Below are 72,089 nucleotides of genomic sequence, written 5' to 3'. Positions count from 1 at the left end.
AGGAGAGTTGAGAGCAAGGCCCAGATGCTGCCCAGTGGGAAGATGACTGTTGAAGTTCTACAATTCACTTCTCCCTTCTCAAAGGGCCTTTTGCTAATGAGAGGTGGGTTAAGCCTGGTCATAGGCAAGTAACGTACAGGTAAGGAAAGGCACCAATATGGCAGGATGTTCCACTGGCCAGCCAATGTCCATGCTCATCCAAAGTTAGTAGCCTTGGCCTCTTTCTCTCCAGGAGCTAGCTGGTCCCTCTGTACCCCAGTTTTGTAGGGACCAGCTTCCAACTACTTTACAGAGGCCATTGCCTTCTCTCCAGCAGATCATGTGATGTTTGTGACAAAAAGAGGCATCTGCCTTCTCCAACTCACCCCCCTTCCTCCAAGGCCTTTCCAGAGGGAAAGGTTGACCTAATATTTTCACTCAAATTTGCTCCAGTGAAATTCAGGGCAGTCTCCCGGCCTCCGCTAAGGAGGAGGAGGAGGTCCCTAAATCACCATGACCTTGGCATGAGTTACTGTTCAGACTTCCCTTATCAGAAGGAATGGGGTATTCAGAAAAGGCAGGCGCCTTCTTGTCAGCTCTGCCTGTGCTGAATCATTCTGGGAAACCCATCCTCCAACCAGGCTGAGCTCCTTGGATGCTCAGTACGAGAGAGAGAGAGAGAGAGAGAGAGAGAGAGAGAGAGAGAGAGAGAGAGAGAGAGAGAGAGAGAGAGAGAGAGAGAGAGAGAGAGAGAGAGAGAGAGAGAGAGAGAGAAGGAGAGAGAGGGGAGAGAGAAGGAGAGAGAGGAAAGAGGGAGGAGAGAGGAGAGAGAGGGAGAGAGAGAGGAGAGAGAGGAGAGAGGAGAGAGAGGGAGAGAGGAAACCAGCATGGGGGAGGGGTGCAGCAGGAACTTGAACTCTTAGCCCTTAACGCTAGAGGAAATAAATGTATCTGATTTTTGAATTATGTGGGTTTCTTCCCTGCTTTAAACAAAATAATCGCCAAAAAAAAAAATAACAATCACATTTGAAATACTTTTTTTTATGCTGTTGTAATGACAATGATGTAATGAATGGGACTGTGGGAGCAATTTAAGTATTTCCCAGGGGTCCAGTCAGAGGCGGGACTGTGGGGTCGCATAGAAGGATTTGCAGGCGTGCCCTCCCTAGCCAGGCTTACTCCACAGGGAAGGGAGGGGGACTTAAGACTAGGTACTGGCCTATCAGAAAGCTGTTCTGGAAATTACTTTCCTCTGTTTTGGATCTGTAGACAGGCTGGCGTCAAACTGGTCTCTGTTCTCAGTCTCCTGTCTGTTTCTAGTCCATTCTATGTAGCATGTGGAATAAGAGTACATGACACAGTAGGATGATGTCACCTGGGTTGTCTAAGCCCAGTTTCTCTAGCTAGTCTTTGGAAAGTCTCCTTGGACCTCTTGTACTGTTGTTGATGGTCACAGCTCTGGGGAGCTTGAATCTGTTGCTGTGATGCAAATTTTGTTCTATGAACTTTTCTGAACATGACATTGAGCTCTCACTAGACAGGGAACCAGCCAGATCACAGCCAGTCACTCATTTTTCTTCTTCGGGGAAACCTTGAGTCAGATGTCATGAAACTCATCGAAGAAAGAAACTCCTTAGCTTTGTTTGTTTTTATATTTTTGATTAGGCAATAATTTCCTTGGTTCAACAATCAACAACACTTGAAAAAGGCCCTTTCTACTAGGCAGGGATACTAGTTGGACAGGCACGTTTCATGTTCTTTGTACTGCCAGAAAGTTCTGTAGCCACTGGTGAGATCAGAGTGGTATCAAGAATAGTTAAAGTACAAGAAAGTCCAAGAAAACTCACTTGGGCACAGCCTTCTACCTCCAGTCCATGATCACTGGAGGTTCTTCTCATGCAAGGGGAATTGTGCTGAGAAAAAGAGGTTAAAAAGCCACTTTTGCCTGAGTTCAGCTGATGAAGAATGGCAAGAAAATCACAGCCCTTGGTGCCAGAGAAATAGTACAACAGATAGGGTGCTTGCTTTGTATGAAACCCAAACAAGACAATGCCTGGCATCCTAAGCACAGAGCTAGTAAACTTGATAAACCTGATAATCAGTAAACCTGAGTAAACCCTGGGTATGACCCAATACAAAAACAGAAAAGAAAAAAAAAGAAAAAGAAGAAGAAGAAAACTACAGCTAGGTACCTAAATCTTGGCTGCCTGAATTTTATTAAGGAAAACGATGAAATCAGAAGACTGTATTTGCTTGCAAAGATGGAGCTATTGGTGACAATTCTAGGAGTTTGCTTTTCAATTGCCAAAGTAGCTCATGCGTATCTTTTAGCCTCTTACAAAGATAGGAAGGAAAGACCACACTCCTGAGCTTGATGGTGAAAATACAGTAGAAATTACATTCACACCCACCCTTGTCTACATGCCCAGAGCCTTTAAACTCCACCCCTCCTAGATTATTCACTGTTAGTCTAGATGCTTCTTCCAGATTATATTGGTATAAATATGCATACACATGAATATGTACTTTATTATCTTTGTTTACAAATTTGCTTAATTGGTCTGCACCAATTTTCTGGTATCTTAGAGATCTTTGTTTTAGTTTATGTTTTCCTAGAGTCTTGTCAAGAGTTTGTCTGACCAGCAGTACTGCTTCTGGAAATATATCCTAGGGGCCCAAAAACACAATGCAGAGAAGCCCTCTGTACTCCTATATTCATTGCAGCACTGTTCACAATAGTCAGAATCTGGAAACAACCCAAGTGCTTGAGAACAGGTGAGTGGGTAAAGAAACTAGAGTACAACTACACAATGAAATACAATGCAATTATTAGGATAAATGAAGTCATGAAAGTTGCTTATACATGGATATTATGGAAAGAATTATGCTGAGTAAAATGAGTCAGGGGGAGAGGGGTAGACATATATACTCATCTGTGGGATATGTGTGTGTGTGTGTGTGTGTGTGTATAAAAAGACAGTGTATTACTAATACCCAAAGACAACAGAGACATGGGCTGTGAGGATTGATCCATGGTTGGAAGCTTGCCATAAAAAGTGGGGGAGAAAAGATAGGGCAGAGAATATCATCAGTATTATTATTAATATGATACTATGCTAATGATAACTGGAAATGATCACACTGGCCAAGACAGGGTGCTAAAAGAAGGTAAATGATTTGCATGATATTCGTTAAGTAACAATATTGTGATGCCTAAAAGGAATAAGGGAGGGAGATAGAGATAGATAGAGATAGATAGATAGAGAGAGAGAGAGAGGAGAGAGAGAGAGAGAGAGAGAGAGAGAGAGAGAGAGAGAGAGAGAGAGAGAGAGAGAGAGAGAATCTCTACTATAAAGTTAGGCTGGGGTAGGGATGTAAAGTTAAACTGGGGACATTGGTAGCAGGAAATGTGCACTGGTGAAGGGATGGGTGCTGGAATATTGCATGACTGAAACTCAATCATGAACAACTTTCTAATTGTAACTTTTTTATTATAATTCAACACAAAATTTATTTAAAAATTAAAATAAAAACTTAAAAAGAGTTTGTCTGATCAAATTTGGTGAGAAGAAATGACTAAGCTATTAAGTAAAAGATGGATTTAGGGACCAGAGCAGTGGCGCAAGTTATAGGGCATTTGCCTTGCATGTGCTGACCTAGAACAGACTGCAGTTTGATCCCCTGGCGTCCCATATGGTTCCCCAAGCCAGTAGCAATTTCTGAGTGCATGCCAGGAGTAACCCCTGAGCATCACGGGAGTGGCCTAAAAACAAACAAAAAACAAAAAACAAACAAACAAAAATATGGATTTAAGGGGCTAGAGAGATAGTATAGGGATTAAAACACTTGCCTTGCATGGAGCAGACCTAGGCTCAATTTGGGCACTGCATATGGTACCCTGAGTACCACCAGAAGATACACCAGAATTTAGAAGCATTTCAGGGTATTGCCTAAACTTCTCCCTTCCCCCCAAAAAAATTTGTTAGATAAATAAGTAGAGTGCTTGCTTTGCAAGTGGCTAACTCAAATTTGATCCCTGGCATCCCACATGATCCCCTGAGCTGCCAAGAATAATTCCTGAGTGTAGAGATAGGAGTAACCCCTGAACACCACTGGGTGTGGCCCAAAACAAGATAAAAAATTTTAAATTGAATTTCTTTGGTAACTTTAACCTTTAATATGATTTAAAACTGGAAAAATACTCAAGAACATTAAAATATAGGTCACCTATAACTTCTTGGTTGAACTCCAATTTGTATTTTTTTAATTGAGGTTAAAGCCACACAACTGATGGAGGGCATTTCCAGTAAAACCAAATGTCAGCTGTGCCCAGAGATGGTCCAATGCAGAAGTGGGAAAAATTACCAAGAGCAAAGAGACCTGAGGCCATGGATTACCATGTGGGGAGAACAGTTGTGAGCTGAGGAACTGTTCTGACACTTGCAAACTAGAAAATCCACATTTACTGTCAGATGCCCACAGAAAGCCTAGATGCACTTCCATCCCCTCACAGCCATGTCACCACCCAAATTGGGAGACAGCTCTGTGGGCTTGAATCTGTGGTAAGTACAGATACATATACTGCCAAGACTGGATGATTAGGCAATCCAAGACTGCCTGTCCCATGTTAAAGGGAATAGTTGATCATCATCCAGATAGACTGAAGAACACCAGGAGAAGAGGAAGCAGAAGAGAATTGGAGAAGGGAAACAAAGGCTGCAAAACCACTGAGGCAACATTTCTCGATACAAAGAATACTTCCTAGTCTTTGATAACAAAGAAGAGGGAACCCAAAAGACTTGTTGGCAAAATTAAAAAAAGATGTATGTGAGAATCTTCACTGTAACCCTCTTTGTAACAGTACAAAACTGGAAGCAATGGCAAAAAGTTACCAATAAGAGACAGACTGAACCAACCAAGGTGCACCTCACAGTGAACTGCAATGAAGCTAGATGCTTTCTGCCTCTGAAGGTGCTTTGGGTGGAAATGTGACTCCTCCCAAATCCATGTGTCCCACTCTTGACGTCCAGTACTTAAGAATGTGAGTTTACATAAAGAGAGGGTTATCTATCAGTTAAAGGTGAACTACTGTGGTGGGCCCTAACCCAACAGGTCTGTATTATGATTAGAGAAAGGCAATTTGTGACGTCATGTTTGTGAGCACATTCACAAACAGAGACCATGGGAAGATGAAGGCAGAAATGGGGGTGGGGTTGCTTCACTAAGTAGAACAATACCAACGATCGCCTGCTACCCCCAGCAGGTTAGGATGAGACAAACAACAGGTTCTTTCTCCTAGCCTTCAGAAGGACCCCCTCACCCACTCTGGACTGTAGGCTTCTAGAATCAGGAGAAGGAGACTTTGGGTTGTATAAGTTACCCAGCATGTAAAATCATTCCACACACCGTATTTCCAATTTTCATGAGCTGGTCTGAAGCAGGGTCTCACGAATTAATACATCAAGCTAGTCAGGAAAGAATCATGAAGTTGGGTTTGGCTCTCACCTCGTGGTCTCTTTCTGTGCACCAGGCCAAACTGAAACCTCTCTTTATTCTACCAGTACAAATTTGTCCAAGCCAAAAACTAGAACTCCTTTCTTTATTCAAACCAATTTCCAATATCAGGAGGGAGAAGGTCAAGTAATCCAGGGCTTTTACATACCAAAAAAAAAAAAAAAAAGAGAGAGAGATTTAAAGAGAGGAAGTTGGGGAAACACTTTTGTTTAGGGCTGCTAGCTAGTCTTATCTTACAGCAGGGTCTATGAAAGACCTATTCTAGGTTCTAGGCAAAGACAAATTGCCCATAAATCACAAAGTTCTGATAAGAACAGAGCAAGAAACAAGCCTGATCAAGATGCTTGTACAAAAACCAAGGAACAGCAACAATTAGTACATGTCTATATGGAACTTAAAACAAATTGTATTGATCTCTAATTCTACTAATTATTTTATATGTAAACAACCATTGTGTATGTTAAATAGAAATATGTTCTCTTATGTTATGGCTAGTCTATAAGAGCTTTCGGTGAACTGTGTTCATGGTTTTTTGTTGAAAGCCACATCAAGACCAAATGTGTAAAAAGATTGGTTGCCTACCTCATAACTCTTACGTGCTGCCTGTTTCTTGGTCAGATTTCTGTTGCAATACAAGGGCTTTTACTATGAAACAAAATTAATTTTTAAAAAGGTAATATAATAAGATTATTTATTTATTTACTTTTTGTTTTTTTCAGGCCACACCCGTTTGTTGCTCAGGGGTTACTCCTGGCTAAGCGCTCAGAAATTGCCCCTGGCTTAGGGGGACCATATGGGATGTCGAGCGATCGAACTACGGTCATGGTCCTTCCTTGGCTAGCACTTGCAAGGCAGACACCTTACCTCTAGCACCACCTCACCGGCCCCTATAATAAGATTATTTATTAAGGGGACTCAGAATAAGTAAAAAAAAAATGTGGTGAAACCAGACCATTTGATCCTGATTTGGGTCAAATTCATTCAGTCAGCTGAGCATTGAGCTCTTATGATTTTGTCAGCTGCTTCTTGTTATCAGCTTTAGAAAAACACTAAACCTAAATAACCATATTCATCCCCAAAGTCCCGAAGGTTAAATTTTACTTCCATGGCTGAAGAGAGAGTACAGACAATAAAGCCTTGCAAGCAGCTAACCCCAATTTGATCCCTGGTACATCTATAGTCTCTTGATCACTGGCAGGGGTAATTACTGATCACAAAACTAAAAGTAAGCTCTGAGTACAGCTGGGTGTGGCTCAAACCCCAAAATATAAAAATAATAAACAATAAATGTAATTCAAAAAATGTAATTCCCCCAGCCCAAGCCATGATCGAGAACATGCAAAGTAACCTCCCATGGTGATAATCACATACTTAATACTTTTCATCTTAAGGTATATGGCAATATGTGCCAATAATTCCTTCCAATACCCTAGAGCAATTTGAAAAGATAAACCACATATTTAATTTGGTAAAAAAAAGAGATAATTACTGTTATCAGCAGACAAGAAATACCTTGAGGGACTGGAGATGAATAATTAAATTGTAGCAGAACTATTTTAGGGCGTGATTGCTTTTTTTCTTTCATTATGAAAGGAAAAAAAATTAGAGCTTCATTAGGGAGCAAATCTGATTCCTATTTTATAGGTGAAGAGACAAATTCAGATGAGCCACTTCTTGTCCAGACAAATCCTGATTAGCCAATGATGAAAAAAAAATGTAAGAGAATAGACTCACTCATCTGTGGGATTTAAGAAAAATAAAAGAAAGTATGGTGGTAATACTCAGAGACAATAGTCAGAAGAATCAGTTCATAATATGAAGCTTACCACAAAGAATAGTGAACGCAATTAGAGAAATAACTACACTAACAACTACCATGCCAATGATAGTGAGAGAGAAATAGAATGCCTGTCTCAAAGACCGGAGGAGGGGTGCAGTAGGGTGAGGCGGGAGATGGGGGACATTGGTGGAGAGAAAGTTGCATTCCTGAAGTGGGGGGTATGTTTTATGTCTGAAATGCAACTACAAACATGTTTGTAACCATGGTGCTTGAATGTGGGTATCCCCACCCCCAACTTCTTATTTAGCCCACACCTGGAATGGGCAGGTAGAGGAGTCTGCATGGGGGAGAGAGAAGGGGATAAGAAGGAGAGTTGGAGAGAGAAGTGTATGAGAGGCATCATCATCACAGATTCAGCATCAGATTCAGCTCTATCACTTGAGCATCATCAAAGAAACAGCAGCAGTACAATCACCAAAGGGAGTTAGCCTGGAAGCCAGTTAGGAAGCCTGGGAAAAGCAGCTGAAAGGGAGAAAGAGGCCAAGAAAGCTAGGAGTAGGGAAGTAGTTGTTAGGAAAAGGCTTAGTGTGGAGGCCATGTGAGGAGGTGTGCATGGCGGTAGGGACTGTGAAATAAAGCTGGCTGACTCCTGGAACTTTATCTGACTGCCCTCAACCTGCAACCTTCAGACCTGCCAGACCATAGGGGCTGCAGGAACCGGTTGAGCCCAGAAAGGCCTCACCATCCCCTTCTAACTCTAGGACTCTTTAATTTTTATCAAGACAACACTTAAATATGAAATAAATAAATAAAAAAAAGGAAAGTACTTCTCAGACTTTTGGATAGTCGGATTATTTCAATGTTCTGTATTTAAAGCTTTATATTAAAACAGTATGACAGTTAAAAAAGAAAGAAATTAATGTATGAAAGAACTGTATACATTCATAGTTGTAAGCGTTTGGAAAAATATTTGTTGTTGTTTGGGGGGGCCACACCAAGCAGAGTTCAAGAGTTACTCTTTTTTTTTGTTTGTTTGTTTTTGTTTTTGGGCCACACCCGGCATTGCTCAGGGGTTACTCCTGGCTGTCTGCTCAGAAATAGCTCCTGGCAGGCACGGGGGACCATATGGGACACCAGGATTTGAACCAACCACCTTTGGTCCTGGATCGGCTGCTTGCAAGGCAAACGCTGCTGTGCTATCCTCCGGGCCCATCAAGAGTTACTCTTGACTCAGCTCAGAAATTGTTCCTAGCAGGCTTGGGGGATGTGATGGGATGCTGGGATCAAACCCGGGTACGTATTGGGTCAGCTGCATGCAAGAAAAATTGCTCTACAGCTGTGCTATCTATCACTCCAGCTCCAGTTCTGAAAATCTTTCCTTTTCTGTTTGTTTGTTTATTTATTTATTAAAAAGCGATTGATGGCAGCTTTCAGAATCCCACTGTTAGTTAACTCTTTTGAATATCAGTAGCCAATTTCCACTGTGGTATCAAGACTTTGATTACTAGTTCTTGAGCTTAAAGGAAAAAAAAATATTCCCCTTTATCTCCCTTCCTTTTTTGCTGTTGCTGCCATGACAGGTGTTTGCAGACTTTTTATTCAGGTGCTGTACATGGCACACTGGAGATTGTGATGTTTGTAGACATGGAAGCTGCAGAGCTTCTAACAGTTGCATACTTGTTATGGAATTTCTGCATTCTAGTTGCAGTGCAATGGTGATAGCACACTTATTTTTTTGTGGTGCTGGGGATCCCAATAGAAGTGCCATCAAATTATACTCAATGCATAAGGAAAAATGACATGGATTAAACCCTAAGCCTCACAGTTACAAGGCTGGTGCTTTGCTCCTGACCTAGTTCAGGGTCTTTTTCTTCAACTGTTTTGATTTCTATGTTCTGTGATCTATTGACATTTACCCTGTTGGAAACAAAAGTCAAGCAAAATTTAAATATAATTGATAACTTGATATATAAGTAACAAGATAAATCTATTTTTTTTTTTTTGGTTTTGGGTCACACCCAGCGGTGCTCAGGGGTTACTCCTGGCTGTCTGCTCAGAAATAGCTCCTGGCAGGCACGGGGGACCATATGGGACACCGGGATTTGAACCAACCACCTTTGGTCCTGGATCGGTTGCTTGCAAGGCAAACGCTGCTGTGATATCTCTCCGGGGATAAATCTATTTTATGGTATTTATAAACAACATAATTTTCTGAAAAGTAAGTATATTTTCTAAAATTAGAAATATGTTGTGAAGAACTTCTCAAAACTGAATTGTCACATGTTCTTCTGCATTCAATCTGTTGTGATAAGCTCTTTAGTTTAAATAAAGAAAAGCCAACCTCACAGAAGTTTGTAGTAGTTGGGAAAGGAATAACCTTTGGAGCCATTCTTTGATTCTACCTCAAAACTCAATAAGTGGTAATTTCTTTTTTTTTTTAATTTTTATTTTGACCATATTGGCTCACATATCTTTCACAGTAGTATTTTAGGTACATATTATTGAATCAAGGGGATTCCCATCACCAAATTTGTACTCCCTCCACCCTCATTCCCTTCCTGCAACTCATATCCCCCACTCTCACCCCCTGGGCTGCTAGAGTCAGTGGTTCCCTCTGTGTCTAGCTTACTACTAGTGATCATATTTCTGTATGGCCCTGGTACCCTCCCTTGTTTCCCCCTCTATTTGAGAGGTGGAGCTAGATAGTTCGAGTTATGTGGCTTTGTTTGAAGGAAAATAAATGGTATTTTTTGGGGGGGGGGGTTTGGGGCCACACCCAGCGGTGCTCAGGGGTTACTCCTGGTTGTCTGCTCAGAAGTAGCTCCTGGCAGGCACGGGGGACCATATGGGACACCGGGATTCGAACTAACCACCTTTGGTCCTGGATCGGCTGCTTGCAAGGCAAATGCCGCTGTGCTATCTCTCCGGGCCCATAATTTCTTAAAGACAAATTGTTAAGTAGAAATGTGGTTAAACCACATCAATGAACTTTTCATACTACTACGTTTAAAACCATTGGTTTAGGGCTAGGGAGAGAATTCAATGGACTGGAGTGGAAGCTTTGCACATAGAAGACTCAGTTTCGGGGCCCGGAGAGATAGCACAGCGGTGTTTGCCTTGCAAGCAGCCGATCCAGGACCAAAGGTGGTTGGTTCGAATCCCAGTGCCCCATATGGTCCCCCGTGCCTGCCAGGAGCTATTTCTGAGCAGACAGCCAGGAGTAACCCCTGAGCAATGCCGGGTGTGGCCCAAAAACCAAAAAAAAAAAAAAAAAAAGAAGAAGAAGGCTCAGGTTCAATTCCTAGTACCATATAGTTCCCCTGAACAACTAAGCTGGAAGTAACCTTGAGCACTGCTGGGTGTGACAAACAAATAAACAAAAGCACTGGATAACCTTATGTAGCAGTAGAGAAGGACTGGGAAATGCTCATTCACTAAGTTATTCAAATACTCTAATGTTGACAATAATACACAACTTTTTTTTGTTTTTTATTTTGTTTTTTGGGCCACACCCAGCAGTACTCAGGGGTTACTCTTGTCTGTCTGCTCAGAAATAGCTCCTGGCAGGCACGGGGGACCATATGGGACACCGGGATTCGAACCAACCACCTTTGATCCTGAATCGGCTGCTTGCAAGGCAAATGCCGCTGTGCTATCTCTCCGGGCCCGATAATACACAACTTTTAAAAACAGGTTTGTTTATTTTACCTCGAGTTATCTCAAAATAATCTTTCATTTTTATTTTTACCATTTAACATGTGATGGAAGATACTCACATCTTTTATAATGCAAATATAAAAGGTTTCTCTTCCCTTTTGTGCTTGTTTCAGTGTCTGGGAGTTTTAATCTACTTGGTTGTAATACTTTCACACATGCTTGCTTGGAGGTTGCACACCTGCCACAGTATTCACACATCTTCAGTTGTGGCTCTCACCCACAACCTGTTAGAGATCCCAGACTCTGCTGTGGTCCCAAACAGCAGAGTAACTGGTACCATACATAGCAGATGTGGTCTGCAGTAAAAGTCAAACTTGTGATTTTATGCTTTCAAAACAAGTGCTTTTGCCACTGAGCGGGCCCTATGCCCTGGTATCTCTCTCTCTCTCTCTCTCTCTCTCTCTCTCTCTCTCTCTCTCTCTCTCTCTCTCTCTCTCTCTCTCTCTCTCTCTCTCTCTCTCTCTCTCTCTCTCTCGTCTCCTTCCCTCCCCACCTTTCTCAAGCAAATTTTCCCACATGGTGACTTTATTCATCATCTCAATTTATTTCTGTCATAAAAGACCGACTATAACTAAAGGAGCCTAACCTCAGGGTTTTTTTTTTTTTTGTGGGGGAGGTTCTTTTTTTGTTTGTTTATTTTTGGGCCACACCTGGCTGTGCACAGGAATAACTCCTTGCTCTGTACTCAGGAATCACTCCTGGTGGGCTTAGGATCATATAGGAAGTCAGGATTGAAGCCAGTGCCAGCTGCGTGCAAAGCAAATGCCCTACCCTCTGTGCCATTGCTTAGCCCGTAACTTCAATATTTTACAGTCTTCGTAAAAGGTAAAATTTAGAACTGCATTATCTCCTCCCAATTCAGCAGATTTTTATTACTTAATGGTCAGCGGACTCTTAGATCTGCACTTGGGCTCAACGCACTCAAGCATCAGCACAATTTTCTCCTTCCTTTCCTCTAGGCATACAGAGAATCCTTGGCCCTTCTTGAATCACGTGATATGGAGGAGTGAGTGAGTGTTGCCACAGTTCATAGCAAAAGTTTGTCAGATTTTAAAAACGTTCACCATGATCAGGAGAATGATATCTGTGAGGCAAGAACTACTGTTTCTCTTGAACGCTCCGAATTTTTGTTTTCTTTTGGGAATATACTCTGTGGATCTTAAGGGTTACTCCCAGCATATTAATCCATAAATTGCTGGGGGGCAGAATCACTCCTGATGGCGCTGGGGATCAAACTCTGGCCTCTTGCATGCAAAGTTTTCAGTGTAGCCCTATATTTTGCTTTCTTGCTGGCTGAAAGTTCCAACTATTAGTATTGGCTCACTTCATTCAATTTCAAGCAATGACTGCCAAATATCCATGACTTGATATCAACATTTGCGGATTAGTCACTCTGTCAAGTCAAAATAATATTCAGTGAGAAAAGCAGTTTTTTTCCCAAGTCACACAATCGCAGCTTCTTATGATTTCATAATATGGAATCTTAAAAAGATGAATTCTCAAGGTTCAACACAATAAAAGGAATACTTGTTATTGTAAACATTCTGAAACCATCCTAGCAGTTTAAAATTTGATGAACAACAAAAAATAACACGTTGATTAATACAAGGTAGTACCAATTTTGTAGTGGTTTGTCACACGATAAAGGCTTCCTTAGCTATAGTGTCAGATGTTTTTATTTTCCCCCTGGTTCGCACTTTAATTTAATGGGCAGATTTGCAGAGTTTTCATGAACTAAACTTGATGTGACCTCAGCTCCCAAGAGGTTGGCAAAAACTGATGATTCTCACATTGTCATCATATTCTTCCTCCCTAGTCTTCTCCCCAGAGACATATTTCAGTGTTTTATGAAACCAGTATTCAGAGTTTGATTATCCCATGTAATTAAGACCCACATCTGAATATGGTGGTATGCCCAGGTTCTATTTTTTTCCCCCAAATTTTTCATTTTCTTGAGCAAGCATAATGGCTTTGGTTACTTTGTGCTTCAGCTTCTTTGTCTTCTTAGTTGGTAAAGCAAGTCACACTTTCTAAGGGTATTTTATGCCAATTTGTCTGCTAAGTTTCTCCCTTCGGCAGTTGCTCAATTCTGACTTTCCCCCGCCTGTCTAATTTACCTTTTAGATCCTTCTTTCTCTACTCTCTGTACCAGGTGCTTCTGACCTCATCCCCATAGATTTCCCTTTGCTCTTCTCCAAAACAGTCTTTTTGCTTTACTTCTAAAGTTGGTTTCTTAATTTTTGTTCTTGTTTCTTTCTCTTTTTCTTCTTTTGTTTTTGAAGGAGTACTTCTACCTTCATTAGCAGAAAAGGCTAGTAGAACTGAGGAGATGGAGATGAAAGATGGCTTTCAACATGAAATACGGCTTAACATTGTAGGCACATGCTTTACCAGCAATCTCCCTTTGTCACCTTTTGGCAATTTTATTTGCTTCTTGGCACTTCTGTTTTTCTGTCTATTGCCTTGTCTTCTTCTGTGGCTTCAATTCAATTCGTTTCGATGCAATGCATCCTTCAATGGTTTTCTGAGGGAAAAGTCTGTGGGAAGTGAACTTTCTGTGACTTGTCTAAAAATACACAGAATCTGACCCCATTTTTGATGAATGGTTTGAGTGTGAGTATGAATCCATTAGAAATCATATATTTTTTTCAGAGTGGTGAAGTAAATGAAGTAAAATCTCTACTGTGTTCTCATTTCCAGGACAGAACCCTGGAAGTTTAAAGCTTTTTATTTGGATTTTTTCTACAAGGAGTGTTTTTCTTCTCTCTCTCCCTCCCTCTCTCTCTCTCTCTCTCTCTCTCTCTCTCTCTCTCTCTCTCTCTCTCTCTCTTTCTCTCTCTCTCTCCCTCTCTCCCTCCCTCCCTCCCCTAACTTGTAGACTCTTAATTCTCAGTGCCTTGACATTTCACTTTGATATGCTTTTACTTGAATCCAATTTATTCCAATGAAATATAGTGATTTTTACAAGGCTCTCGCAATAATAGAAATTTGTTCCTTTAGTTTTGAAAATGTTAATAAAGCAGAGTTTATTATTTCTATTTCCTATTTATTTCAAAATTTCCAACTGCTTACTTTATTATCTTGACTTATTCCTCTTTTTACTTTCCTTTTGGGAGGGGGGGTTGGGCACACCCAGTGGCACTCAGGGGTTACTCCTGGCTCTGCACTTAGAAATCACTGCTGGCAGATTCAGAAGACCATATGGGATACTGGGGATCAAACCTGAGTCAGCTGTGTGCAAGGCAAAAGCCCTACTCACTGTACTATCTCTCTGGTCCCACTTTTTTTTACTTTTCTTCTCTTTTTTGTTTCTTTCAATTTCTTTTCATTTTCATAGCTACTATCTTTTACTCTGCTTTCCAAGAGATATTTTTTCAACTTTACAGTCAAAGCTCTTGAAAATTTTATTTCTGCTATCATAGTTTGATTTTCCAAGAATATTTCTTGTCCTATAAGTGTTCACATTATAGCACTATAATACTCTATTTTTTGTCCCTACCTCCTCCCCACTCTCCTCCCAGAACTCTATTCTTGTCTATGCATACAGTTCTCTGATCTAATACTGTTTCTCCATTCCTGCATTTTTTATGCCTCACTCCTATTACCTATTGGTTGGCCTCTGTCTTCCATGGTAGGAGTTTTCTGTAGAACCTTTTATCCCTAGATATTCATTATATGTTCTAAGTTAAGATATGGGAAGTAAAATGCTGATTGCAAATTTTGAACATATTGGTGGGTCTTGTCAGCCATGAGTTTTATTACTAGTCAGTCACTTATTGGGAAATTGCAAAGACCATATTTCTAAAGTCTTTTTATTTTTAGGTTAGTCATAGGGTGGACTTGAGATTTGTGTGGCTAGAAACACACAAATGAAGGGACTTTTCAAGAGAAAACTTTAAAAATCTATTTGAAAATTTAATATGGAAAAACCTTTTGTTCAGATAAAAATCATGATTTAAAATTAGGAAGCTGATATTACAAAGTAGAGAATAAAGCCCATATTTAAATAAACTGAGTGCTTGACATGAACCTAGAAATACTTAGCCATTCACTTTTAGAATATAAACTCTCTATTTGAAAATGATTTTATAATATCAATAGGAAAAAAGAGATGGAATTAAATCCTGTAACTTTATTTTTATTTATTTGTTTGGTGTCACTCTGTGCTCAGAAATTGCTCCTGGCAGACTCGGGGGACCATATGGGATGCTGGGGACCAAGCAAGGGTCCATTCTGGGTCAACAGTGTGCAAGGAAAACGTTCTACTGTTGTGCTATCACTTTGGCCCCTTTCTTGTAACTTTAAACAAAATTTAAAATAAACACCACAACTTGCTCCTAGTATGTCATACCAGTTCTTAGAATTGTTTTTAAAATGGGAAAAACATCATCAAGGAAGTAGAGGGATGGGATAGGAAGAATGGGGACATGAGTGAGTGGAGTCTTAGTGTAAATAAAGATAGTTTTGGTTTTATTTTTTGTGGTGGTGTGTGCTAAAAATGTTCTAACATGTGGTGATGGTTGCACAACTAAGAGCATATTCTGATAAAAACACTATATTGTACACATTAAATGAATTGCAGAATATGTAAGTTATGTTTTAGGAGCAATGAAAATTATTAATATGCTTCCCCTTCCTAAAGCTGGGAGTTTTGGATATATTCGTTTCGACTAGTTTCTGCATATTTCAAATTTTCTTTTTTTTTGGGGGGGGGGGGTTAGGGTCACACCCGGCAGCGCTCAGGGGTTACGCCTGGCTCTATGCTCAGAAATAGCTCCTGGCAGGCTCGGGGGACCATATGGGATGCCGGGATTTGAACCATCGGGATGTGGACCTGCTGCATGCTAGGCAAACACCTTACCTCGATGCTATCTTTTCGGCCCCTCAAATTTTATTTTCTATCCACTCTTTCATGCACTGCTTGGGCCAGTTGCTAAAGGATATGATTCCAGTGTGATGGGATCTCTGGCCTTGCCTTATATATAGTATCTCAGGATTGTTAGCACAGTGGGAAGAATGTTCTAGAAGTCATTCCCGTCATGGCAAAGAGCAAACGAGGCATATTAATGTCCACTATTACCAACGAATTAAAAACCCAATTTTAGTTCTTGTCTTTGAATGCCCAAATCTCTCTGGCTACTAGAATATCTTTCGATCCAAAAGGCACTATTAGATAGGAGATGCAGAAGTAGAAAGAGCCAATGTTCTTATCCAGAATATGAGCATACTCTAGAGAATATGTAGGATAAAAGAGAAGTGTCCTTTCTAAAATATTTGGTCAATAAGGTATAAAATTGCAGCAATTTAATGTGGTGAAATATTCATATATATCTGAGAAGAGTGTGGGGTTGTCATTTTCTTGAGTCAAATCACCCACCCAGATCCTAACTGAATTTAGTTGCTTTCTGGAGTTACCATGCCATTTGTATACTTTTACAGAGAAAGGGTGTGATTTTTTTATGATGCAAATGTATATTAATGAGCTTATAATAAAGATGTTGTTTACCTGTGGATCATTTGGCCCTTTCATGTGCTTTTAACTGGTCTTAGGTCTAATTGTTTTTACCCTTGTTTGTTACTCATTAACTCTACTGGCAAAAAAATACGAGACTTCCCAGCTTTGTGTGTGGGCCTGATCAAAGATGGAAAGAGTGGGTGATGGATGCTAACACATTAAAGGACAGGGTACAACCATTACTGATCTGTGTATAAGCACATAGCCACTTGTTTAAGGGAATAACAGAATACCTAATTCTAATGGTTCTAAATTTGCTGCAGATTGGAATTATGCTAGCTGTTGTAAAAATGACTTCCCTCTAATAATTCAGTCAATTTTCTCATTAGGTAACCATCCATTGACTGCCTATGACTTTCCCCATTTGGCATTCAAGCAACCAGCTTTCCATGTTTTGTTTGTGCCATGCCCCCAGAGACCACAAGGCTCTCTACATTCAGTCACAAGAGAATGAAGAAAAAGAGCAAAGAGCATCTTTCCATGTACTGCCTCCCTCCCTCTCATACCTGAGCTCTTCTTTAAAGACCTGCTTCAGTGGATTGGACTCGCCAGCTGGCTCACATTCAATAGGAAATGACTATTCTCACTGGTACAGCTACTTATAGGGGATGCTGGAAAGTAACTCTGAGAAATGTTCTGGTAGGTCAGCTACATTGTAAGCACACAGGGACCCCTGCCCTGCCCTGCCCTTTTTCACCACACTTGAACATGGGGGTATTTGTTCCTAGCCTCCTTTCCTTCTTACTATCAGTTTAGGGATTATTTCCTATCTGTAGCAAGTCAGCCCCTGAAGAGGTTGACTGATGGTGGGATGGAGAATGAGGCCCTTTTCTTCCAGCTCGGAGTACGCGTCTGCCACCCTGTCTAGCCCACGGTTCTGAGGTGAAGCGGCGGGTAAACAGCTCGCAGACAATCAGGCTCGTGGAAATATTTGCTTTATTCGGATGGACAAAACTGAAGTCCAAAGACTCAGATTCAGTTCCAGCCAGCCAAAAGCTCCCGGCCTTCCACAGACTCCTGTTTTTATACTCCAGAATCAGGTCCCACCCAATGGTGGGATCAGATACCAACCAATGGTGAAAGCAGAATCAGGTCCTACCCTAGGGTGGGGGCAGAATGCCAGGTCACACCCTAGGGTAGGGCACAATCACCTAATCAGTTTAGGGTGAGCAACATAGTAATCCCCCAAAATATTTACATACACAACACTATCCAGATAGGTTCAGCTCTCCCATTGCACCTTTTATTACCCTATCACTTTTGTGACATTTACTGATTATCTTGCTCTCTGTATAGTATTGGTTGGCTTGAAGGTCTGGAGGCCCCTAGAATTCCACTCCCAGCATGTGCCCACAACAGAGTATAGTCTCTCAGCACAACTAAGTATGCGTGAGTATCAAAACTAACGTGTAAGATTCTGGTGAACCCAGAAACCAGGCATTCCCTTGCCAGTACCACATCCAAACTGTTACTTCAACCATGTTACAACCAAGAGTGGAAGCACTATAATCAAGTATATGGCCACTCCAGTAAGCCTGTACATTACCACTTTGTTGCAACAATTAAGGCAGAAGAAAGAGAAATGAAAAAATAAAACAAAAATGGACAAAAGGCAGGCACACGGTAGTCCAGAGTGCTTTCTCCATCCTGTGTGTTTGATACAAAAAGTGCTCACGTGAACAAGACAAACCATTATTTAAAAAAGAAAAGGCTCAATTCGATCAGTGGAAGAGTTCAAACTCATTCTAATTTCTTTTGTTTGTGTGTATCTTTAATTTTTATTTAATTCTAATTTTTTTGCAGTGTGTGTGTGCACACCCGGCGATGCTCAGAGGCTTATTTCTGGCTCTGCATTCAGAGAACCACTACTGGTGTTGCTCAGGGGACCCTATATGATGCTGGAGATCGAATTTGGGTAGGCCACGTGCAAGGCAAGCACAGTCCCCACTGTGCTAGGCCCTGGCCCAAATGTATCTTACAAACATATCTCTTCATCTGCAGACAACACTTCATCCTGTAGCTTTTCTTTCTCTCAATCCTTTTGCCTCTTAGTTACCTTTGATCGGAGCATGGTAAAAACCCGGGGGTCCTCTCTTGGAAGCCCCCCAATTCCGCCCGCCTTCTTTTCACACCCTAGCCAACCCTACTCACCAAGAACACACACACACACACACACACACACACACACACACACGTGTCACATGACAGACACTGTCCATCGACCACCCCAACAATAAATGTACGTGGCCATCAACCTTTCCTCAGGAAAATCATTCCCGCCTCTTTCCTGCCCCTCATTCCGACTCGTTTCCCCATGTTCCTCATCACATCTCTTTCCCAAGCAGCAAAGGCTTCGAGCCTGGTCCCAGCCAGGACTCCCACTCTGGGCCCAGGAGTCAGTCAATTTCGGTTTCCTTCAAAGGCGGGAAAGCGGCGCTAGGCAGCCTGCACTTCCGATTGGGTCCGGACGCCTGTCAATCACCACGGCTCAGCCAATCAGAGCACGAGCCCGATCGGCCTCCCGCCCTCCTCTGTGAAGCGTGCTTGGGAAGAATGAAGGAATCCAATCGTGCACTCGAAGTCCCGCGAGAGCGGCGCGCGGGGCGGGGTGGGGGGGTGAAAGTACGCAGGCGCGGAAGGAGTGGGCCGGACCCGGGTCGTGGGCGGGCTGAAGTCGCGTAGTCTCCGGCTGCTGAGCCAAGTGACAGGCAGACGGGCTTGCCGAGTTGTCTCGCGCTCGGGGTGCAAAGCTGCGATCGAGGACCGGACCGGGTCGTGACTCTCGCCCTCCAGCTTCCCCCGATGGTGTCCATGTCTTTCAAGCGGAGCCGCAGCGACCGCTTCTACAGCACCCGCTGCTGCGGCTGCTGCCATGTCCGCACCGGGACGATCATCCTGGGCACCTGGAACATGGTGAGCGGGGAAGGCACGGGGGAGCGAGCAAGGGCGATCGGCGAGCGGGGTGCGGGAGCCGACGCTCCCACGAAGTCCGGGGAGTGCGACTTGCAAGTGGGGTGTCGGGTGCAGCGGAAAGGGGAGGCTCTTGCTGAGGGTGCTCCGACTTGGCTGGCTGGCAGGCAGGCTGGCTGGCTGGCTGGGTGGGGAAGTGGGACATTGTGCCTGGGCTGGACTGGGCTGCAATTCCAGGGGAGAGGCGGGGCGGGTGTGTGTGTGTCTGTGTCCGTGTCTGTGTCTGTGTGTGTGCAGCTGGATGGGGTTGGGAGACTGTGTCTGTGTAGCTGGATGGGCTTGGGAAACTCGTGTGTGTGTGTGTGTGTGTGTGTGTGTGTGTGTGTGTGTGTAGCTGGATGGGGTTGAAACTATAGTGTGTGTGTGTAGCTGGATGGGGTTGGGAGACGTGTGTGTGTGTGTGTGTGTGTGTGTACCTGGATGGGGTTGGGAGACGTGTGTGTGTGTGTGTGTGTGTGTGTGTGTAGCTGGATGGGGTTGAGAAACTCTAGTGTGTGTGTGTGTGTGTGTGTAGCTGGATGGGGTTGAGAAACTCTAGTGTGTCTGTGTGTAGCTGGATGGGGTTGGGAGACGTGTGTGTGTGTGTGTGTGTAGCTGGATGGGGTTGGGAGACGTGTGTGTGTGTAGCTGGATGGGGTTGGGAGACGTGTGTGTGTGTGTGTGTGTAGCTGGATGGGGTTGGGAGACGTGTGTGTGTGTGTGTAGCTGGATGGGGTTGAGAAACTCTAGTGTGTGTATGTGTGTGTAGCTGGATGGGGTTGAGAAACTCTAGTGTGTGTGTGTGTGTAGCTGGATGAGGTTGGGAGACGTGTGTGTGTGTGTGTGTGTGTGTGTGTGTGTGTAGCTGGATGGGGTTGGGAAACTCCATTTTGCGCGCGCGTGTGTGTGTGTGTGTGTGTGTGTGTGTGTGTAGCTGGATGGGCTTGGGAGACTCCAGTTGCGGGTCCCTTAGTTCCTATTGTGATTTCAAGACAGCCCCCCTTTCTCCTCCAAGCCTCGGAATTTGCACCCCTCCCCCCCAATCTTTGGAAGCAGAGTTTCGCGATTATGTCATGGCTCTAGGGAAAAGGAAAGATCCTGCTACAATGCTTTTTGTCCGGGACGTTATTTGTTGTTACTATGTGCTTTGTGATGCAGCCTGCAAAGGCTTTGACTCTTGGTAGGTAATAGCGCTTAGCAGGATTTACTCCTTTTACCTACCATAATTTCGTTCTCCTGCCTCTCCAGGCGCTTTGCCTAGCATGCAATTCGGTGTTTTAAGAGACTTTTAAAGTTTATATATTGTTTTTTATTTTATTTTATTTTTTTTATTGTGCTCCTATTGTATCCTGGCTGCTTAGGCTAATACGGACCAAGATCTGTGTCATTCTGCCTTAAAAAGTTGGCGACTCATTAATTATACTCTTGTGTTTTCTTTCTACCACTTCCAAAATCCGTTCACTGCGGAGCTAATTGGTAACTTAAGAGAAGTGATTTTGTTGCGTTGAGGCGTTGATGACTTCACAAGAAACATTTGCAAGCCTTATGTTGTCACGGTCGCTTTGTGATATTTGTAACGTGAGGAGTTAGTGCAGTACTAATCACCTTGCAGTTTCTAGTAACTTCTATGAACTACACCCTCCTCCCCACAAAGAGGAAAGCTCTTTATCACAGACATCTTTTTTGGCCTTTGTTATTTTTTACTTTCCAACCCAGTGCCTTGAAGTCATTACCGTTTGGACAGCCACCAGATGAAAATCCTCTTCAGTTTGGCTGATACTGTTTCATGGCCCACCCCCAGGGGGACTTGCCTGATTTTATGTTATTCCTGACTGCCCTGTTTTGTTTTGTTTATTTTACAGCCTCGTTTTATTGTAAGTTAAAAAAAATAAATCAAAAACAAAAACCAACAACAGATAAACTCTAGAGTGCAAGTTTCTTTGCTGTCTGTAAGTCTATTTTAATTCCTATACTTTATACTTGCCAACATCTTTTTTGTGTATAATTATATCATTTCCCCTCCACCCCCCCCCCCCCCGTTCTGTAGTTTACTGATTTGTGATAATTAATGGCTCTAGCAGGATTGTCTTGCTTGCTTATGTTTTTCTCATTGTGAGAAAGGTCTGGTTTTTTAATTTCTTTTGTTTGCTTTTAGCTTTGCCTTCCATTTCCCTAAATGAATAATTGAAATCTTCAGGGCTCTCAAGCGTTACTCACCCGTCCTCCCTTATATCTAGATGACTTTCCTTTTTAATTGGAAAGAGAATCTATGAATTTTGGCCTCTAGGTTTAAGCTTTCTCTTTTCAGACCCTTCCCTCCATTCACGGAACAAAAGGGTTTCTAACTTCTGGAGGAGAAACCAGCCACCACCCCAACTTCAGCCATCTGCATGTAATTGGCTGTCTTTTTTTTTGCATTTCTTTCCAGAGCTAATTTTGTTGTTGTTGTTTTAATACTGCAGACTCAGCTTATAAAAATGCAGGGCCTCACAGTGAAGAGTTGGTGTTACAGACAACATAACTCAAAATGCAGAGAGGGAAAATTTTAGTAAGGGCATTTATGTCCCAAAGTAGTACTTGAGAACTTTAGATCTGTTTTCCAGTGGAAGCGCTTGTTATGAAAGCATTAGATATATCTCCCTTCTTCCATGCTTTAGTTTCATAGTTTAAAAAAAATTCTCATAGCTGTTCTTCTGATTTTGCATGGATTTCTCTGACTAGTGGAATATTTAAGCTGCTTAAATCACTCTCTCAATAAAGAGTCTTACTGACTCTCAATGTGAAAGGTTTTGCTGCTCATACGAAAGGGCAGGCCATGGGGACCCTGCATTCAATCTTTTGTCTTCCGGTTGCTTACTCTGTCTAAAACATTGAGGCTCTTCAATGTGGTATCTACCCTGAAGATATTTTTTATTTTACAAAGAACTTGAGAGAACATATACAAACATGGAACTTACAGTATAGTGATAAGGGAGAAGGGGGAAGTAGATGATCAGTACAGTCAGATTATAATTAGATGTAGGGAGTGGAAAAATACTTTTGTTGATTCAGTGTTATAGATGAGTTTTAAAAGTGTCACTTCAATACATACCAATGTATAGCCATAGTTCTGAAGCCAGAGAAATAGTAAGGAATTTGCCTTATCTGCAGCCAACCCAGGTTCAATTTCTAGCACTCCAGGAGTGATCTCTGAGTCCAGAACCAGGAGTATACCCTGAGCCCTTGCTAGGTGTGGCTCAAAAACAAACAACAACAACAACAACAACAACAAAAAAGGCAATTTCTACTAGAAGAAAAGACATAAAATGAGAAAGACCATGTAAACAGAAGTATAAAATGTCTAAAGAAGGTATTGAAGTTCCAGAAGGTTTATAAAAATGTTTCTTTATAAATCTTTATTGTGTAATATGAAGGTGGGTTGGATAGACACCTCATCTCCTCAGCTACATTTTTAAAATATTTTCTATTGGGGACAGAATACTGTTCTCTGTAGATTTCTCTTTGGTGCTAGGGGACTGCAAGTCCTTCCGCTGCCAGGTTCAAGCACTGTAGCAGTGGCCTTATCTGATACCGTGCCATTGTTTTCTAGCAATTGTCCCTTCTGTATACCAAAGTTTGAGTGGGGCATTAAAGACACCAGCACCAATTAGACTATGCAGCAGCCCTGACATGTTACGTTTGGTGCTTTAGATTTGGGAGACACAGGCCTGGCCATAGTATCAGGTGAAAAACTGTGAAATTTCACTGTGAACCTGAATTTGAATTGTGGCATTGAGAGACATCATTAGAGAATTTGGGGATTTTAAAAACAGTTTCTTCCATGGCATAAGCTTCAAATGTTGCTTGTATGATTACATTTGTTGGCAGAGATTTTTGTCTTTCAAAGTTAAGAATAAATTCTGAACATTTGTAAGACATTTTGGGACTTGGAAAGATCTGATACATGGTTGATTTTTCTCAAGTCTCTCAATTGTAACAAGAACAAAAAAAAGTAAGATAAGCTGGGGGAGAAACAAAGATAGGTTTCCTTCAGTTGTATTCCTTTCCAACTCTCAGTGATTCTTTAATAGCATAGCTTGTTTTTAATTTTCAAGTTAGTATTTTTCCTTAAACACATTGTTTCGTACCATTGCGTATGGCATTTGTAGCTTTTGAAATGATAGTTTCCCCCACTCCCAAATCATTAAAAACAACAACAAAAACTAAGGAGAAAAATGTGAATACAGACTTTATAAAATAGTATAAACTTGGCTTGAGCAGTAGCAGCATAGTGGGTAGGGGACTTACCTTACACCTGAGCAACCCCCAACCTTGGTTCTATATCTGAAACCCACATGGTCTCCAGAGCCTACCAAGAGTGACTCTTAAGCAGCCCTGTATGAAGCCCAGAAACAAAAGCAAAATGGAACAGTATAAACTCTAGTATTCCCTTTTCTTTGTGCTGTCATCATTACCAATATTTTACTAATTCCTGTAATATTTCTAATGGGTACCCCAAGTGTTCGGTAAAGCTTTAAGAAGGAGAGAGAAGAGAGGGGAGAGAGAGGGGGGGAGGGGGCAGGGGAGAGGGAGAGGGGAGGGGAGAGGGGAGAGGAAAGGAGGAGAGGGGGAGAGGGGGGAGGGAGAGAGAAAAATAGAAGAGAATAGAAAGAGAGATGAGAAGAAAAAAAGAAAAGAAATTCTGATGTCCCCTCTTGACTCCTGGAAAGGTTCCTCTGAGACCCCGCTTTTGGGGGGTGTTGGGCCACAACCAGTGGCACTCAGGGGTTACTCCTGGCTCTGCACTAAGAAATCGCTCTGGCAATCTTAGGGGCCATATGAGATACCTGGGATCAATCATGGGGTCCGTCCTGGGGTCAGACACATACACGGCAAACACCCTACGGCTGTGCTGTCGCTCCGGGGGCCCATATTACTAGTCTCTTGTGTGTACTGATGACATGTTAGTTGAGTGTCTTTTCCTGGTTTTCCTTCTTGCAGAGTGTCCTCCTGGAGGGTGGATGGTGATCTTTTTATCAGAGGTGGATCTCATAGCTTAGTTTATTAATTTGAACATTTGGAGTGTTCCTTAGTTGTTGAACAAATGATCACCTTCCCCCACAAAAGTCGTTGGAATAACTAACTTGTAACTGCATGTAACATAAATATCAGCATAAAAACATATAATAAAAATTAAATATAGATTGATCTTTATCTGGTAACATTTCTTGAGTTGTAGATGACTCTCCTCTTCCTCTTCCCTCCCCCTCTTTACTCACTCTCCCTCACTTTCTCCTTCTTTTCCTTCTCTCTTCTCCACCCTCTTTCTTCAGCTCTAAGACTCTTATCAGAATGCCCAAAAGAAAGCAAATTATTTTAATTATAGTCTCCACAGATACTAGCTAGTGGCAAAATATGTTGTGGGAAAGCTAACCCATGATGGATTTAAAAACAAAACAAACCAACCCTCAAGAATTTTTCTGAAGTGGGAGAGGGAATAAAATAAAGCAGAGGAGGACTGTTGAGATAGTACAGCAGTACAGTGGGTTGTGCCCCTGCCTGAAACTAACTTGACCAGATTTTTCTCTCCTAGCACCACATACGTGGTCCCCTGGACCCTGCCTGGAGTAAGAAAAAGGAGAATTTCACTTCTGAAGCTGAATTCTTCCATGAGTCTGACACTAGTACTTTATAATTAGTAAAACCTAAATACATCTAGTTGTTTTATTCCTTTGAATTGTGTAAAAGGCTAACCAAAAACAGTGTGCAACTATATATTTTTGCATTATAAAACTTAGAATATTTTCTCCTACACTAAGTGGCCTAGCTTTTGCCTCTGTTGTTAAAAAAATTGTGCAGATGCTGCATTCTCTATTCATATTAATAGGCTTAAAGTTAATAATTTTATTATGATTTCCTTATTTTAACATAATTCAAAAAATAATTGTTTATAATTATTGCTAATACCAAAGATATTTTCATTCCTTCTCTCTTTTTTTCTTTCTTTCTTACCTTTTTTTTTTCTTTTGAGCTACAGCTGGCAAATACAGAGGGGTAATTCCTGGTTCCACTCAGGAATTAACTCCTGTTGGGCTTGAGGTGCCATATGGGATGCCAGGGATCAAATCTAGGCTGGCCATGTGCAAGATAAGTGCCTTCTCACTGTTCTATTGCTCTGGACCCTCAGAGAAATTTTCTAATGCAAATTATAAAGTTGATTTATGTTTTTGAAAACTGTTACTTATATCATCTGTAAATCAGAAGTATGTAGTGCGGCCTGAGAGATACTAAGGGCTCTTGCCTTGCATGTGGCCTCCTGAGTTTGATCCCTGGTACCCTATATGGTTTCCTAAGCTTTGCCAAGAATGATTCCTGGGTACAGAGCCAGAAGTAAGCCCTTCCTCAGTACTGTTAGTGGTGTAGCTCACACACACACACACACACACACACACACACACACACACACACACACGGTAAATAACTCAGTTTTATATTTGCTTAATGATAAATCTGTAAAAATAACAGGAATGGGTTTTTCAGATTAATAATTTAAGTTAATTTTTTATAAATTAATAATGACCTAATAGAAAATAACTCAATGAAAGTTGAGCTTCTTAATGGAGTAGTAATAAGATTTATTTTACTGTTTCTTGGTCTTTTGAATTAAGTAATGATTTGTGTTTATTATTTAGGAGTATGATTCACAGCGAAATTAGATTTTGAAGTGCCACTATTTTTAGAAGAAAAGTGGATGAGTCCATGATTTATCATGGACGAGAATAAGACATTAAAAGCTTCGTTTTTGTGAATGAATATATATATATATATATATATTATGTCTCTAGCCCTAAATTCCTAAATGTTTGTGGTATGTTATTTCCTTCAATTAGTTACTGTGTTTCATGGTTTTCTATATTACTCAGGGCATTTTTATTTATTTAAAAAGTTTTATTATTATTATCATTATTATTTTTGCTATAATTGATGATTTGTCTGTTAAATATTAATTCACTTGTTAATTCATGTACTACATAAGTTGATGCATTTTACTATATAACATTTAGTATGCATTACTCATATACTATAAACTCACTGCAGTAAAAATGGGCAATTAAAGCAAACAAGCAATGAGCCATAGGGCTGGGAATACCGTTCAAAGGACCACATAAAAGAACCTAAACTTGATCTCTGTCACCAGATATTTACCCCATGCACCCCTGCCAAATATATCCCTGGTGGTCTCCAGTGCCACCATCACCATCATTTAGTTGTCAAGGCATATGGACCTGGCCAGGTTAACTGGTGTGGCCCTGGGCTCTCAGGACTACTGTGCAGGCTCTCCCAGACAAATCAACCAGGAAGCCACTTGACCAAGATGGTAGTCTCTTGGAAGACCTTTCAAGAGTTGAAAGTTCCCTCCCTGCCTTTCACTCTAATTCTAGAGGTCTGACTTTGACAATTACAACTGAGTAGAACATTTGGAACCATAATGAAAGACGCTATCCCAGGCTTCGTCCTAAGATTTGTGCGAAAATCAAGACCACTAATTACAGAAGACTTATTACAACAACTGGGATGGAACAGAACTTCTAGTACCATAAAGAAAGATTCTATCCTAGATTTCATCCTATGACCTATGAAAACACCAAGATCTCTAGCTACAGCGGCCTGATTTTTATCATCTACAACTGAGTGGAAAGTTTCCTGGCACTATAAAAAGACCTTTGGGTTCAATGATGAGTATGTACAGAGCCTGTCTGTAGTTGTTCCCATGACAGTATGCTTCAAGGGCAGAGAAACCCTATGTATCTCTTAGGCCAAGGGAATTCCATTTCTAATTTCCCCAATACTTACTGTGCCTATACAAAAAAAAAAAAAAAAAAGGCACAAAACCTTGCCACACTAGCCCTCTTTCCTGATTTTTCCTTTTTCTTTGTTCTTGTTGTTTTGTTTTGTTGTTGTTGCTGCTGCTGTTGTGCTTTTTTTTTAATAGTTGTTGGGTTTTTTGTTTTGTTTTGTTTTTCTTCTTTTTTTCCTTCTTTTAAATTGATATTTATAGCCTCTAGATAGACTCCTCCGAGTTTTTTTTTTTTTTTAACAGAACCACATAAATTGAATCATCTTGTTCTGCCTCATAAATTGAGGGGAAAAAATGGATGGTACCAGGACCAAACAGTTGTATGAACATTGAATGGAAATAAAAAAATGATCAGAACAAACCCAAAGTCAATGATAACAGAATCCATATCCAATCTACAACAAGCTATACATAGAGGGGAGCAGTTACACTAGCAGTCATGGGGCAAATAAGGGAGATATAGGATGCATGCTGGGAACAGGGGTGGAGGGAGGACAACACTGGTAGTGGGAATGGCCCTGATTCATTGTCACTATATATCTTAAATATTACTCTGAAAGATTTGTAATTCACTTTGGTCACAATAAAAATTATTATTATTTTTTTTTTTTTAAAAAGTTCCCTGCCTTTCAGCAATGCAAGGAAAAGGCATGCTTCTGAACATTTTGGGGTGAATAAGTATAGACATTTTATAGCTGTAGATAAAAAAAGTTTTGGAAAGATCACAAAACAGGAATTGATTAACAGTTTAACAGTTCTACTGTTGATTATTGATTGTTACAATGATGTGCTGTGCACTATGTCTTAGAAAGAACCAGATTTGTACCTACCTAGTGATATCCTCTCCTGGTCTAGGTAAATTAACACTTCAGTTACTTCCTGATCCTTACTGTTGCCCCAACTTCAAATGGCTTTGGTAATATAAGGTTTGAGGAATAAAGTTTGAGGAATAAGGAAGTTTTATACACACACATACATACACTGTATATATAGAAAGAGAAGGAGGAGGAGCAGAGGAAGAGGTAGAAATGTCCTCAGTTTAAATTGATTTTGAGTCTGTTATTATGGCACTGTGGTTAGATTAACGTATTTTTTTTAGATTAACGTATTTAATGGTAAAATATTCATCTGCATGTTTTACCAAATGAAGATGCTTTCAGTTTAATCTTACAGAAGCTGTAGGAGAGAGCTGCACAATGAAGTTGATCTGTTGGTCCATTGAAAGTGAAAGATGTTAAAATTTTCACCATGGGGATAAGATAGGGAGATGTAGGTGAGATCTCTGGATAGAATCATTACTAAATCTGCTTTTGAGTATATAAATTGAGTTATACCTCTTATGATATTGCCAAAAACCACTAACCACCAGAAGCATAAACAATTTCTTTTTAAATAAGCAAAACACTGATAAATTAGCAAAAATCACTAAGTACAGTGATTGGATGTCAGCAGTGTCTTTGTCTCGATGTTCTTTTGGATTAAATAAAGACTAATTTTTTCAAAAGGTTGTTTGATTAAAGGGTACGTGTTGGTTAGCCTCTGGCAGCTTAGTCCTTAGCCCAGTTATTATTTTTTTCTTTTTCTTTTTTTTTTGTTTTTTGGTATAGACCTGGTATTGCTCAGAGGTTACTCCTAGTTCTAGACTCAGAAATCACTCCTGGCAGGCTCAGGGAACCATATGGGCTGCTGGGGATCGAACCCTGGTAGGCAGTGTGCAGGGGAAACAACTCCCCATTGTGCTATATTGTGTCGGCTCATTCTTGTTCTTATTTGCTTATGGTTGAGATAGCGATGCTGATTGCAGTGCTGTTCATAGTTTCAAGTATGAGAAGCCGAGAGAGAAACTGAATCTGTAAAATGTCAGAATCTTGACTTGGGCAGATTGTGATAAGGTGAAATTCAATTGCATGACTGGGGCATATGCTCAAGTTATATCTTAAACTAATGGTACAAGCACAGACGTTAGCTCTACAGAACCAAATGTGAAAAAGAATTGGGAGTTTCTTTAGGGAGTAGTTACAATGCCTGGTTTCACTAATTGAAATGTCTTAGTCAGGAAGTAAGAACTGTGAGGCTGCTGAGCTCTGAACAAGCTGTTCTTACTTGTTTTTAGTATGTGATAAAAACTAGTGTGTGAGGAGAGCAATGAGTATACGTAAAGAGAGGAGGTTGGAAAATACGCTAGTTAGGAAAATAGCTCAAATGCCTATATGTTTATTGTAGAACAGACAATACTTGGAGATACCAGACAACTGCCTTAGATGTGAGAATAACTTCAGAAAAGGAAGCAGCAGGTCCTCCTCAGACCAGTAGGTGGAAGTTTAACAACATAGCCAAATCTTGAAAAGTCTTTTGAGCGTTTAACTTTCACTTACAAGGAAATAGTTCTCTGACAGTAGGGGATTCAAGGCATATCTGATGAAGTAATGTGCTTACCTGATAGGCAAATACTAGATGAATTCTAGCTTTTTCTTATTCAAAATATGAAAGTAATGTATCAATAAAAGTGAACATGGGCATTTTGTAATGATCCCTTATTTTTAACCGGACAGCATTTTTTTGTTAAATTGATATTATTAACACAATCATTTGACATATTTCCTGAAGTGATTAATGTTTATACTTTATGAAATCTTATATTTTTTGTCCTACAGTAGGTTTTGTCTTTTACTTTGTATCTTTGTTACTTAAAGTAGAACTGTTCCAAATAAAAGAAGACAAAATAAAATTGTTGAAGGCCACTTTCTTTCTAATAGTTAAAATTAATGATAAACTATTATCTTTCTCAGGTGGTGAACCTGTTGATGGCAATTTTGCTGACTGTGGAGGTAACTCATCCAAACTCCATGCCAGCTGTCAAAATTCAGTATGAAGTTATTGGTAACTACTATTCATCTGAGAGAATGGCTGGTATGTATTGAGTTAAAATATCTTGTACTAATGATGCTTGGGCATATTATCTATGTAGAGGTGGGTTAATTGAATCATGTTTAAGTTACTGTGCTTGTTAAAACAGAAAAGTGTGTTCTTGTGAATTTTTTTTAATGATATTCAAGGAGAATTATCATTGACTCTTTCTAGCCAGAGAATATATAGGGTAAGTAAAAGATTTTTTGAGAAATAATAGTATGTCTGTGTATCTGGACTCCTTTTGGGTACTATAGAAGGTAGAGAAAAAGAAGAATTTCATAAAAAAAACATTTGAGCTAAAAGTGTAGATGAGTGATTTGCTCATGGACTAAGTATTAGACTTAAAGTAATATATAAAAAGAGTTATTTGGTGTTTTTCTTTATTTAGTCAATCTAAAGACATTTCCATTGGTTAGACAAATAGAGATCCATTTGAACTTAGTTGAACAAGACCCCTAGAACTTTTAATACTTTAATGCCCTTTAAAGTATATTTATCCTGGGGCCGGAGAGATAGCATGGAGATAAGGTGTTTGCCTTTCATGCAGAAGGCCATCGGTTCGAATCCCGGTGTCCCATATGGTCCCCCATGCCTGCCAGGAGCAATTTCTGAGCCTGGAGCCAGGAATAACCCCTGAGCACTGCCGGGTGTGACCCCCCAAAAAAAGGAAAAAAAAAGTATATTTATCCCTTAACAGAACTAATATTAGTTAATTTTGTCTAAAGTAAAGGTACAGAAAAGTTCTGATTAGGATATGTATTATTATAAGTTATGTTAGAAATTTGTTTAAATTATTTAAACATAAAACAATGCCTTAAACTTTTCAGTGCCAACAAATTATACATAATGATTATTTTAATTTCACCTCAAAAATATTTCCAGTTAATATGTCTATATTCTATTTTAAAATTAACAATCTTAATCATAGTTTTAGGCTTACTACCTATAATATAAAACTTCTAGAAGAGGGATATGGAGTGCAAAAACAAAACAAGAAAAAAACAAACCCAGAAGTTTCTGAGTGTCATTACATATATGGCCTTCTTTGACCCACTTAGGTTTTGTTGTTTTTTAAAATTCGCTTGTTAACTCAAGTGAGTCATTGGTCACATTGCTAACTTTAACTACTAGGAACCATGTAGAATTCAGTGACTGTCAGTGTATCTCATATTGTAGTACAAATACAAATGTTAGCTTTTTTCTTTTTTTTTTTTTTTTTTTTTTTTTATTTAAACACCTTGATTACATACATGATTGTGTTTGGGTTTCAGTCATAAAAGGAACACCACCCATCACCAGTGCAACATTCCCATCACCCAAGTCCCAAATCACCCTCCTCCCCACCCAACCCCCGCCTGTACCCTAAACAGGCTCTACATTTCCCTCATACATTCTCAATATTAGGACAGTTCAAAATGTAGTTATTTCTCTAACTAAACTCATCACTCTTTGTGGTGAGCTTCCTGAGGTGAGCTGGAACTTCCAGCTCTTTTCTCTTTTGTGTCTGAAAATTATTATTACAAGGGTGTCTTTCATTTTTCTTAAAACCCATAGATGAGTGAGACCATTCTGCGTTTTTCTCTCTCTCTCTGACTTATTTCACTCAGCATAATAGATTCCATGTACATCCATGTATAGGAAAATTTCATGACTTCATCTCTCCTGACAGCTGCATAATATTCCATTGTGTATATGTACCACAGTTTCTTTAGCCATTCATCTGTTGAAGGGCATCTTGGTTGTTTCCAGAGTCTTGCTATGGTAAATAGTGCTGCAATGAATATAGGTGTAAGGAAGGGGTTTTTGTATTGTATTTTTGTGTTCCTAGGGTATATTCCTAGGAGTGGTATAGCTGGATCGTATGGGAGCTCGATTTCCAGTTTTTGGAGGAATCTCCATATCGCTTTCCATAAAGGTTGAACTAGACAGCATTCCCACCAGCAGTGGATAAGAGTTCCTTTCTCTCCACATCCCCGCCAACACTGTTTATTCTCATTCTTTGTGATGTGTGCCATTCTCTGGGGTGTGAGGTGGTATCTCATCGTTGTTTTGATTTGCATCTCCCTGATGATTAGTGATGTGGAACATTTTTTCATGTGTCTTTTGGCCATGCGTATTTCTTCTTTGTCAAAGTGTCTGTTCATTTCTTCTCCCCATTTTTTGATGGGGTTAGATGTTTTTTTCTTGTAAAGTTCTGTCAGTGCCTTGTATATTTTGGAGATTAGCCCCTTATCTGATGGGTATTGGGTGAATAGTTTCTCCCACTCAGTGGGTGGCTCTTGTATCCTGGGCACTATTTCCTTTGAGGTGCAGAAGCTTCTCAGCTTAATATATTCCCATCTGTTAATCTCTGCTTTCACTTGCTTGGAGAGTGCAGTTTCCTCCTTGAAGATGCCTGTAATGTCCTGTAGTGTGTTGCCTATGTGCTGTTCTATATATCTTATGGTTTTGGGGCTGATATCGAGGTCTTTAATCCATTTGGATTTTACCTTTGTACATGATGTTAGCTGGGGGTCTAAGTTTAATTTTTTGCAAGTGGCTATCCAATTGTGCCAACACCACTTGTTGAAGAGGCTTTCCCTGCTCCATTTAGGATTTCCTGCTCCTTTATCAAAAATTAGATGGTTGTATCTCTGGGGAACATTTTCTGAGTATTCAAGCCTATTCCACTGATCTGAGGACCTATCCTTATTCCAATACCATGCTGTTTTGATAACTGTTGCTTTGTAGTACAGTTTAAAGTTGGGAAAAGTAATTCCTCCCATATTCTTTTTCCCAATGATTGCTTTAGCTATTCGAGGGTGTTTATTGTTCCAAATGAATTTCAAAAGTGTCTGATCCACTTCTTTGAAGAATGTCATGGGTATCTTTAGAGGGATGGCATTAAATCTGTATAATGCCTTGGGGAGTATTGACATTTTGATGATGTTAATCCTGCCTATCCATGAGCAGGGTATGTGTTTCCATTTCCGTGTGTCCTCTCTTATTTCTTGGAGCAGAGTTTTATAGTTTTCTTTGTATAGGTCCTTCACATATTTAGTCAAGTTGATTCCAAGATATTTGAGTTTGTGTGGTACTATTGTGAATGGGGTTGTTTTCTTAATGTCCATTTCTTCTTTATTACTGTTGGTGTATAGAAAGGCCATTGATTTTTGTGTGTTAATTTTGTAGCCTGCCACCTTGCTATATGAGTCTATTGTTTCTAGAAGCTTTTTGATAGAGTCTTTAGGGTTTTCTAAGTAGAGTATCATGTCATCTGCAAACAGTGAGAGCTTGACTTCTTCCTTTCCTATCTGGATTCCCTTGATATCCTTTTCTTGCCTAATCGCTATAGCAAGTACTTCCAGTGCTATGTTGAATAGGAGTGGTGAGAGAGGACAGCCTTGTCTTGTGCCAGAATTTAGAGGGAAGGCTTTCAGTTTTTCTCCATTGAGGATAATATTTGCCACTGGCTTGTGGTAGATGGCCTTCACTATATTGAGAAAGGTTCCCTCCATTCCCATCTTGCTGAGAGTTTTGATCAAGAATGGGTGTTGGACCTTATCAAATGCTTTCTCTGCATCTATTGATATGATCATGTGGTTTTTATTTTTCTTGTTATTGATGTTGTGTATTATGTTGATAGATTTACGGATGTTAAACCAGCCTTGCATTCCTGGGATGAAACCTACTTGATCGTAGTGGATGATCTTCTTAATGAGGCATTGAATCCTATTTGCCAGGATTTTGTTGAGGATCTTTGCATCTGCATTCATCAGTGATATTGGTCTGTAATTTTCTTTTTTGGTAGCGTCTCTGTCTGGTTTAGGTATCAAGGTGATGTTGGCTTCATAAAAGCTATTTGGAAGTGTTTCTGTTTGTTCAATTTCATGAAAGAGTCTTGCCAAGATTGGCAGTAGTTCCTCTTGGAAAGTTTGATAGAATTCATTAGTGAATCCATCTGGACCTGGGCTTTTGTTTTTCGGCAGACATTTGATTACTGTTTTAATTTCATCAATGGTGATGGGGGTGTTTAGATATGCTACATCCTCTTCCTTCAACCGTGGAAGATTATAAGAGTCCAAGAATTTATCCATTTCTTCCAGGTTCTCATTTTTAGTGGCGTAGAGTTTTTCAAAGTAGTTTCTGATTACCCTTTGAATCTCTGTCATATCAGTAGTGATCTCTCCTTTTTCATTCCTGATACGAGTTATCAAGTTTCTCTCTCTCTCTTTCTTTGTTAGGTTTGCCAGTGGTCTATCAATCTTGTTTATTTTTTCAAAGAACCAACTTCTGCTTTCGTTGATCTTTCGGATTGTTTTTTGAGTTTCCACTTCGTTGATTTCTGCTCTCAGCTTTGTTATTTCCTTCTGTCTTCCTGTTCTTGGGTCCTTTTGTTGAGCATTTTCTAGTTCTATTAGCTGTGTCATTAAGCTACTCAGGTAAGCTCCTTCTTCCTTCCTGATGTGTGCTTGCAAAGCTATAAATTTTCCTCTCAGTACTGCTTTTGCTGTGTCCCATAAGTTCTGAGAGTTTGTGTCTTTATTGTCATTTGTTTCCAGGAACCTTTTTATTTCCTCCTTGATTTCATCTCGGACCCACTGGTTATTGAGCATGAGGCTGTTTAACTTCCAGGTGTTAAAGTGTTTCTTCTGAGTCCCTTTGGAGTTCACAAATAATTTCAGAGCCTTGTGGTCAGCGAAGGTAGTCTGCAAAATTTCTATCCTCTTGATCTTATGGAGGTATGTTTTATGTGCCAGCATGTAGTCTATCCTGGAGAATGTCCCATGTACATTGGAGAAGAATGTGTATCCATGTTTCTGGGGATGGAGTGTCCTATATATATCCACTAGGCCTCTTTCTTCCATTTCTCTCCTCAGGTCTAGTATATTCTTGTTGGGTTTCAGTCTGGTTGACCTGTCCAGTGTTGACAAAGCCGTGTTTAGGTCCCCCACAATTATTGTGTTGTTGTTGATATTATTTTTCAGATTTGTCAGCAGTTGTATTAAATATTTTGCTGGCCCCTCATTCGGTGCATATATGTTTAGGAGAGTGAATTCTTCCTGCTCTACGTACCCCTTGATTAATATAAAATGTCCGTCTTTGTCCCTTACAACCTTCCTGAGTATAAAGTTTGCATTATCTGATATTAGTATGGCCACTCCAGCTTTTTTATGGGTGTTGTTTGCTTGGATAACTTTTCTCCAGCCTTTTATTTTGAGTCTATGTTTGTTCTGACTATTCAGGTGCGTTTCTTGTAGGCAGCAGAAGGTTGGATTGAGTTTTTTGATCCATTTAGCCACTCTGTGTCTCTTAACTGGTGCATTTAGTCCATTGACATTGAGAGAAAGAATTGTCCTGGGATTTAACGCCATCTTTATTTCAAAATTTGGTGTGTCTTTTGGGTAGTCTTGTCTTAGATTAGGTCTTTCAGTTTTTCTCTTAAGACTGGTTTTGTGTCTGTGAAGTTTCTGAGCTGTTTTTTGTCTGTGAAACCATGTATTCTTCCATCAAACCGGAAAGTGAGTTTTGCTGGGTATAGTATTCTGGGTGAAGCATTCATTTCATTCAGTCTTGTCACAATATCCCACCACTGCTTTCTGGCATTGAGCGTTTCTGGTGACAGGTCTGCTGTAAATCTCAGGGAAGCTTGCTTGAACATGATTTCCCCTTTTGATCTTGCTGTTTTCAGAATTCTGTCTCTATCTGTGGGATTTGTCATTGTGACTAGGATGTGTCTTGGGGTGGTTTTTCTGGGGTCTCTTTTGGTTGGTACTCTTCGGGCATGCAGGATTTGATCACATATATTCTTTAGCTCTGGAAGTTTCTCTTTAATGATGTTCTTGACCATTGATTCTTCCTGGAAATTTTCTTCCTGGGTCTCTGGGACTCCAATGATTCTTAAGTTGTTTCTGTTGATCTTATCATAGACTTCTATTTTCGTCTGTTCCCATTCTTTGACTAATTTTTCCATTGTCTGCTCATTTGCTTTAAGTTTTTTGTCCAATCTCTCCTGCTGTATGGAATTGTTATGTATCTCATCTTCCACAGCACCAAGTCTATTCTCAGCTTCTGATACCCTGTCCCAGAGCTTATCCATTTTGTCATTCACTTCGTTTACTGAGTTTTTCAGGCCTGTTAGTTGACATGTTATTTCAGTTTGGAGTTTTGTCATTTCTGCCTTCATATTTTCTTGGTTCTTATTAGTGTTCTGTTCAACTCGATCCATGGTTTCTTGGAGTCTGTTGAGCACCTTCCATATTGCTAGTCTAAAGTCCTTATCTGAGAGGTTGATTAGTTGTTCAGTCATTATCTGGTCCTCAGAATTGTCATCTTCATTCTCTATGTCTGATGCTGGCCTGCGCTGTTTCCCCATTGTCACATTTGTATTGTGGGTTTTTCTACGTGTTGTAGTGGTATTCATTGTCTATATGATGTAGGCAGCACACTCCTCTGGCTCCTCCCTTTCTGGATGGGCTGACTTGCCTCTAAGGGAGGGGAGTCCTCCGTGGATGAAGCCTCACACTGGGTCAAATCTTAGGCCCGAGCATGTAACAGAGAAGACAGTCCAGAGAGAAATGTTTGCTTCTGTGATATAGCGCCGTTCTTAGTGTGATTTTTCCTTCTTGTTGCAATGGAGTTCTTTCCTTAGAAAGAGTGCACGGCCGCGTAGCGAAGCGGAGCGGCCGTGCTCCTCTGAGCCTCTTTTTGCCCCACTCGCAAGAGTTTCACGCAAGAGGACAGTAGACAGACATAGACAGGTCACACTCACAGTCTTTCACAGCTGAGCCCCACTGGGCCGGTGTACTTTCGCGGATTTTCCCCGCCTGGTGTCACACACAGGGAGCCAGCTTTTGCAAAGGATAGCCGGTTTTTATGCTCTGAAGTCCCTCCCTGAAAATGGCGTCTGGGCGAGCGAGGTTTCTGGAGGCTCTTTTTGCCCCACTCGCAAGAGTTTCACGCAAGAGGACAGTAGACAGACATAGACAGGTCACACTCACAGTCTTTCACAGCTGAGCCCCACTGGGCCGGTGTACTTTCGCGGATTTTCCCCGCCTGGTGTCACACACAGGGAGCCCAGCTTTTTTCTTTAATAACATCTTTTTAAAGTCCTGGGGCTGGCATGATAGCATAGCGGATACGGCTTTTGCCTTGTACATGGCCAACCAGTGTTCAGCCCAAAGCTGAACCCCGAGCCTGCCAAGAGTAACCCCTGAGTGCTGTTGAGTGTGCTCCAAAACCAAAAACGAGCCCCCCCCCCAAAAAAAAAATCCTGGCCATCTTTTTCAGATATATTTTGTTGTCAGCTGTGATAGAAGAAATGCTAAGAATATACTTGAAGCATTTTTCCTGGAATTAATTTTTTTCTTTAAAATTTTGTTTTGTTTTATTTTTGGGCCACACCCGGTGATGCTCAGGGGTTACTCCTGGCTATGTGCTCAGAAGTCGCTCCTGGCTTGGGGGACCATATGGGACACCAGGGGATCGAACCGCAGTCCATCCAAGGCTAGCGCAGGCAAGGCAGGCACCTTACCTCTAGCGCCACCACCCGGCCCCTTTCTTTAAAATCTTAAAAACATTTTAATTTAAAAATTAAATTCGAATTCTAGCTTCCAATGGCTGTTTTGCTTTTGTTTTTGTTTTCGTTTTTTTTTTTTTTTTACAAGGTTTTATTTAAGGTTGTAAGATTTTACTGACTTACTAGTGTCAGCATTTTCTCTTTTATGCTTCTCTCCAGATGAAGTGTAGAGAAAGATTTGTGGCTGTGGAGATTCTTACTCTGTTATTCTGTTATTGTTTTCTTTGGCTAGAGCTGCCAGGTTAAAGTCACAAGTTAATTGCAAGCTACACAAGTAGAGAGAAGCATTTGTTATTAAATTTTTGTTGACTATAATTTTGTCCTTCAGGAATATTAAACACATAGTTCAGGGCTTGGGAAGTAGCTTAGCAATAGGCTACAAAATGGTCCCAGTTTGAACTCTGGCAGTTTATGGTCTGAGCACTGCAGGGTGTAGCCATGAAGGCCCCCAAGCACCACCTTGAGTGGCCCTACTAGTCACTAAAAACTCTGGAACCTAAAGTATGGAGCAATTCCACATCCTCAGGCACTAGCACTCTAGCAGACTAGCATACTGAGTTTCCAGTATTACAGAGCCTTGCCAACCCCTAAATATATAGTTTTTACTATTACAGATCGTTTGAGTTCTTTGGAAGTTGGACTATGACTCGTCCACAGGACCAGTATAATACTCAAGTTGATGTCTGATAATTGGCCTGATGAACAATGTCATGTAATGAGCCTGGTTATTATTTAAAATTAGCCATTATGCAGTACTTTTGCAATACACACACACCACACAGACACACGGATTGATTTTTCATAGTTTAACCATAATTAGTGGTTATTTCTAGACTCCCTAGAGTAGGATTCAGAATGTGATGAAGTGTGGGAAACCTGAGATTCATATCTAGGCATTCAGCCCTTATAATTTGTTTGCTATGATTTACAAATACTGAAGTATCTTTTTACTGAGGCATTGTATGTATTTTTACCAACCACCCTTTTCTTCTTTACTTTGTTGTTATTTCAATAGAAGACCTTGAACTACTACATTAATTGCAATACTAATAAGAGGTTAAAAACTAACATGCCTTCTTGCATAACAATATTGTGTTGTGTGTGTTTGTTAGGAACCATACCAAGGGCCTCACACATGCAAGGCAGGTGTTCTGGGTATATTCCTGCTCCACCTGATTAAATTATACATTTTGCCTTCAAGTTTCACAGTACCTGGGCTATTTAATTTTATACCTGCATTCTTCTTCTGGATGCTATTTTGCATGCTACTGTAGAGAATTTTAATTCTTTAATATATCCTGTCTTCCCTTGGAAAATTTCAAGTCCACTTTTGCTGAATTCAGTGCCAGATATTGATGTTTGCACTGTTGAGTGATAATGTTTGTTCAATAGCATGAATATCCTGCAGTCATACTCACTATTAGAACGCCTCAGCTGTTTAGTCCAGAATCACAAATAAAATTTAGATCTTATCTAAAAGATGTGTCAAGTATTGTTGAGAATAATTGCAAGTGTGTGAGAAAATTAGTGAACTTGGATATTGTAAAGAAAGGAAAATAGGCCCATGTCTAGCAGAGAATCAGTGAAGGACTGGACTAGGCAGAATGTGTCTGACTGTTACCAGTCCTGAGTAGAAAAGGGAGAGAGGATTCATAGAGCTCTGAATTTCAAGTCGTGTATTTTATCTAAGACGAGGGGGGTGGGGCAGTATATTTCATCCTGTATTTAATACATCTGTAAGCAAGTAAAAACAAATCTCTTGAATTGAACAAGACTCAACTCGTGTTATATTTTTTTCCCCTACTGCTATGTGCCCCAAGTTCCCCAACTTATTTGACCTTTTCATAATAAGGTTGCTTAGTGCCCTCCGGAAATGGACTTTAAGCCAACCAACTGAAAGTGGGGCCATGTTGCAGGCTTTGGAGTACAGCTAGTTAGTTTCTGCTTCTCTAACAGCAGATTGATCATATTAATGTATTTGTACATCATTGGACTCTGAGATTGTGAGCAGAGATCTGTCTCAGGCAGATGTCTCCAACACTGTACTTGATTCTTGTGCCATTCTAGATAAGGATGAGTTGTAGCCATTGAACACAGCTGGCAGAGGCTGGAGGTGGAAGTGGGCCATGGGGGGAAAGAGAGGGCTGGGCGGAGCTGCGCACGCGCCTTGCCAATAAGTTGTTCACGGCGACAGTCTTCGTGCTTTTTCCCGCTTCCGTCGCATTCCTATACTGTCGCCTCCCGCACGGAACAGCCGCACCACTAGGCCCTAGGTCGAGAGCCAACGTCATCTGGGCCTCTTTGCTCCCAGACCCCTAAGGTGGACAACATGAGTGGTAGGAATCATGAGTTTTGATGAACAATTAGGAATGCAGGAATTGTATGGAGATTCTAACCAGGGTGACCCCGAAGAGTTCCCGCTGCTAGAGATATTTAGGGTATCCGCCTACTGATACCTCTTGGGACCTTGACAAGAAGGCGTGGTTCCCCCCCAAATATCGAGGATTTCATTACTATGTATCAGGCTAATCACGATTCTTTCTTTCTTTCTTTCTTTCTTTCTTTCTTTCTTTCTTTCTTTCTTTCTTTCTTTCTTTCTTCTCTCTTTCTTTCTTTCTTTCTTTCTTTCTTTCTTCTTTCTTCTTTCTTTCTCTTTCTTTCTTTCTCTTTCTTTCTCTCTTTCTTTCTTTCTCTCTTTCTTTCTTTCTTTCTTTCTTTCTTTCTTTCTTTCTTTCTTTCTTTCTTTCTTTCTTTCTTTCTTTCTTTCTTTCTTTCTTCTTTCTTCCTTCCTTCCTTCCTTCCTTCCTTCCTTCCTTCCTCCCTCCCTCCCTCCCTCCCTCCCTCCCTCCCTCCCTCCCTCCTTCCTTCCTTCCTTCCTTCCTTTCTTCCTTCCTTCCTTCCTGTTTCTTTCCTTCTTTCTTTTCCTCTCTCCTTTTTTTAAAATTTCTTTTAATTTTTGGTCACACAGGACTACTCCTGGCTCTTCACTCATAAATCACTCCTGAGCAGGCTCAGGAGACCATATAGGATGATGGGAATCTAACCTAGGTTGATCCCAGTTTGGCCTTATGCAAGGCAAACACCCTACCAATGTGCTATAGTTCTAGCCCTTAGTTATGGTTTTTCTAATGATGGTGCATAGAGTTCTCCCACAAATGTTCCACCCTGGAGTGCTAAGAATATAGAGGACTGGCTGCAAAGAAAAACTCTTGAACCCAGCCACCCCAGAATGAAGGGAGAAAAAAAATGAAAGCCAGAATCAGGGTGTTTTCATGTTAAAGAGGACAGAAATGCACAGAAATGTGTATGTGTCTGGTTTGCCTCCACACTTTACAATTGATGAATTTATACCGCTCATGTCCAGGTTTGGCAATATTATACCAGATCCTCAAAACAAAATTTAAAAAGACAAGGCAACCTTAAAAGAGATGGGCTCTGTTGGTATTTGAAGAGGGAGCCTGGTGCTCGCATTAAAAGTTTTGGATAGGGGCCTGAGAGATAGCACAGCGGTGTTTGCCTTGCAAGCAGCCAATCCAGGACCTAAGGTGGTTGGTTCGAATCCCGGCGTTTCATATAGTCCCCCGTGCCTGCCAGGAGCTATTTCTGAGCAGATAGCCAGGAGTAACCCCTAAGCACCACTGGGTGTGGCCCCAAACAAAAACAAAAACAAAACAAACCCCCCAAAAACCCCCCAAAAACCCCAACTTTTGGATAAAGATGTTTCTGTAACAAATATAGTTGAATACCTGAGAGAAGAGCTGGGTTAGCACATTTGTGCCATGAACGAGTTGTCATCATCAAAAATATGTTTCATCCTTTGGATTTTGAGGATAATCTATTAGTGATGAGATTAGAGAAGATTTTAGAGCTCTCAAAGTTTGGACAAATTGGGAAGCTCATGCTCTTTGATAGACACCCAGATGGTGTGGCTTCTAAAACCCAGAGAAAGCCAGTTACTAGATACAAATTATTGATGGGAGATGATTTGGTGGCTGTCAGTTTACTGCTAATATATGGAATGCAACTACAGATTTGCAGGTGGAGGAGACTGCAAGAGAAAGGGAAGAAAGGCTGAGAAAATAGGAGGTTTTTCCTCAATTCTCTTGAGGCCAACAGATCTTCTGTCTGCAGGTTGCATTGGTTTATCAGAAAGAGTTGACTTTTTTGAGTTTATAGAGGAAAATAAGTTTGTAAAAGGAGAAGATGGGAGAGTATTGGAAGAATATGCTCCTGGGAAAAATTCTAGAGAAGGTGACCCCCCCAAAAAAAGAGGCTGAAGAGCCTTTTCTCATAAAAAAAATTGAAGAAGTCTGCCTTGACTTTGAAAGACTTTCCAAGGAAAGCAAGAAAACTACCTTGAAAAGAAATTATGGTAAATGCAGTAGTATCCAAAACATGTCTGAAGAGGGTGGTCCTAAAAAGGGGGCTAAAGAAAATGGTCCTGAAAGAGAATCCCAAAAGGAACTGAAGAATGATCCTGAAGAATAAAACTTGATCAGGCATTTGGAGAATCAAAAGGAGTCTGGAGAAGATCCCATCAAAGAGTCTGGAGAAAACTCAGAAGATTGTGAAGATTGCTTTGAAAAGCAGTTTCTTTCTTTTTTTTTAAATAATTATCTTTATTTAAACACCGTGATTACAAATATGATTATAGTTGTATGATTACAGTCATGTAAAGAACATGCCCCTTCACCAGTGCAACATTCCCACTACCAATTTCCCAGATCTCCCTCCTCCCCACTCTCCCACACCTGTACTCGAGACAGGCTTTCTACTTCCCTCATTCATTCACATTGTTATGATAGTTCTCAGTGTAGTTATTTCTCTAAGTGCACTCATCACTCTATGTGGTGAGCTTCATGTCATGAGCTGCACCTACCAGCCCTCATCTCTCTTGTCTCTGAGATACTGTTAAAAAGTCTTTTATTTTTCTTAAAACCCATAGATGAGTGAAACCATTCTGCATTTTTCTCTCTCCCTCTGACTTACTTCACTCAGCATAATAGATTCCATGTACATCTATGTATAGGAAAATTTCATGACTTCATCTCTCCTGACGGCTGCATAGTATTCCATTGTGTATATGTACCACAGTTTCTTTAGCCACTCATCTGTTGAAGGGCATCTTGGTTGTTTCCAGAGTCTGGCTATTGTAAATAGCGCTGCAATGAATATAGGTGTGAAAAGCAGTTTCAAGATGATTCTAAAAGAATTTGAAGAGAATAGTCTCGCAGAAGATTTGATGAAGATGACTTCAGAAGGGAGTTTAGTGAAAAGGTTCTGAGGAAGAGGTAGAAGAAAATAAGTCAGAAAGGTTAGAATTAGGCAGAGACACTGAAAGATTCAAGTAGGTATGGAAGGTTCTGAGAGTGAGTTTAATGAACAGAAGGAAGAGGAGGAGATATATGCAAAATTGATGAGAGATGTAGCTGAATAGGAGGAAGAAAATACAGACAAAAAGGAAAAGAATATAATTGTATTGGATAAAGAAAAAATGTTGTTAAAGAATACATGCTCTTGGATGACTGAAATTCTATTGAGAAGTTAGGAGATTCTAGCAATAGAAGATTAGGAGTGGTAGAAGTAAGAACATCGTTCTGGAAGCTGCCTTGTCCCAGGCAGCAATTTTTGTCATTTTAATGATGCTGATGGAGATGTTTTAATCTTCTAAATTTGTCTTTTACTACTTTGCCTATGTGCCATTGTTACACAAACATATACTTAATGTAGACTGCCCTCAGATTAGAGCATTGCTGGTTTCATTATTGCCTGCATTTAATAATATAAAAATATTTTAATGGTGTTGAGTTAAACTTCAGAGTTACAATGATTAAACTGGATAGTTGTTCTTTGTCAAAATTGTTCATGCAGAGAGTTATATTCATAAAGTGTTCTGATTGACGTTTATAGTATTCAGAAATGTGAGTTGTTAATATGAAGAAATTGGAAATTATACTTGAGTTAAATTGCATTTTAAATTGTTGCTGTTGCTTTTATTCATATACTAAAATTTATATTTTTGAAAAATTCACATGGCGTCTTCTGCTTCTAGATTGTTGCCACCCATCTTTCTTTTTACTCTTGCTTTGAACGTCTTATTAAAATTATAAAGTATAGGGGGGGCCGGAGAGATAGCATGGAGGTAAGGCGTTTGCCTCTCATGCAAAAGGTCATCGGTTCGAATCCCGGCGTCCCATATGGTCCCCCGTGCTCGCCAGGAGCGACTTCTGAGCATGGAGCCAGGAGTAACTCCTGAGCACTGCCGGGTGAGACCCAAAAACCAAAAAAAAAAAAAAATTATAAAGTATAGATTAAAGCATTTACTTTGCATGCCTCCTACCTTGATTTGATCACCAGCACCATATGTCCCTGAAGTGGGGGACCACCAGAAGTGATGTCTGAGTACAGAGCCAGGAGTAAGCTCTGAGTACTATTTGGGTATGATCCTCCCTCACTCCCAAATAAAGCAATATCATGTCAGTTTTCCCCTGCTGGATCCTAGCAGGTTCTTTTAATTTTATATCCCTCTTATATGAAAATTGACCCTTAGATGTGTAAAGTGAGATCAATATTGTTCAATATTGGGAAGATGGAAGAGATTTAAATTGCACTGAAAACATTTTTTTTTTACATGACAGTTAAAATTAAGGCACCATGCTTTAGGAAAATGTATGCATATATTACTCAACCTTTGTCTATACAATTTGTGGGTACTCGGCAGTTTTAGAACTTTCTTTCTCAGGCACACTTAAAGTTTTCAGTGCTTGGCTTAGAAATGTGTGTAGTTAGTATTGTAATTTATTGTATAGTTCCAGTAAAATTTGGGGTTCATCTTGGTTTTTCTTTCTAAAATCAGTAGTGATGTATTAAGAACTGACAAGTTTTGTTTTAACAACGTTAGTCTCATAAAGCAAAAATGATAAACTACTATACTTAGGCATGTTCATCCAAAAAAGATATGGATTTCTCAAGTTTCAGTACTACTTAAGTTGAGACTTTTTGAAAAATAACAGTTTTATCTTACAATTTTTCATAATCAATCTTGAAAATACTCAGACATTTTAAAGCTAACCTAAATGGGTTATCTTTTAAGAGTTGGTCTTTTGTTATGTAAATAAATTAATTCGATCTTTGTTTCTATTTTCATAGATAATGCCTGTGTTGTTTTTGCGGTCTCCGTTCTGATGTTTATAATCAGTTCAATGATGGTATATGGAGCTATTTCAGTAAGTATTATTTATTTGCAAATTTTAGAGTTTGACCTTTAGTGATATTTCATATATATTGATGCCATATTTTGTTTTGTTTTGTTTTCTTCAGTATCAAGTGGGCTGGCTGATCCCATTCTTTTGTTACCGGCTTTTTGACTTCGTTCTCAGTTGCCTGGTTGCTATCAGTTCTTTCACTTACTTGCCAAGAATCAAAGAATATCTGGATCAGTTAGTAAGTGTATCATGCATTTAATTTTCTAAAAATTGTTCAGTAAAATATTTAAGTTGAAATCCTGAGTAAGTGTTGGGTCGTACTTTTATTTGAACTCATTCTACTTATTTTTCAAAGTGCTTTCAAATAATTGCTATTGCTGCTCTTAATTACTATGTTGAAATCAATTCACAGAATTACCAGACCATTTTTAGTATTTAAAAGACCCTAAAGATGGAATTATAGAGTTTTTCAATTTTAGTTTTCAAGAATACTAAAGAGTTAATCATTTGGCCTTAGGTCAGAGTGCTAGGTGGGGTCTTTCATGCGGACACCTGGGTTTTAAATCCTATCAAATCCTATCCAGTTTCTTGAGCACTGCCAGGAGTAATTCCTGAGCATAGAGCCAGGTGAAAGCCCCGAACATTGCTGTGTGTGCCCCCCCCAAAGAAACCCCAAACAAATAATTAGACCTTATTTGGCACTTATTAAAATATTGACTTTGTGTCCTTGCAGTCATCTGTAGTAAATATTTGAGTTTCTACTGTATTTTATTCTTAGGCGAGCAGTTGGTGAATGGGAAAGCCCTCATGATAACTTGCTTTTCTTTAGGAAACAAACCACAGATTAGGAAATCAAGACATGATGGTGTCATCTGTGAGGATGGATTTGAACATTAACAGGAATCTATAGAGGAGAGCATAGAGTAATACCTTATAAAGGAGGAACAGGAAATGGTGTGGGCTAAAATAAGGTCTAGAAGGAGCTGTATATCCAGAGGGCTTATTTTCTAGTGAAGGAATTAGTTACTAAAAAATCGAGTAACTGAGATCTAGTTACTGAAATTTCAGTTGAGTTACTGAAAGAAGCTGGGAAGCAAAAATGTAGGCTGCTATGCACTGTTATTTTATGACTGTTACACTGATAGCAGATGTGGGTTGGAAAGTAGGATTGCAGCTCACTAGGAATCAGAATAGTAAAGCAGCAAATGCTCAACATGACAGAGCCCCCTGAGGAGGAAGAACATGGCCTAGTCAAAGATTGAAAGTTGACTGTGGTGACTGGCCCACACAGTTAGAGTAGCCAGCAGAGAGACGAACCTGCCATGCTGAGTTTTCTGTGGTTCCGTCCACTTTCACTGAAAAAAATTACATACCCTCTGAGCAAAGGCTTTGCCTCTTCTGACTTAATTATATAGTCAGGATAAGTCACAATGAGATGTTTAACTCAAATTGAAGTTCGGATGGGACCTATTTAAAAATTTTTTTTGTTCTTTGAGATTTCTGGTGTGTTTTTTTGGTTACACCCAGCAGTGCTTAGGGATTACTCATGGCTCTGTGCTCAGAAATTACTCCTGGCAAGCTTGGGGGACCCTATAAAACGCTGCGGATTGAATCATCATAGGCTAAGGCAAGGCAAATTCCCTACCTGCTGTGCTTTTGTCCAGGCCTTTTGTTTTGTGCAGTTTTGTTTGTTTTGTTTTGGAGCTATACTCAGCTATGCTTAGGGCTTCTGACTCTAGATTCAGGAATCACCCCTGGTGGATTTTGAGTACTGCTGAGGAGACCCTGTGTCCCTGATGGCTTTGGGGAACGTAGGGAACTTCAGCCCATTCTCAGATCTAGCATTAAATTACTGACCTGGTTGGCCACATATTGCTGGAGGTGGCCCAGGGGTCCCCTGAAATTATCTTGGGAAAACTAAAAAATAAGTTAAAAATTAGTTTTTTGTACCCATTTTTACTGAGGTACGAGGATTTATAATACTGTTATTATAATTTTTATGCATTCATTATTTCCACACCACACCATTCACCAGGTCTGCTTTTCTTTATCAATATCTTAAGGGATCCCTCCCATGTAAACTCAGTTCTTTAGACAAAAATCTCCAGTTCCAATGACTTAGGCCATTTATTGTTTTCTTACTGTGTTTTTTTTTATATTCCACCTATGAAAAGTCTTTGTGTGTGTGTGTGTGTGTGTGTGTGTGTGTGTGTGTGTGTGTGTAGGCTTATCTATACATACATATGGATGATTAAAGCTAAACTAAGAAATTCCACAAATTGTAAATCAGTGATAATTTTTTTAAATTTCAGGAACTATCTTTTGCAAATCTATACATTTTTAAATTAATAATGTGAATAATTTTATGCTAATATATAACATGAAATAGTCAAAACAAATACACAATTTAGTATGAGGAGAGGGGAATTAAGAAATTTCAAGGGAGGGCTGAAGTGATAGCGCAGTGCTAGGGCATTTGTCTTGCATGCTGCTGACCTGGGATGGACCTGTGTTTGATACCTGGCAGCCAATATGGTTGTCCTGAGCCTGTTAGGAGGATTTCTGAGCACAGAGCCAGGAGTAACCCCTGAGCATTGGTGGGTATGGCCCAAAAACAAACAAACAAAAAAAGAAATTCCAAGGGAAAATCTAAATAGGTCTATGGAAAAGTAAGTATGTTTAATTCTAAAAAGTAGATATCTCTTAAGTTTCTGCATTACTAAATAAAAGAATGAATAAAAATCTATAAATGCAACAAAATTACCTGAATAGACATAGAGCATTCAATATCAATGAACAATTCATTATTGAGACAGTATAAGATCCCTTAGACAAGAACTTCAGAAAGAAGATTTTCCCACTGTATTTCCTTACTATCAGTATTTTGCAGTGCGGGGGGTGCAACTATTAAATGAAGTTGTAGGTTTTTCAAAAATTATATTATTTTACAGATGCCAGGGGTTTCTCTCTCTTAAGTCATTTACAAGATTTGAAGGTACTTGCAGACTAGAAGGTACTTTATTGGCCAGTTTTTGCATCTTTTATTTTCTTTTGTCATGTCATTCTCCTTGTAACCCAAACTCAATGCCATGGCCATAGTAAATGCTACATCTGTATTTGAATAAATGTGACTGTTTGTCTTCATTTGACCATAGAATCTCTGCAGAAAATCATAGATTCTTGTCTGGCTTTATCACCAGTGGTAGACCTCGATGCCCTGTTCTCTCAAGAGTTGAGACACTCTGGTTTTTATTAGATATATTGGCTTTTAGAAAAAGTATTTTGCTCATGTATGAGTAAATGGCCTGGCCTATGATAGTTATCTCCTGAGGTAACAGTGTGGTGGTTCTTTGATGAGTCTAGGGTTCAGTACATGAGTTAGTGTTTTTCCAAGTGCCACAAGAATGTCAAAGACTAAGTTTATACTGGAACCAGTTCCTGGGATTTTAAGTAAATGTTTATTAGACCCCCTGGGATATGTGCTACTAATTTATTTAAAGCCTATTTACAGGATTTTCTAGACTCTGTTCTAACTTTGGTACTTTTCATTTATGTTTTTAGATACTCTCTAGGTTATCATAAAGTGCACATGCTGTGAATGAATGAAAGTATATGTGGGTAATTAGTGGATTTTGTTTTTCGAGCAATTTCAGGCTTATACAAAAACGACACAGTAGTTTCCATGTACCACCACTTCCCACATCTCAAGTGTGCATGCATACACACATACTCATTGGTTTCCCCCAGTGGCCAGACATGCTTTGCTTCCAGTTGTTGAACTGCAATTGGATCGCTTCAGTTCCATTGTTTTCAGTGAGGGCTTGCTCTAGATATGTACCGATTTGGACAGATGCATATGCCATGTAGTCATCATTGTTTTGCCATACAAAATAGTGCTGTCACTGTCCTAATGCCCCTGTGCTCTTCGTCTTTCTCCTCTTCTCATTTTTATAGCCTGATTTTCCGTACAAAGATGACCTCCTGGCATTGGATTCCAGCTGCCTCCTGTTCATTGTACTTGTGTCCTTTGTCTTGCTCATCATTTTTAAGGTAAGTTACTATTCGGAAGAACAGACTGATGACACTGTTTAAGACTTTTGGTGCATTACCTTCTTCAAGTTATTATTAAATGACTATTTTGACACTGTAGAAGACACAGCATCTAGGCAATGTCCTTTCTTCTTGTCTAGGGATGAGTTGGAAATGCCAAAGTCTTTTCTACGTATAAAGAACACTACTGTGTTTGAAAATGTTACTGATTTGTACTGAGAATATATTAAAAGTTCCAAGCTTGAGAATTTTGCAAATACAGTCATTGTCAGACCTCAATTGAAAACCCCACTCTGGTTTCTCTGTAATAGAATGACAGTAAAATGTGGCAACTCTTAAATGAGAGCAAATAGAGAAAGATCCTGTCTAGTGCTAGGTTCAAGCAGGTCAGGTTGCTTCTTCTAAAGTTTTAGGGGAGAGGGGTACACAAATCTTAGTCACCTTTATTTGAGAGCAGGTCGTCTTGAGTTTGTCACATAAAATAAATTTTGTTTGTGTTCTTTTAGGCCTACCTAATCAACTGTGTCTGGAACTGCTATAAATACATCAATAACAGAAACATGCCAGAGATTGCTGTCTACCCTGCCTTTGAAGCACCCCCACAGGTGAAACAACTTTTTCATATGTTAAAAAAATCTCACCAGCTGCTCTTGATTACTTTTAAGAAAAAGAGCCTGGACCTTTACTTTCTCTTCAGTTTTGTAATTATGGTTTGAGTATAAATGGCTTAAATCTACCAGCTCCTCCATTTCCCAGTTGGAATCCTGGACATATAGCCTAGACTAGAGAGACTTTTCACTGCCCATCTCCTCTCACATGTCTGTCTGGGCTCATTCATAAGGGATCTCTGATAGTGTTGCATTTTGGGGCCGGGGTGGGGGGGGGAGATATAGGAAAAAACTTTAGTGTGAGCCACACCTTGGTGATGTTACCTGGAGTTTGCATCAGCTTGAAGTTTACATTGCTTTCCAAAACATCTGTGTGATCCAAAGGAACAGAGAGGTTGGTTTTGTGGGACAGGGTGAGATGAACACCTAGAACACCTCAATTTACCTGGGAGCCGCAGGAGGCAAAGTCGGGGTGAGGCAGGGCCGCATAAGGGATTTCGCTTACCGAATATTCACAATAAAAAATCACATTAGTAAGAAAAAAAATTCGCATTAAACATTTTGCATAACCCCGAAGGAACTGCTCGGGGTATGCAAATGTTTAATGCGAATTTTTTTTCTTACTAATGCGATTTTTATTGCGATTATTTGGGTAAGCGAATAATGGCGAATACTGTGATATTTGAAGGCCAGCCGCGGGCCACAAAATGTTGTATGGAGGGCCGCAAACGGCCCGCTGGCCGCGAGTTTGAGACCCCTGACCTAGAGGGTCTCTGAGTTTGCTGGAGTGGGGAGAGTCTAACTCTAGGAGCCCTTTAGTTTTTACTGTGCTAACTTCCTAGGTTTCAACTCGTAGCAGCTGTGCGCCCTTCAAGGGCTAGCTCAGTACAACTGGAGACTATCAGGCTAGAATGCCATCTTTCTACATGTTTGTGGCCTTCACCTGATCTATTGACCCAAGGGGAGGAAGTTTACGATCCAGTTTCTCTTTGGAGACTTCCTTTGTCATGGTTCACTGGCACCAATTTTTTTGAAACTGAGAGGTAGCTAATTGGCATTGGCACTCAATGAATCACCTTGGAAGGTGCCTGTTACAGGTGTTCTTGAGGCTCAGGATCAGACCAGAAGTCTTCCTCCTTTCCCTTAATCTCTTTCTCCTTCAGTGCTTTCATGCCTCCCGTGCTCCCTCTCTACCTTGGATCAGACATCTCACTTATAAAATTACTTACTATTGGGGCCGGAGAGATGGCACAGTGGTGGGGCAATTTGCCTTGCGTGCAGCATTTGCCTTGCGTGTGGCTGACCTGGGAGGGACCCAGTTTGATTCCCAGCATTCCATAGGTTCCCCAGTCTGCCAGGGTTGTTTTCTGAGTGCAGAGCCAGGAGTAGCCCCTGAGCACTACTGGGTATGGCCCAAGAACCAATCAATATCAATCGATCTATCAATAAATAAAGTTTTTTAATTAAATTTAAAGAAAATGCATCACATAATTGACATAACTGATCTTAATACATTTGTTTCAAGATGACCAAAAGCAAAGTTATTTAAAAAAATAAACATTAGAAAAACTAAAAAGATGGAAGAGAAAGGAAAGTAGGAAAAGTTCAGTAGCAAGTATATTTTTGAAAATTTTTGAATCACCAATGAATTCATTAAAACACTAGCAGAAGTTTAGTAAGCTCTTCCTTTTTTTTTTTTTTTTTTTTTAAGGATAAGAGTTAAAGCAATACAGTAAACACTGTGTGAGAGTAGCAACTGTTGTTCGCATAGATCCAGCAAAATATGGGGGAAAAGGAAAGGAAAAGCCTTAGCCTAAATACAAGGAGACCTTACCCTGAAGTTTTCTGGCATAAACCCAAATAAAATTACTATTAAGGCTGGTGCATTAGTATAGCAGGTAGGATGTTTGCCTTGCATATGACTGACCTGGCATTCTATATGGCATCCCACGCCCACCAGGAATAATTCCTGAGAGCAGAGCCAGGTGTAACCCTTGAGCACCTCCAGGTGTGGCTTAAAAACAAACAAACAAAATTACTACTGAATATCAGCTCTCCTTTATGGGTTTGTGTTCCCTTGTTTAGGATGTAAAACCTGAAAGTTGTATTAACCCCAGTAGGATTTTAAGGATAATTAAGCCTTACATAATTTCTTTCTGTCTTCAGTATGTTTTGCCAACCTATGAAATGGCTGTGAAGATGCCGGAAAAAGAACCACCACCTCCTTACATCCCTTCTTGAAGAAACTGCATTTGTCAGTAAACCCTATACCAGCTTTTGGTTTCATTTATTTTACAGAATGCTGCAATACCAGGCTTTTCAAACTTGTTTGATAGAAACTACATCTTACTTTGTTTATGCATTAATTTTCAAACACTAACAAGCTTTTTGAATACCTATTAAAAGTCAGTTTTGTTTTTTGTTAAGTCTATTACATTTTAGTAGTTTTTAAAGACAATCGGGTTAAGCAAGAGCAAAGTGCCATTGTTTGCCTTTAAATGGGGGCGGGAAGGGGACATTTCTCCATGTAATTTCTTTTTTAACTTTGCACTTTCTTTACATAGAGTTTGCATTTGGTTATTTGCTGCCCTGAATACTTTGAGGAAGAATGGTTTAAATATCCAGGGTGAGTGAGTTGGGCAGAATATCAGAAGTTTTCAGCTATAAAAATAAGAAAGCTAGTACATTTGGAATTTCAACTGTGGGAAATGTATGGTTGCATGTTTCTAATTTGTATGTGTTTCCCATCTTTGTGATAAGATGCTTTAATAAATCTCTTACATTATTTACTGTTGTCCTTTTTATTTCCTTTTGAAAAATCTGTTAGCCTTTTAAGGTCGTTAATGACTAACAGTTTTTATTACCATCGTCTAGACTATCCCAGGGTATTTTGGTACTTGAGATTTACAGTGATAGATTTTAAGTGGAAAAAGTTTCCTTAATTGAGTTACTCAGAAATACTCCTTAAGATTACTCTGAAGATATTACTTGAATTTGGGCCATAATTTTCTCTAATTCTGGTGTTTACCAGAAAAATGACATAATTAGTGCAACAGCTGCTTTTTCATGTTGATCACTGGGTAGATACTGAGAATAAAACACGTCTCTTGACTTACAGAAGGAAACTAGAGAAAGCAAGAAACAAACTAAGACTATAAAATAGCTAAAATTCTTTGTAATCTGTATTTCCCAAATAAAACACTTGAATATATTTTACATAGGGACTTGTCTGTATGTATACAGTTACTGTATAGATACATGAATATATTTTATAGCGTGTGTATAGGTGTGTGTTTGTGTGTGTGTATACACATATTTGATTTGTGCTCTACCCCTGAGCTACATTCGTCTGGCCTTTTTACATATTCTCAGAGGAAAAATTATTTTAGGACTGCGATTTTACTATTGATTTTTTTTTTTATAAATACCATTACAATCATCAAAAAAATAAAGGATCATCTATTTCTAAAGGAAATTTCTAAATGTATTCGGATGTAGATCTAATTTTCAGGAATGGAAGATGTGCTGTTGTCTCGGCTTCAAGCATTTGCAGAGTCAGTAGGGTATCCCTTTATTATAGAGCTCATGATGTGTAATTCATGGAATTTGTGTCTGTTAATGAAGAACTTAGAGATATGGACTTGGTTCCATTTACAATGGCACACTGACCTACACAAAATGGAGAGTATACATATTTTTGAAGGAAAAATATATCTACAACTTTTTCACAGATTACCGGTTATGTTCAATGCAAATTATATGTCATATAAACGTAATATAACTCAAACTACATTTAAAGGCACTAGCATTATGAACAAGTGTTTTCCCAGGGATTAACTGCATTTTCTTTTTTTCTGGTTCAAGTTCTCATCTTTTTTTTTTTTTTCTTTAGTTTGTGGCAACTTTATTCATAGTCATTTAGAACTTGGTTTGTTCTAATTATTCCAGTGTTCTTTGTAGGCAAATAATAGATGTGCTGTTTTTAAGACTCTGGCTTTTAGAGAAGGAATATTTTTAAAGTCCAAGCATTGAGTGGAAGATAGGCTTTGCTTTATTGAGATTGATTTACTTTCCAAAGTTGTGACTTCAAGTATGAGAAAATAATTTAGAAGCAAGATGAATCTTGACAAGTAATATGCGATTGAGATACACAAGATGGGAAGGCTGTATGGGGCAGGAGGAATGAACAGTTGCTCTTGAGATAGAAAACAACTTTACTTCTATCCTGTGAAATTGTACTGGGTTTCTGAGCTTTAGTTTTTACAGCTGTGAAATCAAGAAGATGCAAACCCTTGACCTACACACTTTTTTGGGAGTTATTCTGAAGTTCAAGTAAGGTAACAGGCATGAGAGTCTTGGCATCTCCAATGCACTGTGCAAATATTATCATGGGTGTGTGTGTGTGAGCAAAGCATTGGTAAAGGAAGAGCCAAAGACAGAGGAGAAAAGTATTTGACCTGGAATCCAGCAAAACAGCAATGGTTTTTAGTTTATTAGAATGGAGCTTTGTATCTGTCATGGTTTGCTAGCTTAAAATTTGAACGGAGTCAGGAACCCCTGATTTGTATTCCTGGTCCTTCCACCAATTGAATAACATTAGTTAAGTAATTCAAGGCAAATGAATGAAAGTCCAGGTTCCTCCTCCTCCTGACCTGCTGCCCCTTCCTATTTTTGTTTGAACAGTTAACTATCTTTCAAAGGGAAAAAAATAACTTAACAATTTTCATATGTACCCATTTAGTGACCATCTCCAGTACTCTTCACTTTTTTGTAGATTGTTTTTGCTTTTCTTCTGCCAGAGGATGTCTACTAACATTTTGTTTTACTGTGCTTCTGCTGCTGTTGAATTCTTTTGGCTTTCATATATTCGAAAATATCTATATTTTCAAAATACTACTCTCCAGGGTATAGAATTTTAGGTTGTCAAATCTCCCACCCACCCATACCATATTTCAAAGATCCTACTCCACTGTCTTCTTGCACATGTGATTTCTAATGAGAAATTTGTTGTCATCCTTGATTTTATACCTTTGATAGGAACATAGTTTTAAGGTTGGATGGTTTGAATTCTGTGTCTAGTTTTTCACTTGTTTTTAATGATTTATGGTATTTCTTTATTGAAGATTTTTAATGTATAATGTACATAAACAAATGTGTTTGTTTCTTATGTTTGGAATTTATTGACCTTTATTGATGTGTAGGTTTATAGATATTATTGTCAGAGATCTCTCAATAATTACTTCTTCACGTAATTCTTCTGCCCTCCATTTCCTTTATTTTAGGGCTCATATCTGGCTAGAAGAATAAGGAAAAGGACATGTAAGTTTATACTTGTTTTAGTGATTTGAGGTAGACCTCAAGAACTCAACAAGATGTCGAGATCTGAGTAGGATTTTGGTGACCTGTTTAGTGGAAAGGGTTCAAGAGAGAACACCTAAGATTTTATGTTTCTGTGGCTAGTAGAATAATGTTACCATTGGCAGATATGAGGAATAAAAGTGAGAGTTATTTGGGAGAAAGTTAGAATTTTGTTTGTTTGGGGCCACACTTGAAAGTGCTCAGAGGCTGCTCCCAGTTCTTTGCTCACAATTGGTATTTTGAGGTACCACGAGGTGCTAGGAATCCCTGAGCCTTCTGCATGCAAAGCCTGCACTCTAGCCCTTTGGTCTCTTAAGATATCACCAACTGTTTGAGCTCTTATGATCTCCCCAGCTCTTATGAAATAGTTTTTTCTTGGATGTGGTCAAGCTTAATGTGTGACCATGATCTTCTAATAGAGAGCATATAGGCAGAGGTAACCTAGGGCTTAAGTCTAGGAACAGTGGGGCAAGAGAAAATAGTTTGGGAATTGCCAAACCAGAAAGGTGTAGCTGAAACCACTCAATGAAGTTCCTAAAACATGGCACACAAGGGAGCAGTGTAAGCTAAGTGAAACTAATCAAACATTAGAGACTTCCTTGTGTTCTTACAAATGTCTTTTTTAAAATCTTATCTCTTGGCTTCTGTTCTGCTTCCTAATCCTAAAAGTTGTTCTTAAACGTTGTGTGCTTGATGTTGAATTAGGTTCTGTTACCTGTAAGGGGGGAGGGGAGGAGCAAGCAACAGACCTTATATCCAAGGATTCCTCACCCCATAAAAGAACCAACTCGACCTCCTGAAAAGTCATCCTACTCCCACAGACACTTCTCATAATTTTCTGGTCCCTTATTACCCACCTACCAGTCCCATATAACCCTCTAATCCCAGTTTGAGGGCAAGATGTTTTGGAGGACAAGAAGTCCATCATCTTTTCATTGCTAATACCGGAATAAACCTGTTCTTCTAGCACCAACTCTATTGAATATTGACCTCTAAGTGGCAAGCACCCAAACTTGGATTTGGCAACAGGCTTTGGCAACTGGCAGGACTGGCTCTGCACTTCAGATCAGTTGGCCTTCCTGGGATCCAACTGTGGAGCATTCGGCCTTAGCAACACACCAGAGTTTGTCTTATCATGTTACTGGGAGTGATGACAGATTCAGATCTATGCAGATTGCTCAAGGCTAGCTGACCCCAGGGAGGAAATTCTTGGGCCTCTAAGCAGCTGCCAAGACCCATTTGTCTTGGGGACTAGCCCTTTCCTTCCCTTTATAGTGCCAGCAGTCCTAAATCCTATTTTGATGGAGAAAAAAATGGTTTGGAAGAAGTCAATGGGCTCAGAGACTAGTTAAGTTCTTAGTGTGTACTATTGAAAGTCCTATGTAATAGCTATTTAGTGCTGGCTAATGAGGTACTGGTAGGGAGTTCTGTCCTTGTCATTTGGACTCTGACATTTGAGACCCTTGTCTTTGAGATACTAGTAGGGGAATGAATAAACCATGTGAGCTCTACTTGTCTTCTCCTTGGTATGATTTGCATTTAAAGAAGCTCCATTTATACTTCAGGTTTGGAATAGGTTTTGCTCTGATTGTGTTGTAGTTTGTATTTCTAATTTTGCTTTGGGGAGCTCAATCTCATTACCATTGAAAAGTCCTCTAAGGGAAACTGTTGATGTTGGTGGAGGGGTGGTGGTGGTGGGAAGTACGTACGCACTGGTGTAGATTGTTAACACATTGTATGACTGTAACTCGATTATGAACAACTTTATCTGTGGGGGGGGAAAATAAAACCTGCAGTATGAACAACTTTGTAACCATGGTGTTTGAACAAAAAACATAAATAAAACTAAAAAGTTCTCTAAGCCTTATCCTAGGAGCCTGAATCATCTTTAGTCATGGATTTATGAGTAAAAAAATGATTGTCTATGTGGTAACACTGCTTAGTCTATACGTACACTGGAATTTGAAGAAAGATGGCCCTTTAATTGAGTCCCCTAAGTGATGACAGTCATAGAATTGTTATGTCAAGGGTCCAGTGAATGGTATAAAATATACACTGAAGCATTTCATGCTATGGCATAGCTTTCAGATGGGGTCCCACTTAGAAATGGCAGAAAGATGAAAAGGCTGACCACTTCTCCACTGGTAGGTAGAACTCTGGAAGAGGAAGAAAAGGACAGAAATTGCCTGGATTCCTTTCTTTCCTACTGCCACTTAATCAGTTGCCTATGCTGCCTCTCCTGCTCCTCAAGGCCTGCAGTTGTCTTCCCTGATAGCTGAGGAAAATATTGCCTTGCTCTCTCCTCCTCTTCTCAATTCCAAGGAAAGTCTACGAAGTTTTGAAAGTGGAAGAAATAGGGGCTGGCAAGGTGGCCTTAGAGGTAAGGTTTCTGCCTTGCAAGCGCTAGTCAAGGATCAGGACCACGGTTCCATCCCCCGGCGTCCCATATGGTCCCCCCAAGCCAGGGGCAATTTCTGAGCGCCTAGCCAGGAGTAACCCCTGAGTATCAAATGGGTGTGGCCCAAAAAAACAAACAAAAAAAAAGTGGAGGAAATAGACATTTTAAGGGTTAAACAATCTAAATGTTTTACAAAATAGACAATTTAAAAAAAATTAGACATTTTAAGAGTTAAACAATCTAAATGTTTTATAAGTTAAAAGTTAATAGAAATAAGAAAAGCAACTCAGTGCCAGGAGAACAAAATATGTGTTTATGGTGAGCAGGAAGATGGAAACGAAAACATTTTGTTGGAAGAGCTCTGTCTTGAGATATAATTGGGTAATTTTTGAAATGACAAGATGATAAGACAGAATGTTAGGCAACACAATGAAAGGAACATTTGACTATTAAGCTAATTTAGGTAACCTAAGACTATCTTCTCTAAACTGCATTTTTCATGTTTGTTTTAAGATACAAACTACCCTCAGGACTTTGTTTTGACTATCTGCTGTGTATATGGAAGAGAAAACAAATAGAGAAATAGAGAAAAACCTCTAAAAACACCTTCAAAGTTTGATGAAAACTACATTTTCACTATTTATCCTGGAGCTGAACAAAATAAAGCTTCCACTGACCTTGAGTGTGGTAATTTGACTTTGAAAGGCCAGCAACTAGAGAGGAAGGGGAGAATGTGAAGAGTCATTTAAAAATACAGACTTCTAGAGAATGTCCCTTGGCTTCTGGTGTTTATTGAGAATTAAGGATTTTAAAGAATGAAGGAAAATGTGTGTTTATGAAAAATATGTGGAGGATAGAAATATTGTTTTAGAAATATCATTTCATTAGAAAATGAAAGGAATAAAGAATGCTGAGAAGTTGACATAGTATTCCAGAAGAGAAGTAGTTTTCCAAGAAACAGAACTAAGCTAGAGGAAGTTAAAAATGGTATATGTGGGCTGGAGAAATAGCATGGAGGTAAGGCGTTTGCCTTTCATGTAGAAGGTCATCGGTTCGAATCCCGGCATCCCATATGGTCCCCCGTGCCTGCCAGGAGCAATTTCTGAGCATGGAGCCAGGAACAACCCCTGAGCACTGCCGGGTGTGACTCAAAAACCACACACACACAAAAAAAAAATGGTATATGTATGTGAGAATAGGCTTGGAGGATGGAATATTAATTGTCATAGATTTAATGAATAATTTTAAATATTTTAAAGTTTAATATATGTTTAATTTCACGCCAGACTTTAATAATTTACTTTTAATAATTTTAAAGATGTGAAGGCATTTAAGACTACAGTCAGATTACAACTTGAATGGTTGGCCTAGGAAATAAAGATTTGTTCATTTTTTTTAATTATTTAAGATAACCTAGGTTTGACTTTAGTTGCTTTGTTGTTATTGTTTTTGCCACACTTAGCAATGCTCAGAGGTTACTCTTGGCCTAGTATTTGGAAGTCACTTCTGGTAGTGCTTGGAGAGGACTATATGTGGTCAGCAGTGTGCAAAGCAAGACCCCTAGGGTTGAATTTAAAAGGTCTGAATCCGGGGCCGAGGTGGCGCTAGAGTAAAGTGTCTGCCTTGCAAGCGCTAGCCAAGGAAAGGACCACGGTTTGATCCCCCGGCGTCCCATATGGTCCCCCCAAGCCAGGGGCAATTTCTGAGCTCGTAGCCAGGAGTAACCCCTGAGCATCAAATGGGTGTGGCCCGAAAAACCAAAAAATAAATAAATAAATAAATAAATAAAAGGTCTGAATCCAAGGCAATTTATATTATTTTGAAATATTTTTCACTGTGAAAAACAGTGAATATAATTAAAAAATGATTTAATAGTAACATATATATTTATATATATTATATATTTATATAATATATATGAAGGTTTTAATTGTTGGAATATATGATGAAAGTCCCTGGAAATAGAAGTTCTAAGAAATTGAAATATTGTAGTATGAAATCTTTTCCAAGAGCTTCTAAGGCATCTCATATTCTTTGCACCTCATGAAAAAGAAGTGCATAGGATTTGGTCTAAGCATGTTGAGACTTGGGCATTTTATTGCGTAGATATATTAAATCTTTTTAATACATAGACATTAATATGGTTATTATAAATAATAAAGAACTCTCTATGTTCCAGTCAGTTCTAGGTATTATTGGGATGTTTGTATCATAAGTTAAGCAATTATGATTTTAATCATGGGAATTTAATGATGGCTTTTTTTCTGTTGTTTGCCATCTGCTAGATGCCTTCATACTGTTTCATCTCAGAAGGATTCTTTGAGAAAGACTTCCATCTTTTTTCCTAGGTTGCTTGAGCTACTGTGGAGGTCTTATTACTCTGTATAAATTTCAATAGCATTTGATCTATGTTGTTTAAAAAAATGTCATGGTTATAGCTATTTTTATAGAGTGCATTGAAACTAATGCTTTGAGCAAGATTGCTATTTTGACATATCAATCCTTCCAATCCATAAACAGGGATGTGTTTTTATTTCTTTGTGTCCTCTTCTATTTTTGTTCATAGTAATTTATAGATTTCTTTGTATATAGACTTCTTTCTTCTCTCAAGTTGACTCTCAGGTGCTTAATTTTCTGAAGCATAATTATTACTGAGGTTAAAAATATTTCTCTTCTATTCATAATTTGCAAATAGAAAGGCCTGTCATTATTGAACATTTGGAGCTTTTTGTAGATTCTTTAGGTTTCTATGTATAATGCCACACACAAATTGTGAGACTTTGATTTCTTCTCCAATATGCATTCCCTTAGTATTCTCTATCATGACAAATTGCTATGCAAGCACTTCCTAGTCCTATTTTGAATAATAGTGGTGAGAGTGGGCAAAACCTTCTCTTCTGATCTAGAGGAAAAAGCAGAAGGAACTTTTTCAGTTTTGACTATGACGTTTGTTATGGGTTTGTGGTAAATGGTTTTAGCTCTGTGAAAGTTTTTTCAACTCCCTTCCTAGTGAAATCTTCAATAAAATTACCCATAGTTAGTTCCCCAGCCTAACAAATGGTTTGATTACATTAAAAACACTGAGATAGCAGTATATATACATTGGTTCTCACTTTTGATATAAATCCAGATAAAAACTGGTGATTACCTTTTACAACTTATCTTTGGGTGGTAGTGTTACATATGAACTTGATTAAAACATTTTTTTTGCTTATCTACCTTTTCTTAAGTTCTCAGCAATAACTTGTATTGTTTTTTTGCAGTAAGGAATATTTTACTGTAATTTTTTTTCAGAATTGACATGTAAAAGTCTAATGGATTTCTGGATCATGTGGAGTATGAAAGGCAGGAAAGGGAAGTGACAAGGAAATAGATAACTGTATAGAATTAGAATTTTATAGCAGCCCATCAGGAAGGTACTGAAATTATGTTGCCTACTCCCAAATTGAACTGTCTGGTTTAAATAACCTATCTATTTTTATAAGGCCTTGAGATTTAGGGGTGATAAGTTATCAGCATAAACTAGCCAGCATTATAAAAACAAAATTGCACTATGAAAATTTAAAATTTAGTTTTAAAGAGTTACTCATAGTGTATTCCCTAATCTTGCCTCATTTTTACACAACCCTACGTGCAAATGTGCTGGGACAGATAACCTGGTATTACTTGATTTCTCCGCTGAACTGTCTTCAGAGGAGCCTGGTGGTAGCAAGGATCACTCCTTACCGGAGGATGCAATGGAAAGGCTGTCTGGCCCGCCCATGTCCAGCACAGAGTTGTCTGTCATTGAGCAGTGAAGTGAAACTAGCAAAAATATTTCCTCAGCATCAGAGAACTGGAAAAAAAAATAATGCAAGGCTACTTCTTTTCCTACAATCTATCATGCTTGTTTATTGAATATAAACCCTGCACTGTGGCCTTCCATTTGCAGAAGCCCGAAAACTTGACTGTGGGAAGGTAGAATGTATGAGATGAAGCAGTGGCCAAAGGCAGCTGATTCTGCCCTTGATAATCCATTATCTAATCGAGTAGAGAGAAATGACTAAATTGAATATATATCAAATAGCAACAAATCGAGTTAAGTCCTACAAAAGAGACAAACAGGTTGCTGTAATGGATTGGAACAGCAGAGGAAGAAGGAGAGAATCTAAGGCTGATGTTTTCAAATTGTAGACTAAGCTTTGGTGACTCAAGAACTCTATTACATTTATGAGTTCATCTGCTCATCCTTCTCTCTCTCTCTCTCTCTCTCTCTCTCTCTCTCTCTCTCTCTCTCTCTCTCTCTCTCTCCCTCCCCCCACTCCCCCTGTGAAGCAGTGCTCAGGGTTTGCTTTTGGCTCAGTACTCTGGCATCATTCCTGGAGGGGGACAAATGGGATATCAGGGATCGAACATGAGTCAGCCACATTTAAGGCAAGTGTCCAACTGACTATACTATTGCTCTAGTAGGCTCTTATGGGCACATCTTTTTAAAAACCAGAAACAACTAAAAGGAGTTGAAGACATAGAAAATAGAGTTCTCATGTGTAAATATTACTTAATGAAACTTTTTTTTGTTGTGTGTACATTATATATTTGTGTAGCTCATGGTTCAGAAAGTCTTGTTATACTAGACAGGCATTTGTATCCTTTACTTGTTAATAAAAATAAAATATTGCATCAATAATCACTCAAGTTTTCTCTGAGGCCATATTGTAAATTCATTTTTTAAGTTTATTTAGGACACAGTCTAGTATAACAAAATTTTCTGAACCTTGAGCTACACTGAAAATTAGTACCAATAGAAAAAGCCAAAAATATATATAAAAAAAGAAAAAGCCAAAAATGCAACCAGTTGTATTTTCTAAATATTAATTTTATTATTTTGCATGGAACTGTATCTTGAATTTTCAGTGTTAGTTGATAGAAGCGGATCACTTTGCAGACCTTGTTGGCATGAGTTCAAGTGTGCTATGCTACTCATGTTTCAAAAACAGTCCTTTTCCAGAGTAGCCAGTATTGCCTACCACCTGTCTCATCTCAAACCACTCTCATGTAGCTGGAAGCTGGTATTAAAAACTGTTCCTCTACTTAAGTAAAAATATATTTAAAAAAATAAGGACAAATAGAAAAATAGGTGCATATGCAAAGAATAAGTGAAAAAATTAAAATCAACTTGATTTAACTGAAAAAAAAAAAACTGTTCCAGAAATGGGCTTCGGTGGTTCCTCAGCTGGTAGCAGTAGTGGCCAGATCTGTTCCTCCCAGCCCTGATAATGTCAGGGTCAGGCTACGGGAGGATAGTGCCCTTGAGCCCAACCTTACTGGAAGTGTCAGGTGAGAGGGGTTGAAGGTGGGTACCAGCCATGTGGAAGGTGAACTGGAGTCTGCCACACACTGGGATTCCTGTTTTTAGAGAGAGAAAAAAAATTTTAAATAAAATTAAAAAGTTGACTAAGGTATTAAAAAGCCTGGACTTCACTTCCATGTTTTCAGAATCTTCTCAAGATTCAACATCAGGGCCAGTCCAAAGTTAGCCCTGTGCTATTTTGCCAGGATCAAAACACACAGGTGACAACACACCTAACTCGAAGTCAACAAATGTATTTTAGACTGTTTTATTGAATTTTACTCAGAGTCATCTCTGAGTAAACAAAACACAAAACGGTAAGTAAAGTCTTCTCCACTTCTCAAAAATGGTTTTCACAAGGTTAAAGATGTAGTTTAGCAGTCCAGCATGTGCTTCATGGTCAGTCACCCTGTCATCCCCCACATGCATGAGTGACTGAAGGAAAAAACATAGCATTTTCTGTAATATATTTCAGAAGCATTGGGACATACTTTGGGCAACACTTTCTCCAACATAGCCATAGAATCTAAGATATTTCCAACATATTGAGATGTAGCTCTTCTGAACTCAGTCATTTGCAGAAGCCTTATATTCTTCCTGGTATAAGAAACGTGATCTCATGGGACCAGAGCGGTGGCACAAGCTGTAGGGCTTGCACACAGCTGACCTAGGATGGACCATTGTTCAATCCCCCCAGCATCTCATATGGTCCCCCAAGCCAGGAGCGATTTCTGAGCACATAGTCAGGAGTAACTTCTGAATGTCACTGGGTGTGGCCCAAAAACCAAAAAAAGAAAAGAAAAGAAGTGTGATCTTTTGCAATAGGACACTCAGTGCATATATAGTTAAATTATTGATGCATACTATTATGTGCATATTAAAGAAATTGGTGACAGCATTGTCACTATGGCTACCAGAGAATCAAGAGGAGCAGAGACAATTTCTTTTCATCTTGTATCTAACAGGCACTCCATACCCCTTTTTTTGTGGCGTACTCCCAAGAAATGCAACTCATGATACTTTTGGCCAACTGGATTAAATAAGTCAATGCTCTGGCCAGCAACCAATGCTGATTCAGATCAGTGGTGCTGTGACAGTCTATTTAGAGATCTCAGGATGTCATCCAGTGGCTTCATGGTGGTCAGAGGTCATGAGGTGCTTTTCCAGGAATCAAAAGTTGGGCCTCACCTATCAAAGAATGTGCTAACCTTTCCAGTTGATAGATCACTGAGAAACCCATGAGTCCACGTGACACAGTCTAGCCAATGAGACGTCAACATAAAATCTCTTTTTTCGCCATCTGCTCTTTGATTTTTTTTTTTCTTGCTACAACCTGGAATATTGGCACAAATCTTGGACTCCTGGTTGTCTTTGGGACAAAATTCACGCCAAGGGTGGCAGGAAGGAAGAACTCAAAAGACTTATACTGCTGCTAGAATTATTGCATGAAAAAGATAGCCCTATTTCACAAGTGATAGAAGTCTAAAAATGAAGCATTTGGTATATTTGGTAATAATGCTGACCAAATACATGTATACCTATTCAAACATAATTTAAAAAAAAATTAGAACCACTGCAGAGTAAGTCATTTTTTAATGGGTCAATTTATTTTACCTTTATACTATATCTTGAGATGATTGAAACATTATGCTGGCTTCCTCCTGAATGTATCTAAACTTGGACCAGTAATTAGTGCATTCATGATTATCAGATGCTCTGGACTTCTGCCAGCATAATTATTTCTGTTTTATTTAAAAACCACTAGACCTCAGATATGAGGTGAGCCCTGATGGGAAAATTCTAATCTAGCAGACAATTTCTATTTCATATTCATTGTATAACATCGATTTCCCAGCTTCTGAAGTCATTTGAGTTATTGGTAAAGTGTCCTGTTATACACCACGTTGGTAAAGACCTTGATTTATTTTGAGGTCTTTGATACTGCACCCCCTAGTGGCTCTTAGAGGAAAAAAAGTATAAAATTAAGGTACCATACTTGCTTGCAAGCAAAGGAAAAAGTATGCAGAGAGAGCATATCAGTCCCACTACTAGCTCAAAGAGAACATGAAAAAGGCATCCATTTTTCAAGATACCTTACTGCCGTTGATGGAAATGGATGCCTAATTGCTATCACACCTCATGGAGACTATGAATGTGAAACCATACCGCCCACATGCACTCTGGCCAAGTAACTCACTCATGTCATTTCAAGAAGAGTGTCAAAGTCCAGCTTGGAAGACACACAGGCATGAGACAGTCCCACATTATCATGTATTTCTTTGGAGGACATGTAGGGCCACAGCTGCGGGGGTCACACAGCCACTTGTTCACTCTGCCTTCCCAGGACTCCAACCATCACGACCCCCTTCAAAGCTTCATGGAAAGCCAAATGTCTCCCCACCCTTGCAGAATGAAGTCTGCGAAGTGCTGATGTTTCCTCCTCAGTTGCTGAAACGAAAAGGCCGAGGTTCATCTGATAGATGACGTCTGGGTTGCCGTGTGTGTGTGTGTGTGTGTGTGTGTGTGTGTGTGTTGTGAAATTACTGGATTCTAATAGGGGAAGTGTTGACTCATACTGTTAGAATTAAACAAAAGTATTCAAAGGGATGACCAAAGTCCATGGAAGCTGAAAACTTTATATTCACCAACCCTCTCATTCCTTGGCAAAGATCAATTCCTCATTACCACAAAACACTACTTCTAAGATATTTCTTTTTTTTTTTGTTTTGATTCTGTGTGTGTGTGTGTGTGTGTGTGTGTGTGTGAGAGAGAGAGAGAGAGAGAGAGAGAGAGAGAGAGAGAGAGAGAGAGAGAGAGAGAGAGAGAGACCTGGCAGTGCTCAGGGCTTACCATTTGATGGTGCCCAGGGAACCATGTGGAACTCAAACTCAGGCCAGCCACAAGTAAAGCGAACTCTTTACATTCTGCACAATCCTTTTGGCCTTTAAGATTCTCCTAAATTAAATATACTTTGGGAAGTTGAGATATTTTCCCTTCTTACTATCGCTGCCTTAAAAATTGCTTCTACAAGTAAGTCAGAAGATAAAAGATAAACACAGAATGATAGCACTATTCTGAAGTATCTAGAATATACACCATATATAGGTAACACTCCATGAATAAATACAATGCACTGTAATTGTCAACTGTTACTGGGGAGTAGTGTCCAAATCAAGTGGAAGAGGAACAACACAAAGCCTGGACTATACATTATACCATAAAGAAACCAGCAACAGCAGAACAATAGCGTAGAGAGAACAGGTATGTAATCAGCCTTTTACTGCAAAGGCCCATAATAATGTCTTAGGGATCTTATATAGGGATTACAGGTAAAGAATACGATGGAAAGTCACTGACTCCAACAGAAGCATTTCATAACAATATGTTTTAATGCCTTAATCTTACTATATTTAAAATAACCTCTCAGCTTTTCTGTCCACAGGAGTTCTTGGATACAAAGGGTGGACAACCTAAGGTGGCACCTCGGTGCTCAGTCACACTAGATACCATACTTAGTTTGCATTATGAAAATATCTTAACAAAACACTTTAACATAGCCTTTATCTCTAGGTTATGCCCTCTATTAGAACCTGAAGCATGTGACCAGCCAGACCAATGAAGCAGACAACTGTAACCTACAGACTTATGCTATAGGACTTATTCATTGAACACATTCAAGCAAACCAACATTCCCTTTCTCTTTTCTTTTATCTTCTCACTACTTCTTTCTTTCTCCCTTTTCTTCTGCATTTTCCTCCTCATTATCCTCAATTCAATCCATGTCAAATAAAAACCACACTTTTACTTCCTCTTTAGAAAAGGAAATTCGGGCCCCGGAGAGATAGCACAGCGGTGTTTGCCTTGCAAGCAGCCGATCTAGGACCAAAGGTGGTTGGTTCGAATCCCGGTGTCCCATATGGTCCCCCGAGCCTGCCAGGAGCTATTTCTGAGCAGACAGCCAGGAGTAACCCCTGAGCAATGCCGGGTGTGGCCCAAAAACCAAAAAAAAAAAAAGAAAAGGAAATTCGATATATAAGGTGCTGCGGACAATACTGCATAGGGTAACCACCTATATAGATAGACCTCACTAACACATTGTTTAGTACTCGAAATGAGAAACCTATGTGTATCCAAAATTGCTCTAGTCATCACCTAATCCTGAAACCTTCATTCAGGGAGGCCCAACCCCATCACTAACAAAATCCCTAGAAATTGAGAAAACCTCCCAACTTCGACACACCAGCCCAATCTCTTTTAGTTGATCTATTAGTTTCTTTACCTTATTTGTACTATATTTACTTATTTTTCTGTTCTCATCTTATTTCTTGCTCTCCCCTCCTCTTTTCCTTAAGCTATACCTTTCATGGAGGAGTCCTATCTATGTGGGCATGAGCGAAACCTAAATTGTAAACAACGCATGTCTAAGTGTATATAGCCCCTCCCATATACTATCCCCTCTTCCCCCTTCAGAAATCTGACTATCCCTTCACCCCCCAACCCCAACTCGATTTCCCATCTTATTAAAACTCTTCACCCTCAGTTCTTAATCCATTAGGCTGATGCCGACCTCCTACCCCAAAAGCCATTACCCAGCACCCAAGCGAAGGGACACCCACTCAGACCCACACCTTGTACCCGGCAAGAAACTACAAACAACACCCTTGCTGACTCATGCTTTGTGGCCCTCTTTATCACCTCTCCCTAATGTGAACTGTTGTTTGATACCTAACTCAGCCCCAAAAAAATCCCTACTGCAAGAACTCTACCCAAGACCTCTCTGCCACAAATCTTTTCTCAATCTCAAGAAGACCAGGGTATGTGATGAAAATGTGCTCTGGACCTCACACCCCACAAGAAAATCTCAAAAGACAATGGGAAAGTCTATACTTCCTTCATAAGTTTAAGACCTAAATAATACTACCTCTTAACCTATTTTTCCCAAATGTAAGGTAGTCTTCTGCATCACTTTGTTCCTTTACTTTTTTATTTCATTAAAACAATTTTTTTCTTTATATATATATATATATAATTTTTATTTGTTGGGGGGGGCACACCTGATAGTGCTCCAGGGTTACTCCTGGCTATCTGCTCAAAATAGCTCCTGGCAGGCACTGGGGACCATATGGGATGCCGGGATTCGAATCAACCACTTTAGGTCCTGGGTTGGCTGCTTGCAAGGCAAACACCACTGTGCTATCTCTCCGGCCCATGTTTTTATTTTTTGTCTTGTTTCTGTTTTCTTCTCTTTCCACCTCCAAATGCACCAACAATAAAATGTAGCACCATTTCTTCCTGCAAAGGCATACTAAAAAAGGGGGAAATCTTATCTACCAGGGATAAGAACTCATACTTTTTTTTACAATACAGAGGCACCTCCTACCTTGAACAGATGTCATGTGGACCCAACTTAGACCCCAGGTGATTAGACACCAACCGTTCAACCTTGAACCCTGGATCCCAGACACAATTCTCCACAACAGCTCCAGGAACCAAACCCTCTCTGGGACATCCTTAATACTGCTCTGGCATCAACATGTGCCAGTTTTGACATGATATTCTGACAATGAGGAAATGGTAACAACTTGATTTAAGAGCTAGTTGTCTTACTTCACCATATAATGATAAGACAAAATCAGAAGACTTGTCATCCTTTGATCTGTGCAAAAGCCAAGATTGCTATCTACAGATGACTGACTGTGACAACCATGACTGGGCAGAACGTATCCTGGGACCAATAAAAAAAGCCCTAGTCTAGGTTTTGGCCTATGATCTGTACAACAACCAAGATTTCTAATTCCAGAGGTCTGACTGAGACAACTGCAACTGAATGGGTCTTCTGGAAACATAACGAAAGACTCTATCCCAGGCTTTATCCTAAGATCAGAGCAATGACCAAGACCACCAACTACAGAAGACTGATTAAAATGACAACTAAGAAACAGAACTCCTAGAACCGCAAAGAAAGACTTCATCATAAGCTCTATTCCTTGACCTGTACAGATACCAAGATCTCTAGATACAGAGGTCTGATTTTATCACCCATGACGGAGCAGAAGTCTTCCATACACCACAAAAGCACCTAGGGGAGAGTAAATGAACATGCAAGGAGTCTGTAGTTATTCCCAAGACAGTATACTTCAAGGGTGGAGAAACCCTGTATCACTTAGGCCAAGGGAGTTTCCTTTCTAATGTCCCCAATATTTACTATGCCTATGCAGAAAAAAAAAAACCAGCATAAAATAATCTTTATTTATTTAATTACTTATTTTGGTTTTAATATTATTGTTGTTTCCATTTTTTTCCTGCTCTGTTCTGTTTTATTTCAGGACCATGGTTATTATGTGGCGTTTGTCTTTATTGCTGTAGTGCTCATTGAATTTTTTGTTTGATATTTCTATTTGTATTGTTGTGGTGTTTTTCTTCCTTTTTCCCTTTCTTCCCTCAAACTGATGTTGAGAGCCTCTAAGAACTCTACCCATTTTTGGCTTATTTGATTTTTACCCAATTTTATTGCTTTTTGTTTCTTCAAACAGAACCACATAACTTGAACCATCTAGTTCCACCTCTCAAATGGAGGGGGAAATAATGGAGGGTACCAAGACCAAACAGTTGTATGATCACTAAGTAGTAAGCTAGACACAGAGGGGACCATTTATACTAGTAGTCCAGGGGGAAAGGGAGGGGAATTTGGGATGCAAGCTGGGAACAGAGGTGGAGGGAGGACAATTTTGGTGATGAGAATCCCCCTGATTCAATGTTAATATGTACCTAAAATATTACTGTGAAAGATATGTAATGCATTTTGGTGAAAATAAAAATAATAAAAAAAACAATTGTGTAAATGATGAATATAGACTATCTAAATTAAGATAGATTATCTCATGCTCCCAACACACAGTTATGCGATTTGTTTGTTATAAATGTATTCAGATGTCAAGTATCTAATCAAAAATGGTTAGAAGCACAAAAAAAAAAAAACTGCTTCTACAGACTGATGGAATGAATGAATTCTGGGAGGTTTGTTCAAATGAGTATAGTATGAGAACCACTGTGATGCCATAATGAATATGAAGTGGGTGTAGTGCTCACTTCGGCAGTACATATACTAAAATTGGAATGATACAGAAAGATTAGATGGCCCCTGCGCAAGAATGAAGTGGGTGTGGAGCCAAGGCCACAGGTGGCCTAGTGAAGGTGTGCCATTAAAGTGGAGCATGTGACAGGAACCATAAGGCATAAAAGCCCCCTAGCAAAACAAAACAAAAATTCTGATGAACCTCTTTGGCTTTTAAAAAGGTGGTTAGAACTTTTGTTTTCCTTTGGGGATGCATCCAGTGGTGCTTGGGAGCTACCCCTTATTTAGCAGTGTGTGTAGGGGGGAGCTCTTTGTGGTGCCAAGGGCAGTGAACCTGGGTATCCTGCATGCAAAGCCTGTGCCCAGTCTGTTCAGCCAGCTCTCTCAGCCCACAATTCCCCCCCTCCGAGATTTTACTGAAATTGAAGTTGTAAAGGTTTCTGAAGAGGAGCCATTTAAGGTTTCTGTGAACCCAGGATCAAAAATCAAGGGAGAAACCTGGAAAAGCTGCTAAGGACAGCAGCAAAAAGAGCAGATAAAATATTTATCTTCTGGGACCAAAGAGATATCACGGCAGTAGGGCGTTTGCCTTGCACGCAGCTGACCCAGGATAGATGGTAGTTCGAATCACTGCATCCCATATGGTCACAGAGCCAGCCAGCCAGCGATTTCTGAGCACAGAGCTAAGAGTAACCCCTGAGCTGAGTCACCGGGTGTGGCCCCCAAACCAAAATAAATAAATGAGTAAATAAATAAAAATTCATCTTCTTTTCAAATGCCTCCCACGTTTGAAGCCAGCAAGTTCCCTCAGTTCTATTGGAGTTCACCACTACCCAGGGGCTTGGGAATTTTTGAAGACGATGCTGGCTCCTCTCCAGTTCTGGATGGTGAACCTCCCAGCCCAGGGAGAGGAAAGGGGCCCAGGCCTGGTCTCTGAGGCCTCTGGAGCCTGCACTTCCCCCTTCATTTCCAAACCCCCATGGAAAGTGCATGTTTGTCTGAGATTGGGATAAAAACATTTCTGTCCCTGCTGCCAGATGCTGGCTGGTGTTTTGCTTTATTTTATTTTATTTTATATTTTATTTTTATAACCGAGACCCTGTATCATTCCTGATTCCTTTTCCTTTCACCCCAAACCCCCATGAAAGGTGCATGCTTGTCTGAGGCTGGGATGAAAGCATTTCTATCTAGCCAGATGCTGGCTGGTGTTTTGCTTTATTTTATTTTATATTTTTAATTGTGTGTGAAGTGGGGCGCAGCAGAGCAGGTCAGTGGGGACTTGGGGACATCCCCCAGGGGTGGCTTGGAGGTGTCAGGACTGGCGAGGGTGGCAGGGAGAGCGGTGGGTTCGGTCCCAGGAATCCTTTTGCAGGCCGGAGAGGTCGAGCTGAGCCAGGAGGCACCCGGCCGAGCCCACCCAGATGCCCAGACCCGGGCAGGGGCAGACTGGCAGCCGCGCCCCAGACATTCCGCCTCGGCCGCTGGAATGCACGGACAAGGCTCCTTGTTGGCCCTGGGCGGGGTCCCCGGGGCGGGGCGGGGCCTCGGGCCGCGGGACCTTTAAATGCACCCCGGGGGTGCGCGGGGTCCAGGCCCGCGGTGCCCGGAGCGAACGGCAGCCCGAGCAAGCCCACCATGGCGCACCACCTCCGGGGGCTCGTCCTGCTGCTCTGGCCGCTGCTTCTGCTGCTCCCCCCTACTTCCCCCAACCCTTTGGCACGGCAGGGTCTCCGGAGGTTGGGGTCCCGTGGCCCAGGGGGGAGCCCAGGTCACCGGCCGGCTCTAGCAGCTCCCACCAGCGAGCCCTATTCGGGGGGCGGCCAGCCTGGAGGGGCCCAAGGAGCAGGTAGGGCAGAGGGATGGGGTGCTGCGGGGGGCCCTGGGTCCAAGGGAGGGAGATCCTGCACCTCAAGTTGGAAAGAATCCTCCAGGAGGCATATAAAGGTGGGGGCAAGTGGAAACTGAGGCTCAGAGAAGAAGGGAGGTGTAGTTGGGGAGACAAGCTGGGTTTCCCGAAACATCAGTTTCAGCCCTGTGTGGCTTTTGTAGGGATGTGGTGGCACTTAGGAAGCAGCTGCCTGGCTCTCTCTGTCCAGCACATTCTTTTTGGGCTTCCTCTGGGAATTCCTGGACATCCCTTCCTCTCCCTCCCCTCCACCAAGGACCAGCCAGTTCAGTTCAGGCCAAGTTTAGGGGGGAATTCAGATGGGAAGGGTTGGAAGAAGCCCAGGAAACCCTAAGACCTGTCTGATCACCATCAAAGACTCAACCTCTATCCTCCCTCCAAATGGGAAGTGCTTGAACAGA

General features: G+C 40.0%; 2 protein-coding genes and 1 pseudogene across 2 annotated transcripts in view; all 3 read left to right on the top strand.

Moving 5' to 3' along the window:
- The first annotated feature begins 19,307 nt into the window (after window positions 1–19,307).
- Window positions 19,308–52,409, top strand: LAPTM4A (lysosomal protein transmembrane 4 alpha). The gene is made up of 7 exons (XM_049784827.1): window positions 19,308–19,418; window positions 30,081–30,201; window positions 44,909–44,985; window positions 45,080–45,202; window positions 48,919–49,014; window positions 49,521–49,619; window positions 51,789–52,409. Exons 1-7 carry the CDS (start codon window positions 19,308–19,310, stop codon window positions 51,861–51,863), a joined length of 702 nt encoding a protein of 233 aa, XP_049640784.1. The 3' UTR covers window positions 51,864–52,409.
- Window positions 52,410–69,788: 17,379 nt separating this feature from the next.
- Window positions 69,789–69,862, top strand: LOC126025331 (uncharacterized; annotated as a pseudogene).
- A 1,555-nt stretch (window positions 69,863–71,417) lies between these two features.
- Window positions 71,418–72,089, top strand: part of MATN3 (matrilin 3) — a 21,603-nt gene continuing 20,931 nt past the window's right edge. The window contains exon 1 of the mRNA XM_049784664.1: window positions 71,418–71,628. Within this exon, the coding sequence (XP_049640621.1) occupies window positions 71,418–71,628 (211 nt within the window). The remainder of the gene's footprint in view (window positions 71,629–72,089) is intronic.

Source organism: Suncus etruscus, chromosome 12 (assembly GCF_024139225.1).
Source record: "Suncus etruscus isolate mSunEtr1 chromosome 12, mSunEtr1.pri.cur, whole genome shotgun sequence".
Classification (NCBI taxonomy): domain Eukaryota; kingdom Metazoa; phylum Chordata; class Mammalia; order Eulipotyphla; family Soricidae; genus Suncus; species Suncus etruscus.
This window is presented reverse-complemented; position numbering and strand designations above follow the sequence as displayed.

Bases quoted from the DNA above. Each gene is read 5' to 3' on its own strand.
- LAPTM4A (XM_049784827.1), top strand. From the start codon at position 19,308: ATGGTGTCCATGTCTTTCAAGCGGAGCCGCAGCGACCGCTTCTACAGC. The intron at 44,986-45,079 runs GTAAGTATTATT...TGTTTTCTTCAG, and splicing joins TGGTATATGGAGCTATTTCA to TATCAAGTGGGCTGGCTGAT. The intron at 49,620-51,788 runs GTGAAACAACTT...TTCTGTCTTCAG, and splicing joins CCTTTGAAGCACCCCCACAG to TATGTTTTGCCAACCTATGA.